This window comes from Vigna radiata, chromosome 7 (assembly GCF_000741045.1).
Source record: "Vigna radiata var. radiata cultivar VC1973A chromosome 7, Vradiata_ver6, whole genome shotgun sequence".
NCBI classification, from domain to species: Eukaryota; Viridiplantae; Streptophyta; class Magnoliopsida; order Fabales; family Fabaceae; genus Vigna; species Vigna radiata.
Window position 1 is genome coordinate 47,118,469 of NC_028357.1, and position 72,089 is coordinate 47,190,557.

The 72,089-nt window shown below is 28.9% G+C and overlaps 8 protein-coding genes across 12 annotated transcripts in view; 5 read left to right on the plus strand and 3 right to left on the minus strand.

Annotated features, from left to right (window-relative positions):
- Positions 1-11,493: 11,493 nt before the first annotated feature.
- LOC106767796 (auxin-responsive protein IAA31) lies at positions 11,494-13,245 on the plus strand. Its single transcript, XM_014652746.2, is given in 5 exon segments — positions 11,494-11,754; positions 11,902-12,110; positions 12,197-12,253; positions 12,256-12,293; positions 12,390-13,245. Coding segments are annotated over 5 exon segments (570 nt in total). The 5' UTR covers positions 11,494-11,533; the 3' UTR covers positions 12,435-13,245.
- A 2,493-nt stretch (positions 13,246-15,738) lies between these two features.
- On the plus strand, positions 15,739-19,240 carry LOC106766995 (chromatin structure-remodeling complex protein BSH). 2 transcript variants are annotated; one of them, XM_014651803.2, is made up of 11 exons: positions 15,739-15,947; positions 16,018-16,106; positions 16,182-16,276; positions 16,855-16,926; positions 17,013-17,060; positions 17,155-17,238; positions 17,497-17,535; positions 17,620-17,702; positions 17,824-17,886; positions 18,729-18,859; positions 19,006-19,240. In XM_014651803.2, exons 1-10 carry the CDS (start codon positions 15,898-15,900, stop codon positions 18,826-18,828), a joined length of 723 nt encoding a protein of 240 aa, XP_014507289.1. In that variant the 5' UTR covers positions 15,739-15,897; the 3' UTR covers positions 18,829-18,859; positions 19,006-19,240. The 2 variants fall into 2 exon arrangements, with proteins under 2 accessions (XP_014507289.1, XP_014507288.1); XM_014651802.2 differs by having other exon boundaries at positions 15,740-15,947; positions 18,729-19,240.
- A 4,687-nt stretch (positions 19,241-23,927) lies between these two features.
- Positions 23,928-25,127, minus strand: LOC106767624. 2 transcript variants are annotated; one of them, XR_002668849.1, is made up of 3 exons: positions 24,744-25,127; positions 24,019-24,666; positions 23,928-23,942 (listed from the first exon to the last, which is right to left on the minus strand). XR_002668849.1 is itself a non-coding variant. In XM_014652553.2 (2 exons), the coding sequence occupies exons 1-2, from the start codon at positions 24,838-24,840 to the stop codon at positions 24,548-24,550; spliced, it is 216 nt and encodes a 71-aa protein (XP_014508039.1). In that variant the 5' UTR covers positions 24,841-25,110; the 3' UTR covers positions 24,251-24,547. The 2 variants fall into 2 exon arrangements, 1 of the variants encoding a protein (XP_014508039.1); XM_014652553.2 differs by lacking the exon at positions 23,928-23,942 and having other exon boundaries at positions 24,251-24,666; positions 24,744-25,110.
- Positions 25,128-34,214: 9,087 nt separating this feature from the next.
- On the minus strand, positions 34,215-34,884 carry LOC106768073. Its single transcript, XM_014653038.2, has one exon. It carries the CDS (start codon positions 34,706-34,708, stop codon positions 34,472-34,474), a length of 237 nt encoding a protein of 78 aa, XP_014508524.1. The 5' UTR covers positions 34,709-34,884; the 3' UTR covers positions 34,215-34,471.
- A 7,181-nt stretch (positions 34,885-42,065) lies between these two features.
- Positions 42,066-44,997, plus strand: LOC106767596 (guanine deaminase). Its single transcript, XM_014652518.2, has 5 exons — positions 42,066-42,221; positions 42,672-42,731; positions 43,129-43,319; positions 44,449-44,553; positions 44,649-44,997. The coding sequence occupies exons 1-5, from the start codon at positions 42,206-42,208 to the stop codon at positions 44,835-44,837; spliced, it is 561 nt and encodes a 186-aa protein (XP_014508004.1). The 5' UTR covers positions 42,066-42,205; the 3' UTR covers positions 44,838-44,997.
- Positions 44,998-54,302: 9,305 nt separating this feature from the next.
- On the plus strand, positions 54,303-55,063 carry LOC106766518. Its single transcript, XM_022782806.1, has 3 exons — positions 54,303-54,486; positions 54,675-54,752; positions 54,851-55,063. Exons 1-3 carry the CDS (start codon positions 54,379-54,381, stop codon positions 55,061-55,063), a joined length of 399 nt encoding a protein of 132 aa, XP_022638527.1. The 5' UTR covers positions 54,303-54,378.
- Positions 55,064-55,353: 290 nt separating this feature from the next.
- Positions 55,354-57,498, plus strand: LOC111242081 (WRKY transcription factor 42-like). The gene is made up of 4 exons (XM_022783997.1): positions 55,354-55,388; positions 55,467-55,582; positions 56,787-56,900; positions 56,975-57,498. Exons 2-4 carry the CDS (start codon positions 55,472-55,474, stop codon positions 57,389-57,391), a joined length of 642 nt encoding a protein of 213 aa, XP_022639718.1. The 5' UTR covers positions 55,354-55,388; positions 55,467-55,471; the 3' UTR covers positions 57,392-57,498.
- A 3,036-nt stretch (positions 57,499-60,534) lies between these two features.
- Positions 60,535-72,089, minus strand: part of LOC106768184 (polyubiquitin) — a 13,929-nt gene continuing 2,374 nt past the window's right edge. The window contains exons 2-3 of one of the 3 annotated variants that reach the window (XM_022783996.1): positions 65,442-65,950; positions 60,535-61,771 (exon numbers count right to left, since the gene is read on the minus strand). In XM_022783996.1, the coding sequence (XP_022639717.1) occupies positions 60,674-61,771; positions 65,442-65,950 (1,607 nt within the window). In that variant the 3' untranslated portion in view covers positions 60,535-60,673. Of the gene's footprint in view, positions 61,820-62,396; positions 62,530-65,109; positions 66,402-66,735; positions 66,861-72,089 lie in introns of those variants that run through there. The other 2 variants (XM_022783995.1, XM_022783994.1) reach the window with 2 other exon arrangements.

Consider the following 72,089-nt stretch of genomic DNA (forward strand, 5'->3'; position numbering starts at 1 on the left):
AAAAAATGATGAAATAAACAATACTATATAGAACATTAAAGAAAAGAGGGAGATGTCGAACTAAAGCAACATTGGGGGAACAACCCTTTCTTTTACCCTTGTTTTTAACAAACCGAATCTTAAATCTCACTATCTCTCTTTCACTCCTTTCTTCATTTCCCCTTCTTGCTATTTCATATGCAATTATGGTGTGGCAGAAGAAAAGTATTCCAAATTCATGCCATAGAAATACGCAACAGGAGAAGCAGATACAGACATTCTCATCATAGTGCCATCTTCCATAGGTGTAATGAAAAAGGAGGAAAAGGGGAAAGTGAAAAATGAAAGAACAAAGTGTTATTCTCTCTAGCTCTAGCTATGCCTACCTAACACAGAATTGCCGAAATCAAAGATTATATATGTTTGTGCTGTTATGTAATGAAGAATTAAGTTTCCCTGAAAGAGGGTTGAAGTTTTGATGTTAGTGAAAAATGGTGATTGGAGGGAAATGAGGTTGGCACATGGCTAGGCACATAGTTTTATATATTGAGAGAGAGAGAGAGAGAGAGAGTATTTGATTGCATGTTTGTTAAAGTTGGGTTCAAGTTCTGGCTTTTTTAGATAAGAATTGGGAAATTGAATTAAGAAAAAGTTGTGTAGAGATTCGAAGGTATGAAAACTTTGCCCAAATGAGATGGAAAACTATTTGTTGCTTCCAAGCTTCAAATTTTGTGTCCCCCTTAACTTCTTCTGCACTTTCTTTTCCTCTTTCCATAATCATCGCTGCCTCATACCTTTCTTTTTCTGATTAAATAATCACTATGGCTAACCACTTCAACACGCCTACATACACCTAATAATATATCTATTACATTTTTCTTTCATTTCACATTCATGTCTAAATCTGTCTTTTCATTCTATCTTTTTTCAATTAATCTCATCTTATGCTATGTAAATACTCCCAAAAAGTATAAATTATTTAAATTCTTACCTTTTCACCAAACCTTCAATTTTTGGTATATCAGCCTTACCTTCAAAACCTACCTGTTTAACTGTTAGAGGATACTTCAATTCGTGATCATTCTTGAGCCAAAATAATAATAATAATAATAATAATTTATCAATAACCTTCTTTCTTTCAATATAGTTATTATATCGTATAACTGCTTTGTAAGCCACAGTTCGAATAATCAAAAGTTCGGCTAGCCATCAAAAAGATTGATATATCATATACCACTTGAGATAGTTAACCTATAGTTTGGAGAACAAACCATTAAATTCAACTAAACACAAAACAGATTAGTCAACCATATACCTGTCTGATGGATCCCATAGTTCGAAGTGTAAGCCATCAAGCTCGGTCTGTTGTCACAAAAGGTGGTCAATCGATCATGTATCAATCCAAATAATTAAGCACTAGTTCGGTGAGCAGGTCACCGAGTCTGACTAGCCACTAAACATGTTGATCGGCCGGTCATGCACCAACTCAAATAAAACAAATATTGATTCAAAAAAACATACCATAGAGTCTGGATGATCACCAAGCAAACCATTTTACCTTGAATCAAACCATCGAGATGAACATATCATAATAAATTAACATCAAACCTAATCAACTTAATGTTTAAATGTAATTACTCACCATTAGATCATAATTAGGTAAACATTAATCAAAATAGATTTAAGATAAAAAAATAAATTACATGCATTAACCGTTGGATTAATTGTACTAGTCAATGTTAAATTAACTTTGCATTGGAGTACATTTTATCATACCACCCCACTCAACAACAATTATTACTCTACATTTACATTTTATTATCGGGTAAAATAATACTAATTACTTTTTTTTTTCTATTCCAAATATTTCTTTCACATTCAAAGAGAAAAAAATAGTATACAAAGAAAAAATATAGTAAAAATAAAGATTATTTAGTGACCGAATAAAAAAATATGTTATTATAATAATTTTTTTAGTTTTATTTATCATTATATTATCATCATTTTATTTTATATACGTTATTTAGGGTAACATTTCTTAAAAAAATAATTAAATATTTAATAGAATATTAAAATATTTTTACACTATTTCGTTTTCTTCTTTGTAATAATTGAGAATTTGAATTATTAAGCTTTTCTATAAGTATATCTATGATGAACATATGAAGAGATATTAAAAGTTATTCTATAATATAATTTATCCGTATCTTGCAATGCATCCATAATTACTACATATTAATACCTATTCTGGTCTGGTGATTTTGATCTTCATCTCGTTTGTGATGAGATATAATATATTCACATCTTATTTACGTATAAAGTTAATAAAATAATAAAAGAATAAAATTTTATTTCAAAATTTCACTCTTATTTGTGAGAATGTAATTGATTTTCCTTATCTTATACAACATAATACTTTATGGCATACATACTTTTGGAGGTGTTCATAAGATTCTATATTCTTTTTCATCATCATTCTCCCAAATAATTAGTTTGTGGTCAACAATGAAATAATTTGTGACTATCATTTAGGGTAATTTAAAAAAAAAAATATATTGCGTTGAAAGAAGTAAATCATAATCCACTTATAAAAGTCATAATCTTGTATTTTGATTCTTTCTTTTTAAATTAATCACCATCTTATGATATATAACTAACATAAGAAAGTATGCATGATTTAACTTTGTTACCTTTTCTTTTCACTTTTGATCAAATCAATAAACAACTCCTGAATTTTGAGTACATCATTTTAACTCTCAAACGTACTTGTTTAACTGTTTTCAATTGTCGATTTTTCAGCCGACATATTAACAATAATTGATCCATAACATCCTTTCTAAACAATAATTATTTTGCTATTTTCCCATACTATTTTAATTTTATAATGTCAAAAATATATTATTACTTTTTTTTTCAGTTCCAATTTTTCCTTTTACAATTAACAAATTTTTTGTCAAATGTGGAAAAATAGTAAATAAAAAGAAAAATGAAAAATACAACAAAAACAATGATTATATAGTAAAAAGTTTTAAAAAATATGAAAAAGTATTTGTATTATAAAAATATATTTGATTGCTGTTATTATTTTATGATAAGAAATTAAAATTTTTAAAAAATTACACATCCTTTTAATAGTAGGTATTATTGATAACAATAACGTAATTTTATCAATAATTTTGGAAGAAGAAAATAATATACTTAAATTAAACTTAGTTTTAATATCTAATATTTAAAATCATTAAATTTTATTATCTACATCTAAAAATTAGCGTGAGTGAATTTATTTTCCTCTCACACACATATTGTATTACACTCATTTACGTATATGAAATAAGTCTATTTTCTTTAATCACAAACCATTTCAATCTTAGTAATTATTTTTTCAAAAATTAAATCATAACCTTAACTATAGTACTAATTATTAGTCACAACTAGGTTACATTTGGTGAATTTCCACCTTTTATAACCAAAATGATTATCATAATCACCATCATCAAACATATACACAAAAATTAAGTTAAAACAAACATCAAGAACATGTTTGACTCCTCTAATCAACAATTTCATTCCCATGTTGGTTTGTAGGAAAACGTCATCGATACCAATCACTTTAGACACACTATCGTTATCCATCTTCAACACTCTAAAATTACTAATAGTGTAAGATGTGAATAACTCCTACCTTAGTGTAATGTGTAATGTATGATCACTATCAATAATTCATATGATCTCATTAGATACAAGATTAATTGACTCAAAGCCACAAAAAAGAAAAAACAAGATCGCCATCTCTAGTAGTAGTGACACAATCATCACCATGATCATTCTCTTTCTACTTGTCCTTATTTTTTTTGTTTCCCCTTTTCCACTCAAAACAATATTTATGAATGTGTCATGTTTTATTACAATTATATGGCACCCTATATTCTTGTATCTTGACTTAAGCTTGATCCTACTTTTCTTTCTACCACTTTTTGGTTCCTTTTTCTTATTTTTTTCCCTTGATTTTTGTGACAAACATCTCAGAGATAAATAACCATAATAAACCACGTGCCTTCCTTCTCATATCTTCATTGAGAGCACCACTATTTTTCATATGGAAAAAAATAATGTCATTCGAGAGACGAATTTGTAATTGAAACCTAAAATATCTTCCAAGAATGCGGTAGAGTATTCAATAGTCATAATCCATAGACTTCATCAAATTTTATACTCATTCCTGGTAGTTGATCTTAGATCCCTTGAAACTCATTTAAATGATCTAAAATGGAATAATTCAACCTATACCTCAAATTCATCGAGCAATTCAACAAAACTTCTCCCACAATGTTCTAGCATGTGTCTCATTTGCAATTTGATTATAAACATTGTCTTCAACATATGGTCAAATAAAACCATACACTTACTGATGCTCAAAGTCCCAATCGACATAGAATCTGACTTCTGTGTAGTGAATATTGGAAGATGCAATTTCTTCACGAACAACAAGTCCTTCATATTGTCCTTCCACAAGTGATAATTTGAACCATTCAAAGCAATTATTTTTGCATTTGCCTCCATCATTCAAGCAAGTAAATATAACTCTTAACTAAGAGCTTTAATACCATTTTGATGGGAAAACAACAACAATATTAAATTTCCAGAGAATGCAACGTATATAAAATCCTTAACTTGCAAGAATCTACGAAGAGCAACTATAAAAAAGTAACAACAATAAATCACCAAAAACATAAACAAAGACACTAAGACTTATGTAGAAAATATCTCAAAACAAGGATAAAAATCACGAGTCATTCATATTAAAAAAATAGCTCTACTATGATCAACAAAAAGTACAATTGAGTCTCACCTCCACAAATTAGTGCTAACACCCAACCAAACAAAAGTAACAAGTTTACAAATAGAGAACAGAGAAGATAATGAAAACCTAAATATATATAGTTATAATGTGAATTGAATTTCTTCCTACTAAAATATTGTATAAATAATCCAAATAAATAACAAGATTATCCGAACTTGCTGTCAAATTTTCATGATCTAATGTTGGATGAATTTGTAGTTTCAATTTTACAATGGCACCTTAGTGAAAAACGTGAACAATTTTTTTTTTCCTTTTAATGTGTTAGGATTCTAAATGAATTCTAACTCTATAATTTTTTGTTTCTTACTTACTTTCTAATTTTTTTTCCACAAAATTAAGTGAGACATAAACTTTTCCACTTTTAAGTTTTTTTTCTTTATATAGAAAAAAAAAACTTAATACTCATACTCAATATATATATATATATATATATATATATATATATATATATATATAAATTTAAGTTAAACATCTCATTAATTGGTTAACAAAAGCAATATTAGTAGCTAGTAATTTTATTAATTCGAGCTAATATAACATTTGTTTGAGAATGGAATCGTATTTTTTTTAATAAAAAAGTGGTTCTCATTATTGATACCAAAACTAAAACCGTAAAACTACCCACAGAATTACAGTAACTTGATGATAGTTAAGTATTAATTGATTAGGTAAAACATCACTGTTAGTTAATTCTGTGAGTTGGGTAAAGAAAAAACAGGGGATGTGAATATTTTTTTATCGCTAGCTTTTATACATTAAAAAATATAAAAATATTTAATTTAAGTGCCTATGCTGGTCCCCCTGTATTGTATTGAATAAAAAACAGGTTAGTGGGATGAGTCATCATAAGATGGCCACGTGGCAAAATTTGTCGGATCAATTAAGGTTTGTTGATGGAAACATAAATGGCTCCGTGGGGCTTGTTTGGTAGAACCGTATTTAGATTGCCACGTCCTTAAGGAGAGCCTCTAAAGAGGTGTAATAATAATTGCTATGTTTTTTTCTTTTTTCCGATTAAACTATATTTATGATGCAATTGGGAAGGTTGATTAAGGGGTTGCATGGTCCATTTGGTTTTAGTTTTGTTAATATGTGTTTTGAAAAGGAAAAAAGGTGAAAGGGTGGAAGTGTATAGTTTTTTACCAATTGGAATAATGATAATTAAAGGCAGAAAACGAAGAAACATGTAACAGAGACAATTAAGTGTGTCTTGTCTGCAAATTCCAAAGAGGAGTCTGCCACTTTAAATCATGTTTCTTTGTCTCACCATTTCTTTTCTTTCTCTTTATTCCATCTTTCTTCCTCATACTCTCACTCCACACCTTCATCACTCTATTCAATAATAAGCTCTTATTATTAAGATTATATCTTCTTTTTTTTCATTTTAAATTTATTATAAAAACTTTAATTGTATTCCTAAAATAAATTATATAACATTTACTTCTTATATTTATAAAATTCTATATAGAACATTGTAGGGACCTGGTAATTATATTTATATTTATATAAATAAATAAAAGGATTAATTAAGGAGATAGTTTTTCCTTTATTATGAAAAGTGTATAGGAGAGCAACTTTCATGTTCATTTTTTTCTAAAAATCATTCTCTCTCTAAAAAGCTTATTCCTTACTTTCTTTGTCCTCTCTCTAGCCTCCACTTAGATTTCGCCGTTGCATGTTTGGTTCGGAGGTGTTCTAGCATTCCCAGCCAGAGAGCTTCAAAACGAACCGAACAGTTCTTTGTTTCAGTGGGTAAGTCGTTTTTCCTCTTTCTCCTGCTGTTCTTGAGCTTAGGACATGTAACTTTTCTGGTTGCATGTAGTTAGTGAAGTTCTTCTTCATTTTCTCTATCTGTTTGAACTCTAAGAGTTAACTCCTATCACCATTAGGTGGTTTGTAGGGTTTGGTAGCGTCTTTGCTATTTGAGACATTGTTTAGAGTGTTCCTGTGAGCTTAACACTTCATCCTCCAGGTAAGGGGAACTGAGTTTTTATTCTCTGATTTGTTAAAAATTAGGATGTGCATAAGTTAGAATTCTATTTGTATCTATGAAGTACTATATGTGTGAAATTGATTTTATATGTGTTTGTTGTTTGAGCTGAAATTGACGATCTTGTATGCTAGAATGTGTGTTTTTGAATATTTGAGAAATGGAGATTGTGAATCGATGTTATGAGCTGTTATATGTATAGTGCAGTGCTGGAATTGAGTCATTGAGTGAGGTGAAGTTGTTGTACTGGCTATTAGATAAAAAAAGTTAAATGAATTGGGGGTGTTAGATCACTTTGAGGAATTGAGATAACAATTTTGGGCAGCTGGTGTCTAGAGTGAAATTATGTTGTTGGGACATCTTAGACAAGTCATTTGTGACTTGTTAGGATCATAAAACTGACCTATAACCTGTTAGAAATGGTGAAATCAAAATTGGGTCCTTAAGTTGTAGAAATTGATGTTTTAAGAGATAAATTTTGATCTTAATCACTTTAGATTAGCATTAGAGAGAGTTAGGACCATCTAGGTAAATTTAGTTAAGCTTAATACACGAATAAGGGGTGTTAGAAGTTGATAAAAGGGCCTAGAGTTGGTAGGAAGGGTGTGAGATGCTCGAAATATGCAGAATTTCATTCTGCAGATTATGTAGAATCATATAGCGCACCCTGTGCGCTATGCGAATTTTAGTTGAAAGACTCCCCCATCGGGAAAATTCGCTCAGCGCACCAAGGGTGGTGCGCTATGCAAATTTTTGCTATCTTTCCTTGCACCCTGGTGCATTGTGCGACCCAATTCAGTGAGTTTCATACTTTTCATCATTTGTTTGAGCTGTTTGATTGCCAAGGTGTATGTATGTCTATATAACTGATTTGGGTGGCTTGATTTTTGTTTCATGAGGGTATTTTGTATCGTGTTGTGAATTATAGTTTGAAAGTATGTATGAAATAAAGTTGTGATTGGTGTAAATGTAACAAGTATAGTTCATGGACGTAATTCCATGATCCTCAAGGAGAGGATACATGATGGTGCCCTAGTAGTGTGTAAAATGATTGCATGGAAGCTCAGTCTTGGGGTTTTTTTTTTCTAAAACTACAATGATCAATCATTCTCAAGTAGAGAGGATTGAATCATGTGGTGAGTAGTAGCAGGAAGTCCTAGTCTTGGAGGCTTCCAATATGCTATAGGACGTGGAACAGACTAACCTCGTGAGTGTGGTAGGGTGAAACCCATTGACAATGGCTTTGCAAAGCAATAGAGGCCACCACGAGTGCATAACCCGCCATAGCTCGGTAATCATTCTAGTCCGAACGAGTCAGTTTAAAAGTGTAACAAGTTATGTTGTGTGATCATATATATATGTTTGAACTTTGTAAGTTGTGTGTGATTTGATAACATGTTTTTTATACCTAGCTCACCCTTGCTTGTTTGTGTATGTTTCTTTTGCGATGATCATCTACTTGAATGTGAGCAGATGTTGTGGAGTTTTCCTTGGAACAAGAGCTTGAGGATGCTGACGCTACAGTCTAGTCCCTTAGGAGTTCTATTTACTTTACTGTATTTTGAGATACTCTAGTATTCAGCTTATGTTAGTTTGAAGTACTTCTTTGTCGTTAAAAATTTTAATTTTGGAGTTAATTTGGATGACTGTAATCCTTTATTTAACTATCATTTTTTCCAATATTATCTATGATAACGTCTTTATTTATATACATGTATACCATATATTTGGGATGTCACAAACATCATTTTCAATAAACAATACATAAAATGTTTTTATATGACAAACAAAACACACTAAATTAAAATATATAATCTTTTAAATTTGTTCTTTTACATTATTTTCATAAAATATAAGGATAAAATATTTTATGATGTTATTATGCTACAACTTTTTTTTTTCCGACTTAATACTTAAAAGTACAAATGCAATTTTAAGTTAAATTGGCCCTTGTTTTTTTGTTATTTAATTATGCTTTTAACTTGTAAAGAGAGATTCAAATTCATACACCATTATTGACTTGTAGTACTAATCAAAATAGAAATATTATTATAACACCAAAAATACCCTAATGTAATAAACAAATGATAGTTTATTCCTGCCTTTGGCATGAAAATACGCATGAAAAATGAGTTACCTAATTTACACAACTGTTATTGTTTTATACTATTTTTTAACATGGTTTTGGTTTGACCAAAGATTTTTATAAAAACAAAAGCTTAGGAAATGAATTCCTTTTGGTTCAATTTGAATTGCCTCCTATGCAGCTAAAAACAAAATGATTTTTAAACATTTTTTCATTATTATTGTAATATGAAGATAATTTAAGGCATGTAATCTGTTCAGTAAAATTTTTCGAATTGAATAAGAAATGAAACCGAGGATCGACATCAGCATTGACCAAGAAAATACACATGATAAATGAGATCATCATTTAGCTTGCAATTATTTGAATAACATTTTTATGTTGTTATTGAAATAAAACGATCATTTGAATTCCAGAAATGAAAGCAAAGATTCTTTTAATCTAAGCACATATTTTTGTTTCATGATTTCAACATTGGAATTCAATTCAAGGAAGAATTTAAATCTTCAAAAATAAATGAAAAATTTGAATAAAAAAAATCTATTGTCTTGTGATTAAAAATAATATTAATTTTATGTCAGTTAAACTCATATCATAAATGTAATTTTTTTTTCCATTGCATCCTCTCTTAAAAAGATTAGTCGATTTTCTCTAGTGAATCATTTTTTGAAAAAAAAAAAACTATTAGAATCATTGATTTGTAATGAATCCATAATTTTACTTTAGAAGTAATATAATAATATAAAATAAATTCACTTTTAGAAAGAGACGATTGGTATTAAATTTAAAGTGATTGTCAATCCTTTATACGGATGAATATCACCTTCATATAATTTTTTTTTTATAATGAATCATACTAAAAAAAAGCTATAATTTTGAAATCAAATTTATAAAATCTTCCTAAATACCTAGAAAAATGATATATTAAATAATCATTTGGTTAACCTCAAGAATGACGGTTTAGAGAAGATCAAAATTCTACTAGAACTTAATTTTGTGTCTTTTTGTACTTTTGATGCCAACACTTAGTAGTAATACACGAGTTTTGAATAAGGGACCGAACTCACATTAAGATATACACTCTTAAATTAACATTCATAATTGTTAAATATAATATTAAAAATTAAGGATAAAGATTAATTACATTCACCAAAATTACTTATTATCATAATCATATTTTAGCCTTTTGTAATGAACTAAAACAGTAGATTACACAAGATCAAACTTATAATTTAACCCATATTTTAAAATATAACCTCATGTTAACAGAAAAATTATTATTAGTGTTGGGTTATGGTGTGAGTATGGGAGTTGTGGNCATATCTTCCAAATTGAGCTAANNCCTGTTGCAGGAAGTCTAAGAAATAAAAAGAAAGAAGATTGGAAGGCAAAAACAAGTCCTAAGTCGAATCTGATGCTGAAAATGAACAAGTAACTGTGAAGAAGAATGACAANTCTTGTACTGGTGGTGTCCAACGTTTGAAAATGTTTAGCTACAATTAATGCGTTCTAGTTTACTACATATGGCTAAACATCATAGTTACTGAAGTTGCCTATACAGGGGTTGCTGATGCTGTGGATCAAGCTGTCAATTTAATTATTTTCTACTTCTAAAGCCAATTCAATGCCCCTTCTACATTGTCTCCATCATTCTCTTCCAACACTTATGCACTGCCATCACTTTGCTTCAACTTTAGTTATATTTAGCACTACCATCGCCTCAATCCCACTTTTCCTATTAACAAACAAGGATACATCCAATTATATACTTCACCTCTTTCTATTCAAATGTCCTTTTCTCTCAACCCTTATTGTTAAAACCCTATAAACCCCTTCAAATTTCATTTCTTTCACCAGATCAACGGTACAAATTCAAAACTTTTCACCATCTAAATCATAAACCAAATTAAACAATCTTCTCTACAGAATCCTTAACTATACATCAAAACCCACTAAATTCTCCCATGGATTATTATAATATACACACACATTGGTATATTGGTGTTGAAAAGACAAGACGTATTGAAGCAGAAATTAGTTTTCCATTGTTTGTTATTTTATTAATGATAAGGTACATGGTGTGCATGACCATAGAGGCAAATTAATATTAGTAAACCTGATGTCCTCCCATAATGATGTGAAGACATCTTCCATGGAAGGCAGAGTTGATTAAAATAAAATTATAAGCTTCCAAAACTATAATAAACAAGAAGAGGGGTGGAATATCATTAATAGCTGATTAAAATAAACAAGTTTTGTTGGTTCCAACCAACCAAAACTTCAAAACAAGTAATTAATTAAAGACCGTGTAACTTAGGCCTTGTGGACATGTCGCCCACCTTCAGGGCAAATCAAAACCAAAGAGACTCTGCTCAATGTCTGACTTGGCTTTTCTTTTTGCTTATCACTCTCTCTTTCTCTCTCTTTCTTTTTCTTTCTTTTTGGTTTAAAGTAGCTTCTGTTGTTGGTGTTGGTGTGTATATATATATATATATATATATATATATATATATATATATATATATATATATATATATATATATATATATATATATATAAGGACCCTAAGGTGGCGGCTTTTCTTTTCAGTCTTGATCAGTTTCACTCATTGGAAGATATGAGAACATTAGAGCAAATCGATGCTCCTCATACCCAGTCATCATCATCTTCGTCTTCTTCCATTGATAGCAACAACCACCCTTCTACGACTCCACCACCCTCTTCCTCCCCTTCATCAAGTGTCTGCAGAAACAGAACTGATTTGAGCACTGACCTAAGACTTGGTCTTAGCATATCTCCTTCCTCTCAATCTGAACCACCTTTCAATTCAACACCAAGGTAAACAAATACCCTTGTATCTATTTCTCCACACCAATGCTAACCTTGGATTCTTTTCTGTTTCTTGATCTTCTTCATCCTATTTTGATATGGTGATGCACGTAGGATTAATTGCATTAACATGTTAATCTGTTATGTACCGTTCAGGGAGGAAAGTTTCAACTGGCCACCAATTAAGTCCATATTGAGGAGCACCCTTGTGGGGAAACAAAGCCATCTGAGCCAAAAACCATCTTTGTTTGTGAAAGTCTACATGGAAGGGATCCCCATCGGAAGAAAATTAAATCTGATGGCACATTATAGCTATGACGGACTGGTGAAAACTCTGGGCCATATGTTTAGGACCACCATTCTGTGTGAGCATCTGAAACCCTCATAAAATCATTTCCTTCAGCACCTTCTTTTGGACCGTCATATTTAGAGATCAATTTTGTTTTTTCAGGTCCAAACTCTCAACCACTCAGTTCTGGGAATTTTCACGTGCTAACTTACGAGGATCAAGAAGGGGACTGGATGATGGTTGGAGATGTACCGTGGGAGTAAGTGATATGCATATTTGTCTCTAAAACTCAAGTCTTGAATCTTACCATTTAGCTCCATTTTACAGTGTATTTTGTATTTGATAATTAATGCAGGATGTTCTTAAACAGTGTGAAGAGATTGAAGATCACGAGAGCTGACAGATGCTAGCTAGTTTAGTAAAGTATAGAACTTGTCACAACACAACACAACACAACACAAGCTCCTCATCAATTTTCGTTGTTGATAAATTTTTGTTGTAGATCTAGTTAATTAATTATAGGTGGGTGAAAGGCGTTGAAATATTTCAGCAAAAAAGAATGGATCCCGTGATTGGCATATCTAATATAGGTTTATACACCAAAAATATATAGATGTATAGGTCTTGTTACCTAATAGTGAATTCAGTGCATAGAAAGGGTAGAGTGTTTGATAATAGGGTTGGAGCTATTGTTTCAGCCTTGAAGAATTTAAAGTAGGTAAATTATTTTTGTGGTGTATTGCAGCTTCCTTGTGTGAAATTTAGCTTGAAGTTGAAATAGGAAAAATACTGAAAAGCGTGTGTTGCTTAAAATGTGTGAAAGCGCATAAAAAGCAGGTATGATTTTTCTAGTTTCCCTACATGGAGCTTTTTTCTGGTGTCTCTGCTTTGATGTGTTTGGCTTTGTTGGGTAGAACGTAATGATGCTAATAGTGTCCACACCCCTCGTGTCAAGAACAGTGGTTTTTCTTTCATTGTCATGATTTGAGGAAGATTCTAACCATGAATTAAACAATCCACATTCAAACACCTGTCTGCCAGAGAACTGTACTCATTTTGATTGTTCATCAAACATTCACCTACTGACAATGATATTTCATCTCCAAAATCATTCATTCCTCAATTTTTCATCTCTCAACACAACCTTCTCATCAACTTTCACTACCATAAACCAACCACACTTTCTTATACATCATTTTTTCATATGCATCAAGCTTTTCTTCTTGTCTCAACTGCTCTCTATTTCAATAAAAATAATCATAACAAAATTAAATTTCTATACATTTGTATTACTTTATGTATAAATTATAAATTAAATTAAACAAAGTCTTTATACAGAATTTCTTCTACTTTTAGTACAATCTTATTATGGAAGTTAGTAAGATGACAATGATCCAGGTATAGGTTTGATTTTTTCATCTACATGTATAAATATTCCTCTCATCTCTACGATTTTTTCTTTCAATCTCTTCTCTCTCCATACAGGTATTTTGGTACTCATTCATTTACTTATTCAAATTTTAATTAAATTACAAAAGATAAAAAATTAAAAAAACAACAACATAATATTATAAAATATTTAATATAAAACTATATATATATATATATATATTTAAAATCAAATATCAAAAATGAAATTATAATTATATAAATTTTAAATAAAAATATCAAATAACAATTAAATAAACATCAAATAATTATATAAAAGAGTAAAAGTATACATTAATATATACCTTATAAATAAATTATGAAACTAAGAGAAAAATTTAATATAATTAATTTTTTATATTCTCTAATAAATTAATGATATTTTAGTATTTAAAATGAATGGAATATGATGAGAACGAAAAAAAGATACAAATAGATATAAATTTTTTCATCCTTATTTACACACTCAATTTAAAAAATTAAATAGTATTTATATTTATAATGTATTCGTTAATTAATGCATAGATACTTTGTTAAAAAAAAATAAATTCAAATACATATGTCATCCTTAAGAATTAGCTACAAAGCCTTTCTATTCTCTTATTTCAATCCACCTTTATTTGTCATTGTATTTTCTCTCCATATTATCGTATCTATTTTTCTTCTCTTCATATTAAATAAATTAAATATATAATTAGAAGTAAATATTATCTTGAAATTTATAAATGACAAATAAAAAATCACATTTTTTAAAAAAGACCAATGATAAAAAAAATAGTAAACATTACTTAAGCATTTTCTGAAAATCGATTTTAATAAAATTTATTATATTATTATAAAATTGAGTAGAAATGTATCTTTCTTTTTAATTTAAACAATACAGTTTTTTTTTTTTTTAAAAAAAGTTGTCTTAATTAGTTTAAGTAAGAAAGGTTATATTTTGAAAGAATACTTATGTACCTAATTTTATCGAAAAAAGTATTTTTATTTATTAAAAAAATGATTTAGAATAATAAATGAGGTTAAAAGTATAACAATTTTATTAAACAATAAAGTAGATGAATAAAAAAACACTAAAGATAATTGTAAAAGGTGTATTATATAAATAATGATGTAAATTAGTTGCAATCTGCGTATAATTGTTTATCTATATTTATTTATTATGCTTGAATTTTCTTTTCTTACAAAAGGTATTTTAATTATTGGATTGAATGTAATCAAATTTAAATCCGGTCATTAATCCCGTTGAAACACTAAATGAACGATCAAATAATTGGATCATTGATTGATTATGTCTATACTGAAAAAGTGTAAAATATATTACATATATTTAATATAATTTGATAAATTTAAAACTTTTATCATAACAAAATACTAATATATGAAATAACAAATACAACTTAAAATGTGATTTCATAGTTTATATATATATATTAAAAATTTTGAAACTTTTTCTTTAACGACAATTTATATATTTTTTATTTTGTTTTGTTTTCTAATGAATTGAATGCTAATTCTTTCTATGAAATGGAACTCATCAATGATTTCACTGAACTTCTGGTATTGAGCTGTCCTTGAAATTGGATTGGTTTCTAATCAAATCTTATCATGATTCTCTTATAAATTTAAATATTTTTAATTTATTTTTATTAATTTTGTAGTGTATTAAATATATATGTAAAAAAGTAAAACTGAATTATATATATATATAAAATTAAGTTTTACTTTTTTTTATAAATTTAAATATTTTAAATTTAATTCTTATTGATTTTTTAATTATTAAATATTTTTAAAAATTATAATTTTGTAATTGAGTTTTTACTATTTATTTATTTTATAAATTAAGTAATTTATTGTTATTTTATTCTATCATTATAGTTTTTAAAAAATAAATTTTATAAATAATATAAAATGGTATTATAATTATCCAACACATAAATGTGAATAATAAAAATTATTTATTAGTTTATATTATATATATATTATTATTATTATATTAATCACATAACACTTTACATAATTTAAGAAGTAATGAAAAATAAATAAGATGACGTATCACTAAACTAAAAAATTAATTAGATAATGTAAAAATTATAAATGCTTAATATCATTAAATTTTTGGAAAAAACTAATTTTACTTACTATTTATTTATTTAGACTATTCAGATATGGCAAAAAAGGAGTGGGTTTCACGCAGGAGTCTGATACTGGGCCTAGGTCCGAGCCCAAACGGTTCCTGAAATCTGAGAACCGAAGTTTGTAAAAACTGAAAAAAAAAATGAAAAATTAGACACAGAAACTGCAGAGTGGGAAGGAGATATTTTTCTAGTATATTGATTGATTTTGTTTTGGGGGTGCAGAGCAAGTTAGTTTGTCAACCTTTTGCATGAAAACGGCGTCGTAATCGTCCATTCGTTCATTCGTGTTGGGAGAGCATGAAAACCCCGATTTCGGGTTTCTACCGAAACCCTGTAAAGTTCAGAATGTAAGTTTAAAAATTGAAACTGATTGATTTTGTTGGTTTTTGTAATGCGTAACGAATGATTAATGTACAGGCCAACTGCAGAGAACTTGGTTCCCATTCGATTGGATATCGAAATCGACGGGCAAAGATACAAAGACGCATTCACTTGGAACCCTTCTGGTAATTTCAAACAAAGACTGCTCATTTAGCCCTTCTTGTTTATTCATTTGCGTTGATTGAATTCCGACATTGTAGATCCCGACTCCGAGGTTGTGGTCTTTGCAAAAAGGACTGTTAAAGACTTGAAGCTCCCTCCCGCCTTTGTTACACAAATTGCTCAATCTATTCAAGTACACACATCTCCATATTTGTATGCTTTTCTTTATATTACGTTTAATTTCTTTTTTACAATGTTTTAGACAAACTACTTGTTTCAGACCCTTCACATGCACTTTTATTTGTAACTCATTTTGGTTCCTATAAGACAAACTACTGGTTCTTCGATTTTGAACGGTAGGGACTAAAATGTATTTAAAATTAGGGATTAAAACTTGTGATTTTTAAGTATAGAGACCAAGGCGTGAAATTACATAGACATGTGATTTGTTTGAAGATTTATTTTTTATTTTTTATTTTTTGAAAATTTCTATAAGAAAAAAGTAAGAAAGAAACATGAAATTTGTTTTTCCATAAGGTAGAATTAGTTTATAAATAAGTTAATTTATAGAAGTTATCTCCTATTAACCTCTTTAAAGTTTGATTCCTAACTTATAGATAAACTAATTTATTTCTTTTTATTTTTTTTCTTCAAGAAATGCTTATAGAGAAGTTTCATCCAAATGGACTCATAGTGTTCAAATTAGCAGTAAATCTTTAATACTATTATTATTTTACATTTAGCCTAATTTATGTTATCTTGTGCTATCAGTCACAGCTCTTGGAGTTTAGATCCTATGAAGGCCAGGATATGTATGCTGGAGAGAAGATTGTTCCGATCAAGGTCTCTCTTTGTTGCCATTTTGTGTTTCTCTTGTTGCATTCAGTGTTTGCATTGCATTTTAACAAAACGTTATTTCTGTTTTGCAGCTTGATCTTCGTGTTAATCATACGCTTGTGAAGGACCAGTTTTTATGGGTAAGGTTGGAGCACAGCACAGGTGTTGTGGTGTAACATTACCGTGCTTGTTTAGGTTTATTTCGGTTTTGTGTCTAAAATGATTGAATTCTAGGACTTGAACAATTTTGAGAGTGACCCTGAAGAGTTTGCTAGAATCTTCTGCAAGGACATGGGCATTGAAGATCCTGAGGTTGGAGTAAGTATATCCAATTTTCATTAGTAATGAGTAAAAATAATTTGATAGAGACCTTGGGAGTACAATAGAATTTTGTTACTTAGGCAGAATTATGTTATAGTAAAGAAACAATTTTTTGTACTGTAGGAACTGTTTTCTTGTTTTTTATCAACGGAATTTTCTTTCTCTTTCTTGCCTTCTTTTCAACATACACAAGCACACAGACATTCTTGAAAAATGAGACACGCTAAACTGTATAATGCTTCTTCTGCTTTGCAGCCAGCTATTGCCTTTGCTATCAGAGAGCAACTTTACGAAGTAAGTTTTATTGGTTTATTAATGTATCATTTTCAGGAATTATATATGGTCCGGTTACCACAGTCGTTATGTTTCCATATTTAGATTGCAATTCAAAGTGTGGTCTCAGCAAGAGAAAGCAGAATGAGCAAGAAGGGTCGTCGAGGGGCTGAATATACTCCCATCAGGTCTTTTATCATACACTTGTGTCAAGTTTGTGCTGCGTGATAAGGGCAATTTTATTACAATTCTAAGTCAACATGTATTTCCCAAGTCATGTCTTTTTTCTCGTCAATGATCTTATGACAGTAAAGGAGGTGCTGTAGCAGTGGACTTGGTGAAGTTATTTGGTCCGAAATCTAGTGTAGTCCGGTAAGTCCGTCATAAATTCAAACCCTCTATTTCTGCTGAAATTTAAGGAGCCTCAGAAATAGGCCCAGAAACTAGTGGCATAGTATGGCTATTGACATATTTGTTTGTGGCTTGTGCATTTAGAAGAAGAGAAAGGTAAAAATATCAGTAAAAAGAGAAAAAAGTTTGGAAATTGACGGTGGAATAGAAAAAGAAGTGAGATTGAAATCTACTGTTGTTTGTTTTATCTTTATTAAACAGATTTCCTGGCTGAGATGAAGACAATTTGGAGCTTGATAGATAAATGGAATGCCTTTGTTGATTGTTCGTGTGTATTTTAGTTCATTATAAAAAATTCCTTTTACACTTCGTTCTCTATTTATCTGTTTATAATATGTAAATGCTAATAAAACTTAAATTATGAAATGGACAACTAAGCTTACCACTTATTGCCATGTCGGCATTTTGATCTGTATTTTGTAGAATGATTCAGTACTTCAATGTCTCACTTTCTCCTAATCAGATGACACCAATCCAATAACTCCTATTCCTTTAGGCTAGGGTTCTCCCATCACAAAGGGGTTTCTTTTTCTTCGGCAGAGCAATGCCCAATTCTCAGCTTACCGACCAATCTTTTCCCTTGTATCCTACCTACTATTTAAAGCTTAAAGTCATTGCCCTTCCAACTAAAACCACTTTGTAACTAATTTTATGATTTTAAACTTAGCGACTCGTATCACATAAGGCATTCAAGGGTTATTTGCGCCAGGAACAAATATGTTTGTGTGTGTGTGTATAGTCTTGCATATGAAATTCAATGAAAAGTTGACAAGTTTGAAGTATTTTTTCTTGAATGCAAACAGGAAAAGAAAGGAGTGGGACGTATATGAACCTATTGTGGACCTACTTTCCAATGAGGAAGTTGATGCCCTTGAAGCAAAGGAAGAGAGAAATTTCAGGTGAATTGGCTCCGTGGTCAGCACCATATCAGAAGGTTAGAGTTTTAAGTTTTTGTATTATATGCAAGCTGGGTTTTTAGTACCATATCATTTGATTTCGTTGGATGTAATCATGTAGTTTCTTATTTATATTCTCTGTACCCAAAGCGAAAGGAAAAAAAAAGTGTTTACATCTTTGCAGAGTGTTCTGGCCATTGTAGTATCAAGCCATTTCCCATTTGGTGGTTTTCTGTGAAACCAAGAGGTCCCTAAATTAGTCCACATAAATCTGGTTAAATATTTGAAGTTAAAAGTAATTGAGTGTTTCTCCTAGAAGAAATCTTTCTTTGTAATCTAGAAAATCTCTATTAAATATACTATATAATATAAATTAAAAATTCAATTTGAGGAGTCCTCTCTTCTCCTTTGGATTAGCATTCTATGTCTGCTATTAGTTTTTTTCTTTTTCTCAATCATCTCGAATTACCCTCATTTTATCTTCATTTATATATTTGTTCTTATTTGGTGAGTCTTTTCGAGCAAATACATTTACTTTAATAAACCAAGCTTTGTATGTGTTATAGAAAATATCTACAGTTTAACATTTTACTTTACAGTACAATTTATGTTATTCCATTTTAATCTAAAACATTTTTTTTATATATATTTCAAAGATATCTATTATGAATTTTGATCATTACAGCAAGAAATCCAAATCCAACGTCCTTCTAATCACAAAGAATTAAAAGTTTTGTTCACTTGAGTGGATTTAGACGAGAGTAATTGAGAGGATTTGAAGGTAACTTTTTTTGTTGTTTATTTAAATAAATTTGGAGTAAAATTTGTGAGAATTAATGTAGGATTTAATTTATGTTACAGATTAAAAAAAATGTACTTTCAAATTCACTCTCACTTATCTCTAAATCTATTCAAATAAACCAACAAAAAAATTTATGATCAAATCTTCTCAATTACTCTTCTTTTTCAAATCCACTTAAGTAAACAATACTTAAAAGAACTATCATAACTTCCTCAAAAACGTCATCTACATCAGATGGCAACTCAAATGAAAGCAGTAAGTGCAAGCACTTAAACATGTTCAATGTCTGAGTATTTCTATTATTTTTTCTTTCTTTCAGAACTCTACCTTTTACCTTTTTTTTTTTTTTTCTAATTTAGGCAATTATAATCATCATGTTAATAAAGGAAATTGTTTAACACATGTGAATTCACTGCATGCATAGAAAACCTCTAAATAGGTAAAGTATAATCTCTTTTTGCATCCTTACTGAAGTGTTCAACACCTTACAACTTCAATATTTTTATTAATTTTTAATGATAAAAGGATATGAAGTTGTTTTTGGATACACAATTTTAATATTGGTCAAATAAAAGTCGTGCAGGAATACACAATTTTTCATTTGAAGTTGTCTCGTTCCTTACTATTTGTTCATTTTCGTAATTAATTTTTTTTTGCCGTAATTTCTTTCTCAAATTTGTCTAGTTTAGTAACAAAACCATTTTTTAGATATTTTTGTCGTTTAAACATATTATAACTCAAGTCTCTTTCTTAATTAAAAGCTTACAACCACTCTAATAAAAAAATGACAATGTCGACAATTGAAATAAAGCCAAAAAAGGCACGTGGATTCCAGAGAAGAAAAACGTGTGGTGATTGGGAAGTTTTAGTCTTCCTCTGTTCTGAAATTTCGTGGTTCTCAAATTGGATGATTTATATTCACACAAACTCCATGAAAATTTCCAAATTGTTTATTTTCACCAGATTAAAGAATGTTTTAGAGAAGATTTATTTATTATTTTAAGCATTTATTTGAAGATTATTTATTTTTGGCAGCATGAATGAATGAGATGTATTAGAGAATGAAATCCAATTGTTATATTGGTAGGTGTAGATGGTGGAATATGTAGTCAACTTTTTTTAGGAATCAAATAATATACGAATCTGATTTGGATGATAATGACTTACCACTATAATCATTGGTCCTAAACTTTTGTTTTTATTCTTCCCCATCACACTGAACAATTTATTTGCTAAATAAATAACAAATCATTTAAATCTTTTCACTTGCGAATCACTTTGATTTCAAAATCTTTTTTATTTTAAATGGTACGTGTTATTAATCAATTAACTAATTTTGTTGTTCTATCTTAATTGTGAAAATTAATTTAATCTCTTCTTATTTTTTTATCTCAACTATCTCTCTTTTATTTTTTAAAATTTATATTCTTTGTCTGTCTCTATTTTTGTATCTTTTCTTCTAATATCTCTCTCACTTATATTCCTTTTCTGGAACCTATAATTTTTGACAAAGATAAGGAGAGTGACTGAAAGAATAATAATAGGATTTTTCAGATGTTACTATTTTGTTATTTGGGATGGGAGCAGTGTCAAATTGAAGATAACTAAGAGAGACAATTAAGAGAAAGTATATTTGTAAATCATTTTACAATATTACTTAAGTGACAGTAATATATGTAATTTTATTTTTAATTTTTAATAAATTTCTTTTTCTTACGGTTCCTTATAGATTATTTTATTTTTAGCGTTTTTTTAATAATGATAGTTGTCTGGTACAAATCATGTCAACTGCTATAAAATTTGTTTCTAATTAAAGGATGATCTCTCTTTCATTATGACTAACTCAATTTTAACATGACTCTCAAGATCTTTTCCTTAAAGCAAAAACATTACAAATTTACCTTTTTACAAATTATCGTGAAAGACGCCACAAATAAGATCAAACTATAACATAAATTTACTGAATAAAATAATATTAAAATTTATCTTATTCAAGTTAGAATTATTATCTAATGTTATCGAATTTCTATGTTCAATATGCTCATTTCTCGAGATAAAATATTATAATATACAAATATAAACAACAATCAGATAATAAAAATATATTTTTTATTAAAGATTATAAGCAAAATTTACACACCTTTGTTAAGAATTAGGTAAATATATTATTTACATAATTTAAAAGACTTGATGTGACCATTTTAAGACCATTCATTAGGCATTTAAGAGGATCCAACTTACCACTATCTAAGACTATTATTTCTTACAAACTTTTTTTTTTTACAATTCAATATATCAAAAATATGCTTGTCAAATCAATTTTGTCCAAACTTCACACATGATATGTTCTTTAAAAATGTGCAAAGAGCATCTTTCGGTTCTAATTACTTATACTAAATAAATAATAACAGCAATTAAAAAAGTACGATTGCAAAAAGTATTCAATTAAAAGAATGAAAATATATAATGATATTTATTATTATTGATGTTATTCTTGATTAACTAAGTTTAAAAATAAAAAATTGATTGATTTAACCCGTATCAAACTAAAAACAAATTGAAACTAATCTATTTAATTTGACTTGAGTTCTCATATCGAACTAATTCAAATGAATTAATATCTAAAACAAAATAGCAACAAATAATATAATTATCTTTTTTATGAAAGAGAAATGATGATAGAGACAGTGCATATATTCACTAATGATGATAAAAGCGACATTGTTGAGAAATAGGCAATAATGACTCTTGATTAAAGTACATCTAATTGTCGGTGAATTGAAATGGATGAAAGAGAAAAAAAAAAAAGAGTACAAGTGCCTATATGATAGAATAAAAAGATTAAAATATTTAGGTGAAATAAAATAGATAAAAATATATACATAAAAATATAGTTTCTTAAAGGAAGCGTAAGAATATAAGTATCGTATAAAATGGTGGTCATTTTTTTTTTCTCAATCAACTTTTACTTCTTCGTAATCTATATTTCTCTAAATAAAATTCGAATGAAAACAGATTAATTTATTCTATTATTTGTTAAGATTTTGTTTAATATTATAAATAAATTATAATGTATCATTCGAGAGTTAAATATGTTTTTAGTCCCTATTCAAGACGATTTTGGTTTTAGTCATTCTTTCAAATTAAGGTGCAATTTAGTTTTTCAACTTTAGAAAACTCTGGTTTTAGTCATTTTTATCAAACTTTTTTAACTTTATTTGGTATTTCAAATGCGTTTCTCAGTTAATATTGAAACAAAAATGTGTCAATCAGTCTAAACAATCTAAATGCTATAATGAAACGTGCTTGAAACAGCAAATAAAGTTAAAAAAATTTGATAAAAAAAACTAAAACCAAAGTTTTCTAAAGTTGAAGAACTAAATTGTACCTTAATTTGAAAAAGAAACTAAAACCAAAATCATTCCAAAATATAGGAACTAAAAACGTATTTAACCATTCAGAAAATCTAACTTTCCTTTCCGCTGTCTTTCAATTCTTATTATTAATTTTATGATGATGATTTCTGTAAGATTATTTAAAGATTCCTGTTATTTCTATTATTTTAAATAATGGTGAATTGAGTATATGTTTTATTAATAAAATAGATTAAATCTTACTAAGGTGTCTATTATTTTTAAATAATGGTGAACTTGAATATTTGTTTTATTAATAAATTAGATTAAATCTTAGTAATGTGTTTTGAGAACGGGGTTGAGGTGTTTAACGTTAAATTTCAAACAAATTCTTAATTATTTTAACAATCTGAATATTTTTTTAGTATCCCTTAGAAGGTATATAGGAGTTACCTGCAAAACGTATGAATTCAGTAGATGATTGTTTGGCGATTAGAATTAATTCTCAAGTAATAAATGTGATGATCAATCTTTTTATTTTAAATCTGTATTTATAAGTTTTGAATAGATTTTTAATTGATAATAACCTAATCAAAATTGATAAACATACTTTGCTTGTAAATATATTTAATTTACAATCTTGATTACTCATTAGTTGAGTTATACATCTTTGATAGAAGTCTCTTGACTTCCAAAAATCAACTATGGATATGAAGGAGTTGATTGTCGAGTCAACTACTAAATGGATGGTCATATAGTACACAAACTATTTTAATGAGATTGAATTAAATTTACATATATAATATAATAAATTTTAATTCTTTAAGTATGAAGTATAATCTTGAATTAGTTAAGATTTTCGTTGTATTGATTTTTGAACTGAACTTTTGTGAAGAGAATGGTAGCAAATTGATAATGCATAAAGATGATTTGATGGACGAAGAGTTGGAAGAGGAACAAAAGTACCTAAAAGAGATTGAAAAATTAGATGAAGACATTGAGACGAGGAAGAGATGAAGGAGTTCGAAGAAAGGAATCTCACATGTGTGTTCTTGAAACACTTTAGTGTGAAAGTGTATGTCGGTGAGGTCTTAGTTGATAGTAATTGGTGAAAGAAGAAGTTTTGTTGGTGATGGGTGTGATACTCTCTCTAATAAGAAAAATTAAAGATGTAAAGAAAGAGAGTCTTAGCTAAATAGGGAATGTCTTTAAATACTTAAGATTTTGTTATACTACTACTAATCTTTTGTTGGTCATAAAACAAAATACTAAAATAGAATAAAATATTATGTTATCCTCATTCTTCTTATCATCAATAATTGATGGGCATGACAGTCGGACACCCTGTCCCATGTTCAGTTGTCCTCTATAAGATATTTTTCTGTCTCGAAATTTGAACATTGACTATTGACTAAACAAGAGAGAAAAAAAAAAAATCTAATCTACATTTCATCATAATAATCTCGCCATGATTTTGTCATCAATCATGGGGATTCCCTACAACAACACTTGACAGAGCTAGACTAGAGTGGGATGAGAATGACCTTAACATTAGCATACAAAAAGATTAGCTAATTGGTTGAAGAGTTTGTGGATTTGGACTTGTCGAGAATAGACCACATAACTTGAACATCTTCGTAGCCACATGCCATGACTTCCCCGTGCAGATCCATCACTCGGTTCTCTTGGTCTGGAAATTGATGAGAATGAATAAGATAGAGAAAGTAAGGAAAGAATTATGAAAAGGATGAAGAGAGAGAGAGAGACCTGGTTGAGACTTCTTTTGATCCCTTGGTGGCTGCTGGTTGAAAAAGGTGCAAGCTTTTTTGAAGGGTGTTGTGATGGTCTTCTTCCAAGAGGCCATTTGGGTGGAAGGAAGAAGGTGTGGAGGTTATATATATATATATATAACAGAAGAGAGAGCAGAAGAAGAAGAAGAGAAGAAGGAAAGAGAGAGAAAGCAAGATCCGTGAGATGAGGAGGGATGGAAAATGAATCGTTTTTATTGATATATAGATTGATTTCCCTTATCTCAGAAGAACCAAACCACATGCTCCACGCTCCCTCACTCCTTCTCTTACACCTCTTCACTTTTCTACTTCATTCTACTATTATTTAATGCTAACTGGACCCCCCTCATCTCTCTCTCTCTCTCTCTCTCACTATTCATCACACATAAATCATTTCAAATTTAACTTCAGATATTTTTACTTTTCCAAATTTAGAATTATCAGATTCATTTTCATTTTAATTTATATTTCAAATATTTATTTTTAAATATTTTTTATTTAAAATTAAAACATTTCTGACTGTCTATAACAAGTATAACACTTGCCATCAGATAGGCTATTCCTGTTCATGTTTCTGTGATATGACTAAGATCTCAGTAATGTAGAAAACTCAATTCTTTGCTTCTCTCTTGTGTTACTTTATCTTATACTATTTAATGAGTTTTCCTTTATTATATTATTTTTAACATTTTGCTTCAATGTAATGTTATGCGAATATAAAGTTATGTAAAAAAATTATTTTTTTATAATTTAAAAAGTACTTTTTATTCTTAAAATTTAAAATCTATGACTTTTATAGTAAATCTTAATATGCAGTCATCGGTAAATCACATTTCTTCTTATCTTCCTTCTTGTCGGTGTCATTATAATTCTGTATTTTGTTTACGATGCTATTTTTCTTTACCATTATATTGTATGACTTTTTTCACTGTGTTTTTTTTTTTTTACTAATGTAAGTTGTTGTGTTACTGGTGGAGGGAGCCTGAAAATGCAGGTCTGTAATTTGTGAAGCTTATGTAATGAAATAAAGGCATTGGACAATGGCTCAGTTTCCCACTTCATGGCATGTGATGATAATGATCTGATATGGGGAATGGGAACGTGGAAGATTGGACAACACAAAACAACCAAAGGAACCCTAATCCCTGTGGGGTCTTCTTCCACCACCCCTTCATTTTCAGCCCTATCTAGTACCCATTTTTCTCACTAATAATACTCTCCATAGTTTACCAATGAATAAAAAAATAACCTTTTTAATATAATTCTATTAAATATTCTTCATCCACTTTATCACATCTAATAATATCTAGCTGTCAACCTTATGCTTTTGTTTCTTCAGTTTTACCCTAATTTTAAATCGTATTAACATAAACCACCGAAATATGTAGTCTTGGTATTCATACTGAATGTGAACACTGAGTGACGGTGCCGTTGATTCTAATCATGAGTTCACTAAGACAGCCATTTAAGTAATTAATGACTAATCATATATTGTTAGCTTCCCAATGCATCTTAATGTTGTTTCAGAATCTTACCTTCCTTATAAAAGTGTGTTTGGTCTTTGTTTGTAGCAACATAAATCTGCAAATCAGACAAAGTTACATCGAAATTACAAAAAATATTGAAAGTCAACGTATATTGCCTACATTAAGGTGTCTGAAAACCCTTAAACAATGAAATCCTATGATAGTGTGATATCCACATTCACATACCAAAGGTTTCTCTGACGTATTCTGAGATTTACTTGAATTTTTAAGGACACTGTATAATGCAGAGGGACGACGAATGGTGTAACGGTATTGTGTTGCATGTCCTTTGATCTCTATTTACTTTGATTTTCAGTTTAGCAATTAGACTTTGTTTATTCCTTGTCACATGCAATGTACCATTGAAGGACATGTGAACAGTACAAATTATTGCTGGGACGATTATCGTTTTATAAATGATGACAACAAAACCTTATTGTCTTAAGGACAGAAAATAACGCGTATGTATGATTGAGATCATTGCCACGTTTTTTAAATGCTTATAATATTTCACTATACTTTTCTAACATTTTCTATCAGACTCATTTAATTTCAGTGAAACATAAATAAATAGTCTGAGTAAAAATTGTTTTTGACAAATATATTTCAACCATTTTCATTGTCTCAGTAACCCTGTAATTTGTCGGCACATGATTTTCACGTGTTTACACGATTTTGACATGTAAACATACAGTAACTCTGTAATTCAACATGTGTTTTGAGTATATTTAAACTTTATACAAACTTTGAAAAAGGAAGCAAATGTGATCTAATAATGAGAGATCTAATAATGTCCATAAGTCCAATTATAAAAATTCAAACTAATATTAACAAAAACCAATTCACATGGTTCCTTTATAAAAATATTTCATTAAATCTACCTCAACTTCTTAAAAAGTTATAGAAAATAGTATAAAACTTCAAATTCCGTAAATCATATATCCATTTTAAATAGAATCAATAAATTCTAAATAAAAGAAATTAAAGATATGAAATAAACTGAAAATACAAAATTAAAGAAATTAGATTAAATTTATTATTACTGAAAACAATAAAGAAGTAATTAAAAATAGGTAAACATTAAGCAAAGTGACAAGTAATAATGTGTGTGCCTCATTCCATTATTATTGCATGCTCCATCTTTGTGATATGTTCTTCATTGTCTCTATATTGTCTCTTAAAGTAGAGGGTTATATCCCCACATCCACGTTTCTTTACAAGAACCTTCTCTTCGCTATATACGTATCGTCATTTTCTTTAACAACTTTGTTTTCTTACAATAATTATGTTTAAAATAAAATATAATTTAATTTAACATATATTATAATGTCGTCTTCTTTACAAATTACTATTCTTGTGCCAATGCTATTTTAAATATAATATACATTTGTTAAATTGTTTAATTAAATAGGATATTTAATTTGAATCTAATAATAATAAATACTTAATTTAAATTAAACTAATTATTGCAATTTAAATTTGAAGTCAAACACTTATTCGTAATATATATATATATATATATATATATATATATATATATATATATATATATATATATATAATTTAGTTTAAAAGCATAATTGAATATATGTAAACTATTTATTTTTATACTCATGAACATTTTAATTAGTGCTTACTAGTGTGTCTGATATGATATATTGTTTTTTTTTTTTCTTTTTCAATAATGTATCTTTATCTCCATAGGTGTTAAAATGATTTTTGGGCCGTCGGTCATTCGTACCCAACCTACCCACGTTTTTGTAAAACTTATACAACCAACTTAAGGGATATTTGGATCAATGATTTGACGGAATGAGTTAATTTAATCATATTGATTAATGTAAAAGTTATATTTAGATATAGTTGTTATTTAGGGTATGCGTTAATTCTAAATATATGAAATATTGAATAAGTTAAAAAAGGTCTTTAAATAAAATGAGAATGAGTTAGAGCTATAGGATTAAAGTATGATTAATTTTTTAAAGAAATTAATTTAAGCTTAAATATTTTTTATAATTACAAAAGTTTTTGAAATATTTTCAATTGTAAATTGTTTCATAAATATTTTACACTATGTATAAATTGATCTATAATTAGTTTTTATTATTTATACTTAATTATAAAGTTGAGGTCCAATTAACTTGTTTGACCAATTCAACTTAGTTTTACTTAATTTGTTTAGCATAATCTATTGCATAACTTGTGTTCAATTTTCAGATATTCTTTTATATGAACCAAAACTAATTTGTGCTAATGATAATTTGGTTTGACCTCGATTGAAATTAATTTGGTGACCTTAGTTTAAACTAACTTGACATTACATGTCTCAATAAAATATGTTTGATCTCAACCTCATCTAACTCATCTTAACTTGAACTTGACTAAACTAATTAATATGGGATCAAGTAAATCAACGCACTGATTAACATTTACATGTTCATGCTTCCGAAGCAAGTTGCTTCAAAGAAAGACACTTCTTTGTATATTTCCAATTAGAAATGAAAATCAATTGCTATGCATAAGCGATGTCACATATACAAAACAACCAACTATGATCCCTACTTACCTTCTGCTACGTGAATCATAAAAAATAAAAAAAATAAAAAAATAAAAAATAATAAATCCCATTTTTCGTGCAAGTACCCACACTATTCACTAATGCTTTAACCTAATAAATATCGTACGGATAAAAAGCTAACTTGGAGAATCTCAAACATACAGCTTTATCAAATACTTTTATTTTCCACCACTTTAAAATGATTTAGATTAGTTTTAACTTTTATTCAATACGATCTTATTGTTAATGACAATGTATTTAAATGCTAGTAATAAAAAACATATTATTAATACATTATATAATTCTAACACAATTCTCGATCCAAATTATTAACCAATCTTTGCCGAATTGAAGTACTATTCTCACATAATAAAGCAAATGGTGAGAGTAATGCATATCATTAATTAAACGCTTTCGTTTTTCTAAGATTTTTTATAAATATTTTATGAAATTTTACAAAATGCATAAGATTTTATAAAAAAAAAAAAAGTCTACCAAATATGAAAAATTAGGGCTGTGGAAACTTAGATTATAGTGGTCAACATGTTATTTATGTTATTAGAGTGCAGAGGGGAGCTTCATATATATAGTCTGTTTAGTCCATTTTCCGTGAGATGCAGGGTTCATAAGAAGAATTTCTGTTGAGAAATTGATGAAGTTGTGGTGACCATGAGAAGGGAAAACTTAGAGACCACCGTTTCAATTGAGGCTCCACATCGGAGAGGCAGCCCAAAGCTCATGAAGAACCCTAGGTACGAAAAGAAGATATAGTTGGCATCAATTTAGATGCCCCTAATTTCTAGCTACTTAGATAGGAAAATGCCCATTTTATTTCTTCTAGCTTGTAGTGTGGCTTGCTGGCATGAATTTTTTCAACTTCATTACTGTCAAATTAAAACAATTCTGCATGTTACACCTAAAATTGCCACGTGGGATATCGCCTGTCTTCTTCCTTCACGATAACTATTCTTTCTACTTTTCTTCTTTCTTTTTCAGTTGCAACTTTTGGTTTTGTTTAGGGTTGAAGTTATTTTTCTTCTTATTCTTTTTACAAAAAGTCACATTTATGTTCTTTGTAATGACAACTAAGCTGTAATTATCGTTTTCAACAGTTCAGAAAGGTTTCTTCTGCTGTGTGGAAGTGGCATGAGTTGTTTGAGCTTGTTCTCTTTAATTTGAGTATTGGAAGTAACCTAAGTGGTTCTAAAGTAACTAGCAAACAAATCAAAGATACTCTCTGCCTATATTTTGCATTACAGAATATAAACAAATTAATGAATGCATGTGTCACCCCAATGTTATTGTTGTCAATCTCTCAACGATAACTTCAAATCGGATTCCACCAGTTCACATAAAGGTGGCACGACTTTTGTAGTTTCAGACCAACAGATGAAGCTAAGTTAGAATATGTAGACCCTCTGATTAAGAGAATTAGTACCTCTCTAAAGTTTCCACCAAAAGTTGCAAAATTTCATGCCACATGGGGGAAAAGGTGAAACTCCAGTTCTGAGTTGATAGTTATCTGCATCAAGCATATAGTATATTTTTCTCTCAAACTATAACCATAAATACTGATTAATTAAAAGAGAAGATTTTTTAGTAAAATGGTGGGTGTTAAGATTAAGAAGTGAAGATGTAGATAATTGAGCAATATTCCCGACAGTGAAAGTAGGTTTTGTACTTAGAAACAGAAAGTAAAAGACATTAATTGGTTAACGAAGAAGATGCTGGAATGATATTCCTAAGTACAGTGGTAATCTGGTATCTTGTCATTGAGAGATGTTCATTTATTGACGATTCCGTTTAACCTTTACCGATAGTTTTCCCAAGTAGTGAAGCCCAGAAAAAGCACAAGAGTACAACTTCTTTTATGTTAACCCTTTGCACTCACTGCACCACCCATCAGTAAGATTTCTGATTCTCCTTCCCAAGATCCCAATTCTTTTCAACGAACATTTCTAATCAGGATCCAAAACATTTTTTCCTTTTCTGCTTTATATAATTGTATTTTTTTACTCTTTACACATATATTATTATAACTATAAATACAAATATGTCAATATTTAAGTTAAGAAAAAAAAAAGTTGAGGCTATAGAGAATGGAAAGGAAATATATGTTAGCTCACTCATTAATTAGATATTTGGAACACGAATTATATAACTACAATATTCCATTTCAAAAGTGATCTTGATCACTTTAAAATTGAAATGCTTTCTCGTTACAAGATTAAATAAATTTAATTCTTTTTGTAATAACAAATTATAGAATGATAATTAAAAAAAACAGGTTTAAAATCCTAAAATAATAAAGATCTTATACACGAATTAGTTATTGGGAGAAATTTACATATACACAAGGAGAATGTAAAGCCAAATTCTAGAATGATGATAAAAAAAAAAGGCTAAGCAGTGAATTTTTAGACTAATTTAACTTCCTAAAATTAATTAAAATAGTGAAAGGAAATATATGTTAGCTCACCTTTTAATTAGGTATTCGGAGCCATAAACTTATGTGAAAACATGAATATTCTTCTTAGACTCCATAATTCCATTTCCAATATGACCTTCTAACTACTTTTAAATTGAAATGATATCTTGTTACAAGGTTAAATAAACTTAATTCTTTTTATATATAAAAAATGAGAATGTAATGACAAATTCTAGAATGATGATTAAAAAAACAGATAAATAATAAATTTTTAAACTAATTTAATATCTAAAATTAATTATAAAATTAGATGCGTCCTTTATAATTTGACCTCATCTTTATATAAACAAATCATATATGTTATATAAGATTTTCAACAAAAACCTCCACGCAAATGATGACGAAGAAATGACCTAAAAAGTCAATGTGCATAAAAAAATAAAATTAATCGACCAACTAGTTAAAAAATTAATTTTAATCATAATGTATTTGTTTATTAAGTAAAATTTACATATTATATATATAATATAAATTTTATCTATAACTAATATCATATTTTCAATATTTTTCATGTTGATATATACATCTTAAACATGAGAATAAATATTAATTAGCGATAATATTTTTTTTTCTTTTTCAGTCATTTTATTTATTCTTCATTTTCTATTTTATTTTTTTTTACAAAATATTGTTACAAGTATATTAAATCATACAAATAATAAAATAAATAAAAACCAGATATAACTTCTTAGAAGAACTTGCAGAAAAATCATATTTATTCACTAATTAAGACTAAATATTTTAAAATAATAGAAATCGTTTATGTGTATAAAATAAATTTAAAACTGGCAAAATAATAAAAAAGGTAATTAGTGAATAGACATAATATCTTCAAATACAATATCTAAACTTATTCAATTTTATTAATAAAATTTTGTACATTTTCCAATTTAATAAGAAATGTTTGAAAAAAATAAAAATAACTAATAAATAAATTTTAAATTTTATTCAATATTATAAAATTAAAGTATTTGTACTCATTTACGTATTATAAATAAAATATGCGAGATTCTTAATATTAACACTTATTATATGTATCTTGCAAATTGTTAAACATATTTTTTATTATTCAATTGATAATTACTATATTTCTCAAGTACATAAGGAAATATTTACTCTTACTATAATCAGCGTAATGATTTTAACACTGTACTTATAAGACTTAAGGTATTTATCCACTATATTTATCAAACTAATTAAACTATACCATATATATATATATATAGGATTAATGGTAAAATGTTCATATAAAATACAAGATTTTAACATTAGATTAATATTAAAGTTTTAAAATATCTCAAAATATATTTTATTAAAAGTGTAAAATTAAATTTTTACACAGTTAAAGTTCATTTCTTCGGAATTTATTCTAAATATTTTAGTATATAATCATATTAAACATTTATAATTCTATTAGTCACCAATTAATTTTTAGACTTTCAACTAATTTTTAATTGAAAACGATCTTCTTAATTAACTACACTTTCAAAGCACAACATATTTGTATTAAAAAAAAAAGTTAACAAACATTTTAAGGGATAGAAGAAGACAAAATACAAGAAGTTAATTAGAATAAGAAACTATGTTTTGAATGTGACAAAAAAAAATACTACATACCATTTAAAGAAACTAATTTAGCAAGAAAAATTTTAATTAATAAAATAATTTAAACCTAACTGAAAATAGTGCCAAGCACACGTTTTTATTCATCATCATCACTCACCTCCTACTTTGGATATCTACTAACTTAACTTTCAGAATCATTCTAGAGGATACCACATCGTTACATTCTCCTCAATACTCCATAACAAGTCATCATACACCATGTGCTCACCACATTCTTCAAGCTAATCCTCTGCTACATCACACCTAATTTTGGATAAACGAGAACATAATGACGGTTGTGCCAAAAGTTGAACCATTGATTCAAAGGAAGAGAATCTAGCTCAGAGGTTTAATCATGTCACAACATTTAGTTACAATTACAAAACTATAACTGCAAATTGATCTGAATGATAATCAAAATTATAAATGATTCAGTGTCATTATATAACCTATATATTTAACTTTTTCAACTTGTAAAAACTAATTAGTGGCACTTAACTATTAATATATAGAATTGACCTGGTAGCGTAGATGGGATTCTCTCTAGCTGAGAATTTCGTCTAACCCTAAGTGGTTGAACTTGTCATTGCATAAGCAATTGGAGACGAAAGAGAATGAAATGCATGGTCCAGAACTTTTATGGAGTGTGGCGTTGAATATTTTCTTGGCAACTTTGCTCCACACACCGGTTTAGACAAATTAGGTCAGCAGTGTTACAGAAGTTATTATGGATATACATTTTCCTACAACCAAACTAACACGACACCTGTGCCGACATGAACGTTTGTTCAAATTCATCATGTGTTTATTCATATTTGGTTAGCAGTTCTGGACAACCTCGACTAATAACATGTGTTTCCAATGAAGAGCTACACAAATTAAAAGCACTAATAATAACTGATATGCTCATGATTCAGTGCTTGCTTCGATATTATAACTCACGCAGTTAGCTGCTTAATATATTTCTTGAATAGAGAAATTTCAGTTAATTAATAGCTGCAATCAAGTGCTTGCTTGGATATTATAATTCACGCAGTTAGCTGCTTAATATATTTCTTTTGTGATTTCAATAGAGAAATTTGAGATAATTAATAGCTGCAAAGCAGGAATAATGCAGTCACGGATAAGCTCTTGATGTATTTTCTCAGTGATAGAATAACATGCACATTGAAATCATATTAAATTAGAGAAAATTAATCTGAGGTAGGATGATAAAGAAAGTTGTAGCCAGAAACATTACTTTTTATTTTTTATAACAACGAATGGAGAGAAGAGAAAACAAAAGTATAATGAGTTTTTACATTATTACTGAGCACACGCATTATTTTAGCAGCTATCTATAGTAAGTTTGGATCCACACCTCGAGTGAGAACCAGCAGAAGGAAATGAAAGTGCGTGAGAATTACATTTGCAGGGATAGAGAGAGTGAGAGAGAGAGGTAGGAACCAAGTGTAACTGGTGTGAGTTATTAAAGGAAGCACTAGTTTGATGAATGAAGAGCAACAAAGAAAGGGTTTATTATTTGAGTTTCAGGACGCAATTTGGTGCTCAGAGTCACTGACTCGTGAGGCATAGAATCTAGCAATGAAAGCAGATGCTTTCCTGTCAATACCAGGCTCAGCAACCCAACGCCCTCTATCCTCATCACTTGCAAAGTGCCTTCTGCTATTATCATCGTAGCTATAGTAGTAATCATCCTTGCTGTTTGAAAAACAAGCCTTGAAGATACCACAAAAGGAGAAGGACGATGACTTCTTAGCCCCCATATATGTTTCTTCTTTCCTTCTTTTTCTTCTTATTTGCAAGAGTAACTCACTTAACACTCACCAAACACACACACAGAGAGTATGATTTTCAAGGAAATGAACTTGAAGAACTTAGCAAAGTGTGATGTAGCTCTTGCTGATCTGTGTGTGCAAGTTGGTGTTTTTGCTTGGAATAGCAGTGGCCGTATTTATAGGGTACAGGAAAGTCACATGCAAGCACCAGCTGCACACACAAGTTTTACTGCCAAAAGGGACGGTCAGGATTTCCTGAAATGACTAATAAGAATGGATATCATGGTTGTAAAATTTGAAAAAAAGCATAAGCGTTCTTGTCCTCTCCCTTGCTGATATACACAGTGCTAACTTTGCTTTTCTAGCTATATCTTATAACTTTGTTTCTCCACACAAAAGATGCCTTCTTCCTTTCTTTCTTATATAAATAATGCCTACGGAATTAGATTATTGCGTCCACTCCTAACTCGGTTGAATGAATATAGCTCACTTTACCTCTCTCATCACTTCAGATAATAATTTCCCCAGCTTTTACTTCTTTTCTGCTTAATTCTTCATTTTTCTCGGATCACTTGGTAATACCAAGTCTGAACAATTCAATGGAATATTTTCCACCGATTTCAATTCAACATGTATCAGATAGACCCAATTATACCCACTTTACTGTATGTAACTCATATTTTATTCGATTCTTTTACTTTGTTGTGAAAAAAGAACATTACAGCAGAACTCTTTCTTTTTATGTAATTTTGGTTGGCTCGTGTGCCTATAAAATCAAGGAAAATAATGACAGCAAACATTTTTAACACCCAGAGAGAAAATAAAAGAAAGATAAGTAAGTGTGTTTGATAAGTGATAGGTAGGATGAAAAATAGAGAAAAAATGGTGCATGTTAATTGTATTTCCATGTTATTCTCATTCGGTAACAAAACAATCTTAAATCATTTGTTAGGAATAAAACTCAAGGTGTTGAGTAATGCAAAAAATATTATATAATTACAGATCTCTCATATAATGATACTATTGGTTGTCATTGCAGTCAAAAGAGAGGAGAGTACAGTTCTCCATCAACTCTACCATTATTCTGTTCACACAGATATGTGGAATAAGGGGAAAATTGTTTTAACTTAAGCTAGGAATGCAACTATGTCTAAGAAGTATTAAGAAATGGTTATATATAATAATAATAATAATAATAATAATAGTTAAAGCAGTTATTTAAGCATGCATGTAAAGTTGGACCGCGTACTTTGTACGTATAGATGCATGATAAAGAAGAAAGGGAAGATTTAGAAGTAAAGAAAATTGGAAAGCAAGGTTTGTGTGCTTCCTTTGCAGCCTTAGATGGTATAATATATGTATTTTTATTGTTGATCTTTATGCAGAGGCATATATAGGTAGCCATAACCGTGAGTGGTGAAGGGGAAGATAAAGGTCCCACCTTCTTCTATAGCTTCCTCTCCCAAGAGAGTGCCATCAAGCTGTCTAACTTTATCAGATCTTAATTCTTAAGGGATCCTAAAACCAAGCCACAGGTGTTCAAGTAGATCTCACACACCATTCAACTTGATCAAATACAAGGCACTCTTCCGTTAATCATTGCTAAAGTTCTTGCTTTCTCGGATCTAATCATTTATCATATCTTCTGTTGCATAATTTCATTGCTTTATTATAGTATTTCTTTATACTACTCTCTTCTTCCCTCATTCTATTCTTCTATTCTTCTATTCTTTTATTTCTATGTTTCTTGTCCAAGTTTATAACATTAAGGTAATATATGTGTCTTTTTAACTATCTGTATCTTCATACTTTTACGTTGAAAGTGATGGGTTATTGGTGGCGGTGGTAGCAAGTGGTAATATAGATATTCAACACTAATAATATGATTATCTAAAACAATGATAATTATATTTTTTATACTTTTCTTAATTGATTGGATTTTTTTTCTAAATGAAACTTAAGACGGTAGATAGGAGGGGAAATTTTTTAACCTTTTCAAATACGTGGACTAATTTTTTTTTATTTTTTTTTAGTTATAGAATATAAAAGTGATTCTAATAAATTAGATTAAATGTTAATTACTTGGTTGAGAATTTAAGTAGAATCTACTTAAAAGATTACTACGCGCAAACCTAAATCACAAACGATTTTTATATAAAATGAATGTTTAAAATTAAAGTATATGGAAAAGAAAAGACCTATTTTTAATTTTTTTTATCGAAAATTAAAGAATCTGGAATATATCTTATCCTAAATATATTTGATCTTTATTTTATGGTCATTTTGTTAATGTTTGCGTATGTGAAAAGAGAAAAGTAGGATAGTGTTAGCCGTACAAGTATATATAATAATTCGAAAAAAGGCATTTGCGTTTTGGTCATCTTTGGGTGACAATTGATCGAAGGCGATCATGATCTCTTTTCAAGATCAGATATCCGCGATTACAAGATTAGCATATTTAGATTAGTTTAATTTTTAGAAATATTCACAAACATGCTAATTGCTGTGTAACGGAACATTTATCATATATTAAGTTTGGAGGGATGACAACGGGTCGGGTCGGGTACAGATAATATCTATCCGCAATCCTGACAAAAAAATTTACTCGTTATCCGACTCGCTATCCGCATGGATACCCGCTTAAAACATTTTTGCAGATATTTTAAAATATGTGGATATCTACAAATATTTAAAAAAAGTATATTTTTATAAATTATTAAAATAAAATAAAATTACAAAAAAATATATAAAATATAATATAAATTAAATTAAATATAAATTAAATTTTTTTTTTGTTTCGGTTGAATTGGTCTGAGGTTCAGTCGTTCTTTTTTAACTTCTGAGAATGTCATGCACTCGGATGGATTGTTGACGTTCCAACACTCAAGATATATAAAGGGTCTTATTAGGATAGTAGAGGAAGATTGTACCTAGATATCAATTATATTTATAGAGCCTGTGACAGGTAGGCAAGCCCATTGATTAACCATTAGTGCAGTATATTTTTAGGGAATCAAACCCAATAATCAATCAATAATAATTAATATTGTATATTTTGTCAATAATCAATTAATAATAATTAATATTGTATGTTTTGTAAAGAGTAAGACAATCTGACCTATTAATATCTGTTAATTGTCAAAAATGACAATTAATTCATACTTCATATAGTACAATTTTAATTAAATTTAACCTTGTAAAATATAAAGTAATGTTAATTTTAATTAAATTTAACTTAATAAAATAAACATAAAAATTTTATTTTTAATTTTTGCGGATAGCAGATATCCGCAGATAGGGATAGTATAATACTCGCACCCGACCCGTTTATAAGCGGACATTAAAATAAACGCTATCTGCGAGTTTTGGGTAATAAATATATGTAAATATCAACTCTCCGTCGCGGATTATATCCGCGGATATTCGTAGACGCGAATTTTTTTGTCATTCCTAGAAATGAGGTCCATAAATTTATAATATTAATATTAATTAATCAATTACAATTAAAATGTATATTTTTGCTGCATTAAAAATATTGTTCTCTGTTTAGGGGTGATTATGAGGCCCGTTTTAACATAGCATATTCTGTTACACAGGAATTAGCATGGAATATTTTTAAAATTATTGTATATTTTTAAAATTAAAATAGAAAAGAGTATATACTTTATAATTGTTTGGTTGTATAGAATATGTTGAAAGCGTATACATGTGATAGGGTCACTAATGGAGAGAAACACTATGAAGATCGTGTTCTAGATACTTGTGTGAGTTTGTTTGGTGAAAAAAAATACAATAATAATAATAATAATAGTAATATTATTATTATTATTATTATTATGTATGTGTATCTTAGATCAAGATAAATAAGATTAGATGTTTGTTTTACATAATAAAACATGTTAAACTATGAAATAATATGTTATTAATTAGGAATTTGAATTTAATTTTGTGTCATAGGCTTAGACCGCTTGGGTTCTATTTTGTCCGAGGCAGTCAACGTGTCAGCCATTCCTCTCCCATTAGACTTGTAAATCCTTTGCTTAGTATAATAATTATATATGTGACCTTTGTTAAGGGTTAAAGATCTTTTATTCCGCTAACAAAATTATTTATCATATCAATTAAATTATTTACAAATTTCACTCTCGTATTTACTAACTTTTCAAATCCCTTAAAAATAAACAATAAAAACTTTATCTCTGAATCGATTCAAATTCATCCATTTTCTTCTTTTTCAAATTCATTATCTCAAAAAAAACACACCTAATATATTATGATTAAATGTAAATAGCAGTAATGAAAATCTTTGTTTCATTATTACAACGAAAATCAAATTATAGATTTTTTTGGTACTACTGTTGAAAATTATTCAATAACAGATTTTAGCATCAGAGGTGCTTTTAATGACTAAAACTGGTACTCGACTTGAAACATTTTCACCAAAATAAGACGTCGCTCAATCTAACATTCGAAAAGTTGTCATAACACCTTTTGTTTGCACTTCTACCCAACACAGTAGTTCTACTAAACAGGAAAATTTGAATATGAATTTGTTGTTGTCTCACACTAAAGATAAAAACAAGAGCACTGAGACAATTCCATGGTCTTCTTTGTCAGCGAAGCTTCTTAGTCTCCGAAATGTGCATTCTTGTTACATGTCCCTCTATTGAATGTAATTGAAATGTTGATCATTGTCATTAATCACCAATCAAATGTGTGACAGATTGACATTAAACATGCATTAAAACATGTATTAAACATGTGTTAGGCTTAAACCAAACTATATTTAATTCAATCATAGTACTTGGATTTTGCTTATTAACATAATTATTTACCATACAAAACCTAAACGTAATTTTCTCCTTGTCCACTTTATTTCCTTCTATTTAACACGTTGGGTTTGTATGGTTCCAAAGGAACGAAAAGAAAATCGAAAGAGAAAAGAAGAAAGAAAAGCTCCAGGAGAAAAGAAAGAGAAGCTCAAGTGAAAATGTTTATATATGTTTGTATAATTGTTTTTGTTTTTGGATGTTTGAACTGAGGTTTATATAATTGAATGAATGATGTTTGGACTAGTCATGATATAGTTAGATTATTCTGAACTACTTAGAAGTTGTATGGTTAAATGCTTAGTTGGACTAGTCATGATATATATGTTAAAGAATTCTCTTGAATTGTGATGTAACAATGAATAAAATTCTTAGTTTGTTTTACTTAAGTTTTGTTAATTAACACTTAATTTATAAGTTTATTTCTTTAAATTATAATAAAATTATATATTTGTATTTATATTCATTTGGTCCAAAATATATTATTATTCTTAATATCCAATTTACTTAGACAATATATATAAGCCCACGTAACATCCAATTTACCTTATAACATAATTAAACCGACAAACATAATATTCTAATTATTTCGCAAATCTACACTAGTGTAGAAAGAGCTTTAGACGTATGTTATTTTGGGCTTTTAACGTTACATCTCGACCCGATGTCTTTATAGGTGACGTTAATGGGACGTCAGACTCTGTAGGTCCGACGTTGTTATAGACGTTGGTTAAATGCCATGTCTGACGTCTATAAAGACGTCGAACATGGCACTAACCGAAGTCTAAGGGCACTATCAAGACTTTCGGCATGGCACGAACCAACGTCTAAGGGCACTATAGATGTCAGACATGGCATTAACCGATGTCTACTGAGTTTTCATTGTGTTTTAATGCAATTTTGCTCGTGCCTTTGGGTAGCGTAGTAACATCTCCTTTCTTTGCTAGTTTCTTCGTAAGAAAAAATTGCGTCTTTTGGATTTCTTATGACATTTCAACCCAAAACCGAACCTGGGTCGTTTCCCAGTTCCATTCCAACCGCCAAAGAAAAAGAATATGGTGACATGAAAACTAGACAAAGACCCAAGCTCGACTTTAGGTTGAAATGCCATAAGACATCCAAAAGACGCAAGCTTTTCTTACGAGGAAACTAGCAAACGGAGAAGGTGCACTACGCTACCCAAAGACACGATAAAAACTGCACCAAAACACAACGAAAACTCATTTTAATCAGTTCAAACGAAAGATAATAAAACAAAGACTACTTTAAATGGAGTAAAAATAAGTTTAAATAGTTCAAAAGAGATAAAACTCACCTGGAAATGTAATGTCACAAAGAGAAGCGATGGAAGACGATGAAGTGCGCGTAACTGCTGGTTCGCAATGTCTTATTTAACAGGAAATAAGACGTCGATTGCCCTAGAGACCGACATCTATTCTCGAATATACGTCGGGGATTTCACTAATGTGACTTCCATTCAATTTAAAAATTAATATTCGTGGTATATATAGACGTCGGATGTAAGGGCAGCCGACGTCTATAGTCGCATATAGACATATTGGGGTGGCGGGATCCGACATCTAGATGGCAGAAAAAAATGACTTTTCACCCATCTGTCACATATATAGACGTCAGTCAGAGGGGCCCCACGTTTATAATATTATAGACGTCGCTGCCCCCCTAAGTGACGTCTATATGGCGGAAAGAAATAACTTTTCATCTACCTATCAGACATATAAACGTTAATTAGTAGGAGCTCTGATGTCTATAATATTATATACGTCGAGACCCCTCCTAACCAACGTCTATATGACCAATTTATTTACGAAAATGTCACCCATAATTAATTTACATCAATTTTCCCTAAATGATGTCTAAAGAGTGATGTTAAAAATCAATTCTGCACTAATGGTACAATATGTTACACCCGAATTATTTAAAAAATAACATAGGTTAAAATGTAGATTTTTTATTATAATGTAAATATATTAATCATTGTCCTTATTATTATTATTATTAATCATAAAAAGTTCCTCATATTTAATGATTGTTGTAAACGTTTAGTTAAGTCAACAATGATTTTAACTGTAATTTTATTTAATGAGTAAACAGTTAAAGGAAAGGATGAAACAAGAAGGTAATAAATATTTTAGAAGAACAACGTCTAATTTCTATGTTACTCCGCATGTTTAGTAAATCAAATCACATAGCTTATATAGAATGATTAAAAAGTATAATCCCATGTGATTGGTTATTAATTAGAGTTGTTGGAAAATTTTGATTATTAGAGTTGTTGGAAAATTTTGATTAATTACATGCATGCAAAGGACAAAGTCGTAAAACAACGACATGACATGAGTGTAACCAGTTATGACAGAGATACATCAATCACATCACACGGCATTCATGTATCTTCTATTTCCTTTTTTTCAATATTTATTTATTAATTCCAATGCACCAAATCATGGTGGGAATGTATTAATTAATCCATTTGTTGTTATTTTAATGATAAGAGTTGCATAAAATTCATATGTCCTCTGTTTTATTTAGGTACTCAGCATATTCTGTTTTCGCGATTACCATTCTTCCCCCTCCTTCAAACAATAATTTTCTTTTTTTCCTCCGACAAGTTCTTTGTTAATCGAACGCTCCTGTCATGGAGGAAATTAACGGTGTGTACCCTGTTTCTTATCGTACTCATTTTTTTTACTCCATTTTTTTTATGTCAAGTACATGATTTAGTTTTTCCAGATTCCTTTTATTTTTTGGAGGGTGTGGAGCTTGTAGGATTATGGGTTTTTCTTGCTTACCCTTTTCATGTTCTTGTTATTTGAATTGATTTTTTGAATCTTTGTGCAATATGTGCATGCTACATTTTTTGGTTGTGTGTTGATGATATTTGCAGAGCGTTGAATTCTTTTATGACTTTGTAATAGAAGTAATGAAGTGTATAAAGTCACCAGGGGAATATGAAGTTTCATAGGATTGATTATATGCATCCTTGAAAATTGAAAGTCCCTACCCAATTGAACAATAGAGCAAGTATTGTGTATTCAGAACATAATGTTTCATTTACTTCATTGTGTTTATTTACGTTTTCTTTCTTTTCTTGATTCTTTCAGTGTTGGAAGCTAAGGATGGGACTGTCTCAGTAGCTTCTGCATTTGTTGGTCACCAAGAAGGTAATTATTTTGCAGAGTTCAGATTTCTTCTTGCAATTTTGCTCTATTAGTTAGCCGTGGCTGACTTTCATTGATGCATCTACGTTTAATACCTCATATTTCTAGATGTTTTGTCGTAGTCAGTTTTATATTTGTTTCAGATGTCAGAGTCCTATGCATGTCTTATCATTTCATTCAATAGAAAGAAACCAGAATTTAGTATTCATTCATTGGGCAAACATTAGGCTTGAAAACACAGTTGCTGATAAAAAATAAAGGGTTTGAAAACAAAGTATATATATTATATATTTAATCTTTCAAAGTTTTTAAGAAGATCAGTTGGAGTTTTTGTTTTGCTTGCTTGATATTGTATTAGTCTCTTATTGTCTTTCTCTTGGCGTGGTCGTTGCTTAATTAGTTGTGCAGGATACAGACCACAAATTTGTAACGAAAGCTGTTGAAGAAGCATATAATGGGGTAGATTGTAAAGATGGAGGCCCATTTGGTGCTGTTATAGTTCGTATGGGTGAAATAATTGCTAGTAGCCACAACATGGTTCTGAGAAACACAGACCCAACTGCTCATGCTGAGGTGACAGCAATAAGAGAGGTTGGATTTTGAATAGGCAAATGATTCCCTTATACAACATGGAAAACATATTTTATTTTAGCTAATAATGATTCTGTTCTTTTCTGTCTCAAATAGCATTCATCATTGCACATGCTGCATATGCCCTGATAAGCTTCGATTTTGATTCTAGAGCAATGTTACTCTATTATTGCTTTATCTTTTAAAGTGTCGATTTTGTTGTCTCAGACATATATCACTTTTTAAACAAACGACTATTAATAATCAGTAAAGAATATATTGATATCGTTTCTCTTACTTCTCGTGTTTTTTTAAATGCAATGTTGCTAAAGGGTCTATTTATTAAGAATTTACAATCTCTGATCGGAATGGTTGAAACTCGAAAGGATGGATCATAATCATAGCAGGCAAGATTTCTATAGATATATACCACTCAAACCTTGGACACATCTCATTGGGGCAATTATCAAACACTCATTGAGGTTACTTTTAGGATAACATGCCTGTGTATAAAATGATAGATTTGGATTTTCCAGTTGTCAAATAGGGTTTTGGACTCATGTTCAGTTCCATCTATGCAAGCAAAATAAGAAAAGGTAGACATAATAATGTGCTCCAAAATAACTAGTTTTTGAGATCTGATGATACATGTAGAACAAAATCAAGTTAGTATTTAACAGACATCACCATTTAACCGATGTTTCGTAGTTTCAGTGAAAACCTTCTGGAAAGTGGTTAAATCCTTGTTAGTATTTGTTCAAATTTTAGATATGATGCCCAAAGATTTATCTAGATTATACTTTGTACATATGTTATAAGGCTATGCACTCTCTAGGGTCTGATGTCTGTTTAAGTTTTAGTAAGTGGACTATGTCTTAGGAGAAAATGTTGCTGCATTGTGAAGAATTTAAATGTATGTGTGAAATTTCATACATAGCTTTACAAACAACAGGTTTATAATTAGACAATTTGTTACCTGGTATGACTCTATTTAGATTTTGGATAGGGCGGTTAAGGCCTTAACTTCCGGAACAACTGAAATGTGATTGAATTACTCTGCATGTCTTGCTTTTATGTACTTTATGTGTAGCAAACATTGTGCAATGAATGATAAACAAAAACTAATAAATGCAATGTTTTCATTTTACAGGCATGTAAGAAGCTTAACCAAATAGAACTTTCAGACTGTGAAATATTTACTTCCTGTGAGCCTTGCCCCATGTGCTTCGGTGCAATCCACCTCGCTCGCATTAAGGTTGGAAATTGGAATGCCTGCTTTTCCTATGCGTTTCCTTTATACCACATTTATCATGTTTGGAGCTAACTCATTACAACATTCTTTTGTAACAGAGATTAGTTTATGGTGCAAAGGCTGAGGCAGCAATTGCTATCGGGTTTGATGATTTTATTGCAGATGCACTGCGAGGTACTGGATTCTATCAGAAAGCAACACTGGAAATCAAAAGAGCTGATGGTAATGAGGCCGTGATTGCTGAAGAGGTCTTTGAGAAAACAAAGACAAAATTCCAAATGTATTAGATCTCTCATTTTTCATTTAAATTATTGAGACTGGATTGAACTCATTTGAATACAAATGCTACAATTTGAACGGCATTAGATAATGACTATATTATTGTCAAAGAATTTTATCTTAACACCATGGTATTATCTAATAATACATCCCTTATTTATCATGTTATTGTTGTTTATGACATCAAGCTTTTATACTTCCTGAAGCTACGTTTTCATGCTTAGTAACATAGGCTTAAGGGTTTATAAATACAGAGAAGAGAAAATAGAAGCCAATGTTTCTGCAGGGTAAGTTCTCCTTTAGGACGAGTAGATAAAGTGGGTAGCTTGTGTACTTCCAAATTCTAATATAATCGTTAGAACTCTGATTACAACAAAAGTGCTTTTGGGAGCTTATGAGATAGATAACCCAATAATTAGTAGAATAAGTAGAGAATTAGTTAGTTTCATGCTAAGATGATAATAAGGCATGTTATGTTATATATCTATAAACTTATAAATAAGAAATGAGCCTGAAAGGAAGATCGTGAGTCTCGAGCCAATGAGTCATCCTAAGACCATGGATTTTCAACACAGTTTGTCCAAAGAATAAAATTTTTGAATGGGATAAGGGAGTGAGGTGCTAAAACATACATAAGTGGCTTCAAAATCATCAACATTAGACACTGATGTTTAATGTTTACCATGGAACAACAAAGAAACATCGTCAATGATGGAAAAAGTAATCAGTGTATCATCAATGAAAGAACAAGAATCTCCTTTAAATGAAAAAAAAAAAAGGATTTTTAGCCTAAATTTAAATAAAACTGGAAGTTTTAAGAGAACAGCAGTGCAGTATAAATTTTTATTAAAGACAAATATACAATAAGTTAAATTTTTATCACTTATAGTTTATATTTAAATTTCTTTGATTAAATTATATATAATTTTCAAATCGCCTTAATAATTTATTCATAAATAAAGTTTTTCATTTTTAGAATTAAAAGTTTTAAAAACAAGATTTTAACATTTTCATTAATTTTATTCAATTTAAAAAGAATTTTTCACTTATGTTTTAATTTTGTAAATATACTTTTTCGTTAGACAAAAGAACACATTTAAACAAAATCAAAGTTTTCAGCTATTTTTTTTAATTAAAAAAGATTTAAACTTAAAAAGAAAAATAATGACCAACAATTTTTACTTAATTGTAAAATTTGATTTGTAAGTTTGAATGTGAAAGATATCCTAAGTCCAAGTTCCGATCTAACTCCATGATTGGAGTATAGAGAGTTAGTGAGTGAAGTTTCTAAGAGAGTTTCCAGGCATAGATTTTGTCGTGTTGTTAGGCACAGGGATGGTAATGAGTTGGTCGCTCACGAATAATGTCTATCTATAACTTGATTTTATAGATAAAACTGTACCTACCATCTGATCCATTATTTGTTGGATATATGCATAAAAAAAATTTACGGGTTTTTTTTTTTTCAAACTTACATATACCCGTTTTCAACTCGTGAATATTTTTAAAAAAATTATTTTATAAATTTTTAAATGAAATCCAAATTAAATTACAAAATATAAACAATATTTAAAACATATATCCAAATAAAGTAAATGAATAAATAAATAGATTGTTACTAGAAAAAGACAAAAGAATAAAATATAATTTAAATCTAAAGATAAAAACGTAATTTTAATTTTTTAACAGGTAATAAATATACGCATATTGAATAATATAATACTTGTATCCAATAAATAAATATTAAAATTTCAACTCTCCATGAGAATAATAAATATTTGGAGTGGATTATATTCGCGAATTGCAATTTTTTTTTTCTCCTAGGCAGAGAGCAGTGAGCTATTGTGAAGAGAAGTTGAATCTAGATTAAAGGTAGAGCGGTTATTGCGGTGAAGAAAAAAAATGCAAAAAGCTTAACTAAATTAGCAGCAATGATATATGAATGCAGTCAAGATATTTGTGGTTGAATCGGTCAGGTGCTGCTGGCTACGCCGCTTTTCTTTACCATCATATTCTTTCTTTCTTTCTTTCTTTCTTCCATTGCTTCTATCACTGACTTTGAAGCAACTCTTTTTTGGTCATTTTCAATTTGAAAGAGTAAACTGAATGCCCCACACCACAACCCAATTCTTCAACTCTCTGTCTTTTTTCTTTTATTCCTCAATACAAAACAAACACTCTTCCTTTCTTCCTTCAATTCATCCTACTTTTTACAAACACACTCTCACCACTCAATATCACACATCGCAACCTTAGCGTCATTATACTTATTAATAATCATACTATTCACTATTTCCTGCTTTGACCCAATATTCAAAATCTATATATAAGAATTTGAGGTGAATAACCACTGCTTTTTAATATTTTGAAGGGAATGCAAGACTTTATATTCCTCACCAGATACGCCACGTTCAAGTCTCTGTCCTTTCTCTCAGGTAAAATTTTATGGCTAAATTAAGCTATGATATTTGTCTTTCTATTAAAATTAAAATAAAACACAAGTGGATAAATATATTTTATTTAGAAATTATTGAATTTTTTTTAATGTTTACTTAGGTGTAATATTGTGTTTATGTAATGATGCCAGTACACAAGTTTTTCCCTATCACTCCGAAAGTCAAAGTGATTTAAAAAATTTGGTGGTCAAAATTTTCATCAAACACGGGATGACGACGCGCAAAGAATGATTTCCCAAGTCTTCTTTACGATTCTCTCCATATTATTTAGTAATACGCATTCACATTATTTAACGTACACTAAAATAATCTAAAAAATTATTTTTCTTTTGTATTTTTTCATATTTAAATAGGTTGAAGATTACAAAAATTGAAACTTGAACGTTGAACAGTGCCATTTTCAAATGAATTTTCACCCTTTCTTCTTTTTCTTATCCGATCATATATACATACGTATATTGATAAGGACACCGTGGGATTATATGTTTTATTCTTTCTTCTTTCTTCTGAATAAATAACATTCTAGAATGTCTGTTTGTAAGGAGGAGTTATTGACTTTCTGTTCTATAATAAAATCTATTTACGAGATTTATATTTCGTGAATAAATATTTTTCATAAACTGCTGCTTTTCTTGTCGATTTGTTGGAGAACTAACATACATAAAATCAAATAATGTTTTCGGAGAAAACAAAGTTCTCAGTCGTTAATAAACAAAAATCAAACAAGAAAGATTTATTTGTATCAAGTTGGACTGGTGGAGCATTCAAATAAAGTTAAATTAAACTATATATATAAATACATATTCGTGAATACAAATTTTATTTTATAACATGATTTTATAAAAATAAATTATTGTTAAATTTTATTTTTAATATAATATTAAAATTTATTAATTTTAATAAAATTTGTTAACTTATATATTATTTGTGTATTTTAACATAAAATCATTTTATTGAAGATTTTATATTAACTAAAAATAAAATAAGATTAATTATACAAGTAGATATAATCCTCTCTCAACATTTAAAAATAAATTTACGAGGATTGATGAAGTTAGGTGCAATGATATACTTTGAAATCGAGTTTCACGACCAAATGGTGACCCCATACTCTAATAATTGATGGGCTCCATGTCTTTGGTTGAATAAGCAAAGACAATGAAAAATGAAGATGACTTCCTTAAAGACATGAACATGCGCAAAAATAATGGAATATACTATAAAGTTTTCCTTTTAAGGAATTTTCAATTTTAAAAAATAAAAGTTATACGTTATTTTTCTTTTAATTAATGTAGCTTTTGAAATCATAAGACAATATTTAAATTACTTCTATATTCAAACACAAACACAACTAGTGATAACATACTATCGCGATTACTTATATACTAACAATATTATTTCAATAAATTTGAAGTCAAAATATTATTAAATAAATATACAACTACTATAATATTTCAAAATAAAATATATTATAATGTATAATTTTTAATGTTGTATATCCTAATTACAAATTGATCCTTTGTTTTAAATGTATTTTTGTTTGGATACTTTTAGTTACTAAGTTGTTATAAATTTCAATTAACTATTAATCTCACAGTCTCAAAATAAGCATTCCTTCTTCAATTTTCTCAAGTAAATTTTTAAAAACAAAAGGTGGGAGAGTTTAAGATTTTAACGAATAATACTTAAAATGTATTATCGATACTAATAGTATTATCTTAATGGAGTGAAAATGTTACTAAACAAATAAATATAACTACTATAATATTTCAAAATAAAATATACAATCATTTATTCTTTTTAGTACTGTATATCTTAATTATAAATTGATTTTTTATTTTGAATATCTTTTACTAAATTTGCTAAATATAATTTAGGGGTGGAAAAATGGACCAACTTGACTTATTTAAATCCGACTCTTATTGCTTTGCATGAATTTATATTTCTCATTTATTGCTTCAATCCATTTTTCTGAATTAGGATTTTGCATAGTTTGACAGAAGTTGATTTAGTCATCTTTCACCATACTATTATTTTCCTCATTTCCTTGAAAAAATACTACATAATCATCTAGAATAGTACTTCTCCTTTCTCATATGGACCTCCATAAAGATATTGGCTCGTGAAATATAGGATCTTGAGTTTGTTCTTGCAAAGGTTTTAGTTTGTTTTGTGGAGGTTTTGAACTTGCTTCATAAAACCAATTGTATGAATCATATTTAAAATTGTCATTGATTCTTCATCGAAGACAAAGTCTCAAACTTTATTCTTCTCCCCAAGCTCAATATCCTCAAAAAATATGGTAGCTAGACATCCCCAGGAAATTATTTTAGACTAGGCTTTCGCCTAACCCAAAGCTCATTGGATGTTGTAGCAGCTACCTTGGTTGGCACTCTATTTAAAATGTAAGTTGCAATCTTTAGTGTTTCTCCATAGAGTGACTCTAGCAAGGTGTAATGACAAATCATACTCTTTATCATATCCTGAATAAGCTGGTTTTGTCTTTCATCCACAATATTCATGTTAAGTGAACCCAACATGGTATATTTGGGACAATTTCACATTCCTCTAAGTACTTGGCAAAAGACCTTGCATTTTGTTCACCTGATTTGTCATATCTACCATAATATTCACAACCATGATCAAACCTTACATTCTTAATCCTTTTGTTGAATTAATACTCAACTTCAGTCTTAAAGGATTTGAATATGTCCAAAGATTGTCATTTTTCATGTATAAGATATAGGTATGCATATTAAGAGTAATCATCTATAAATGATATAAAATATTGTTGACCATTCCTTGAAAGTGTGGTGAATGGACCACAAATGTTCGTATGTATCAATTCTAGGACACAAATCGATATCTTGGTTTGTTTTCCTTTAACACATTCAACGCAAACATTGAAGTTTGTAAAGTCAATGGAATCCAAGATCCTAGTTGACATAAGTAGTTCAAGTCTACTTTTAAATATGTGACCTAGACGCGTGTGTCACAATGCTCCTGAATCAGTATTGTCAATTTTACATCCAGCACCACACGATTTTGTATTTAAGGATTCACTATAAGAAGTCACCATATCAAGCATATATAAATTATTATTATCCAAAAGTGAATCGGTTCCAACAATATTTGAATTTAAAGACAATATAAATTCATTGTTTCCAAACAAACACAAATAACCTAATTTGTCTAAATAGGAAACTGAAACTAAATTTCATCTAAATGATTGTACAACAAAAGTGTTTTTCAAATCCAAATAAAAACCAATACACAATAATAATCTAAAATGCCTTATAGCTTCCTCCTCCATCGACTTGTCATCTTCAACATATATTCTTTTTTTATAATCAATGGACTTCATGTAGCTTAGAAAACCTTTTACCGAAAAATTGATGTTAATAATTGCACAGTTAACCTTAGAATAAATCAAAGAAAGACTCATACAATTTGAGTTATTTTACTTCTCATAGTTTTTTCTCTCTTGAGAAGTACTAGAGTCTGTAAAAGAAATAGATGGTTTATTATATGATAGAATTTGATTGCTCTTGAATTTTGATTTGTTTCATGACCAAATACTTGTGACAAAAAAAAAATGATGATTTGCAATAACAATAGAGGTCACTTATACATAAATAACAACAATTAATAACTTAGAAAAACAATATGTTCAATGTGCATAAATTGGTTAATACTGATTGGTTTATAATCAGAAAGATCTCTTCCAAAAAAATTAACTTCGTGTAGTACACACTGAATATTGCAAGTGAGCATTTTTGTTGTTCGGTTATCTTTTGAAAATTCTCACTCTCTCAACCTCTTCGTCCTCTTTCATTCTCTCCTTCAACTTACATGTATGTTTCAAATTAATAGATTACGTGACACACCTTCACCTTGACGCCACCACAATCTGTATTCATCCCTGCTACGAAAAAAATAAACTCTTTTGTGCGTCTTTTTCAATCTTCTCAATGAAATGGATTTGAAGTTCACTCATTAAAACATATGCCTTTATTTATGAATGTATAATATTAAAAGTAACTTAAGGAGAGTTTAAGTTTTACATTAAATAAAAATAACAAAAATGAGACGTTATATAAAAAAAAAAAAAACATAAATGTTGAGATGTATATACCGACAACAACATCTCCCAAAAAAATCCCTCTTGGAAAATAAATGTGTGTGATCAGAAAAGTTAAATACATTTAACTTTTATATCTTATTCAAATGAGTTTTTAATGAGAACATGAACCGAATCGAACCAATCACACTAAGGCTAGTGACGCAGCATTTGAGATTATGCCCTTTGTAGTTTATTATTATTGTGATTTCCCTGCATAAAAGGAAAATCGACCATATTTTCGCCTTTCATTTTGTCGTCATTGAGGGTGCTTCTTTCGTTGACTCAACTTCATTTCTACTTCTACTTAAATCTAAACACATTCAATGTTCAATGCCTCAACTAACCACATAAATATGGATCTTCTAATTAGCACAAATGAAGGGAACGCGTTTTAAATACAACACACCATTTTCGGCCATTCTCTCGCACTAAGAATTCAAAGAAAAAAATACACTACCACCAGTTTCCTACTAAAGGGGTGACAAAACAAATCATCTTCATCTTTTAAGTCTGACCTAATTTAAGTTCGTGAAAAATATACCAAATTATATTAGACTGTCACTTAATAATTAGTTGACTTTTATAATTTGACTACTCAATTAGTTGTTCGCATATTAGGTTGATGAACTGACCGATTTATTAAATTAAAACAAAGTAATATTGGACTGCTAAGCTGTCGGGTTATTAGATTGCTGGATTGTATTTGAATAATTTATTACTTATTTGAATATAACATTTTGATTTGCATTTGAATTTTTCATAACATATCAAACATGTTCATACATTAAATAATTTTTGTTCATATTATAATATTAAAAGTTTTTAAATTAACCATCAGCTCCATCATCATTTCTTCGTTTTATGTTCATCAATTTTCTTTCCAAGGTTATTAGATACAGCATAGAAGAACTCTCCTCCTCCACTCTTCTATCTTCATCAACATTATCATCCAAAACACAAAACTCATGCTTCCAAGTGGAAGTACAAATTATTGCTTGAACATTTTTTGGCAATAGACAACTTTTATAGTTATTCAAAATCCTTGAATCAATGTTAAAAGTAGATTCAAATAATTGTCAAGCTGGACGACATCTAGTTCTTTACATTTAGATTTTTTTAATGATATTGAACTATCGAACTAATCTGTCGAGTTCTATGAGTATAAATTTCTTACATTTAGCTTTTTTTTAATGATGTCGAACTGGACGAAACAAATTCTATCCAATTAAATATGTCGTGAACTAACAAGAGTAGACTCTTTTTGTCGCCCTTAATAATCTACACTTTTAAAGTGATTATTTTCTCATACTTTTACTATAATATTAATTAAGTTTATAGTAAGATATTGAATAATCTTAATTAAATCTCTGCCGAGAATTTTTGTTCACAGTTCAACATTTAACTTGTTTACATTTATTTTCGTTAGATTTGGTGACTATTCAATGTAATGTGACTCATATTTCCCATTCTATTGTCATTGTTTAAGTGTCTTGATATGAAAAATAAAAATAAAAAAACAACTTAATTAAAGTATAAGCCTTTCATAAATTTAAATGAAAGTATCTACTAAAAGTTTTATTTTATTGAATATTAAAAGTTTTATATTAGAATTAGCGACATATCTGTTAAGTTAGCCTAATTAATAGATAAATGTAGTAATAATAATTCAATTGAAAAATATCAATTTTTCATATACTCTAATAAAACCGTTTATTAGAAATTTAGTTTAAAATAAAATACACTTAAATTAATTAGGTCTTTATTGTAGGGAGGGATGTACTTCCAACTTATCAGTACTGGCCTCACAGGTTTAAGTCCTCACAGGTTTGCTTTTAGTACCACTCCAAAAAATCTCTCACCATTGGAGATAGATATGTATATATAAATCCTTGATCAGCCATTCTTTTATTCAATGGAAGACTTTATTTGCACTCAATATTTATTTTATACTAATTTAGTGTATAACTGAAATTCTTACCTTTTTAAAATAATAATACGTTAAACAGTATATATAACTGAAAAAATCTAATTTATGTTAAAATTTTGAACGAAAAGTAATTTTATTTTATATTAATTTAAGATTTATTGGTGAATATTTTTCTAATTCTTTGTTCGAATTACCACCATTCTTAGAGAATGAAAAAATAAAACCGCTTGCCGACTAAAAAAACAAAAAAAAATCAAAATAACACGTATTTGGGAAGAAAAAACTGCAAGAAATTCATTGGCATGCCAATAATAGTCTCCTTGTCTAGTAGAGACACCTTTAATATTTCAGAAAACAGTGGATAATATCGTAAGCTATAGAAATCTTATTTATATATATAGAAAAAGTATTATAGCCAGAAAAATATTATCTGTATAACAACACAAAAAAGGTGTACAAGTAAGATAATAAATAACTTTTCAAAAAATATCAATTTATTTAATATGGTCATATCTCACATTTTCACACCAAGTTTTTTCACATGGAAGGGTTTGCTTTAAAAAATGATATTGTAAAACAATAAAATACCATCTTAGATATAACTATTTTATGATGGTTATTACAAAAGTAATTTTAGAAATTAAATCAAAGAAAGGTGTATTTGTTTAAGTAGTCACTATCTTTTCTCCCCACCACTTAGACAAGGTCACTTGTATATTTTATGTGGAAAAATTCTTCGATATAATAAGCAGACTTTCATACTTAACAAAGACTATGGTGACCAGAAAGAGGGAGTCTTACTTTATATATATATATATATATATATATATATATATATATATATATATATATATATAGACACACACACACACGCAGGTTGCATCCACTATATATCAATCTTTGCTTCATAACTGAGATTCCAAGACTGATATATCAACTCTGACCTGCAACTCAAACCATAACAACTCCAGAAACAGCACCTATATATGCATATCTGATATCACAACATCTCAGTAACTGTGACTGCCATAAACTCTATATAAATGGAGGACAAAGTTGCATTCAAAAATTTTCTGCAAGATCAGAAAAAGGCATGTGTTAGTAGCACAGATGCACTGAACTGGACTCGGGAACCATCCATTAGAAACACTGTGAGTTAATTACCTAGATGTTTTCTCTTGAACTTCACCTTTATCTCTGCCTATTCTTTACATCTTTTTTTTCTGTTTTTATTTATATCCAATATATAATTAATTTAGATTAGCTGATAATTTGTTTTGAAAGCTAAATTATCATGTTCTTAATTATCACAAGTATACCATGTTTGTGAATTGTGCAGCTAGGATCTACTCTTCTCGGTTTGAGTCTCAATAACTTGGAGATTCCCCAAAATCTTGAGCAAGATCCTCTGAATCAAGTGGGTAATCCTTGACAAGTTAAATCGATCTGCAAAAATTGCATGAATTTTTGAACTGATGCTTCCTATGTTGGGTCTTTTCCGTGACTGGTTTTTAGCTGGGATTGTTGCAAGTTGAGCTGGAGGAGGTGAAGAAGGAGAATCAAAATTTAAGGTCAATGCTTCATGAGATCAGTGAACACTACGCTGCTCTTCAGAATCAGTTATTGTTGGTGATGCAGCAAAAGAAACTATCTTCATCACCTCCGAATCATGAGGACATGCAGGCAAGTTTGACTAAGAATTTGTTTAATATATGCTTATTTGACTGATACTTCGTTTTGTTATGAAAATTAATTACATAACTGTTTTCTCACTCAAAACCATAGAATTATATAATAAGACTAGCAGCAGCACAAAATATATTCATTGGTAACATAAATTAAGTTCTTCTTCTTTCTAATTATTAACATCATATGTATTATTGATCATATTAATCTGCAAATAGGACACGGTATGAATAGTTAATTAAAATTTGTATACTCTTCTAGCTTATTTTAAAAGAAATTGATTAAATGCATAAACCATGCTTTCTATGTCTCTAGAAGGATAGCAGGCAAGATAACGTGAAGAAGCCATGGCTGTTCTTACACACTGGTAAGGTACCCTTCAAGCATTTACCTGTGTTGAACAAAGGAAAAAACCTGAAATATATGTATAATTACGATGTTGAAGGTAAAATGAATAACCAAGTAACACCAGAAGAAGCAAAAATCGTAGAAGATCAAGCATTTGAGGCTTCTTGCAAGAAAGCTAGAGTGTCTGTAAGAGCACTGTCATCAGAATCTTTGGTATGTATGCATTTCTATCTTATTTTTGCATAATTTTATTTTATAAATTTGATTGCTTATTCTCATAAAATATATCATTTTATGCATTGATTTAATCTATTTGAATGTAAGATTGGGATAATTGATTAGAAAAAATGGGAATAAGTGGGATAATCTATTTTATATTACATCGATCAATATAATATAATCAATTTAAATTATATGTGAATATAAATCTCATTTTATAATAAAGTTATGAAGTTAAATTTAAAATATACCCTTTTAATATGCTATTATATTCATTCTTAAAATCTAAATTTAATATTTAAAAATATCTTTTTTGAATTCAAGTGTATTTAATAGTATTTATAAATATAAAATATAAAATTATTAAAATGTATTTTTTTATAGAGTATTAAATTAAGAATTTTTATGTTTTTTAATAATAGATTTTCACTCACTAGAGAGAACACTCTTTATAATTTGCTCTCCTGTTTTTTATCTTTATTTTTAGAAAAAAGAATATGTATTAAAAATTAAAAATAATCTTTTTATTTTTATTCCATAAAATCACCATCAATAATAAATTTTTTATTTTTATTAGAAGGATTAAATATTTTTTTCTCGTAAAAATTTAGAATTAGTTATTTTTCAAAATTTTAATTAAATTTAGTTCTTCAATTTAAAAAATGTATCTATTTAATCCTTTTAAATAAATTTTATTAAATTTATTTAATATTTCAAACATATTTCATAATAATATTTGAATTATTTATATAGTAGACAAAATTTTTTTTTCAATATTAATTGAAAAATCCATTTAAAATCTCACAAAATTAATAAAATTTGAAAAATTAAATTAGTTCAAAATTTAAAATAAAAATTAATTCATATTTTTACTAATGGTTATATTGAAAATTAACGTATTTTCTTCTTAATTCATACCCTTTTACTTTAGACAGGCTAAGTGTAATTCATTTATAATATATAAATTTAAAATTATTGGAAAGAAAAGACAAGCACAAGTAATGTTGCAGTTTTGTTGATCATTCAACATAACACTTTTCATTTCAAAAGCAATGATTAAATTCCTGTTGGGTGTCTAGTTTAGTTAAATCCTTCAATATTCCTCTCAATGATATGAAATCAGTAACATCGCCACTAACAAATGATTATATATATGTGTGTATATAACTATGCATTGACATGTTATATTACATATTAGAAGGGAGATGGGTGTCAATGGAGAAAATATGGACAAAAGATATCAAAGGGTAACCCTTGTCCTCGGGCCTATTATCGTTGCAACATGGGAACATCATGTCCAGTTCGCAAACAGGTTTAGATTTGAATACATTACCTTCTTATTTGCTACGAAATACATGCATTTTCATTGTCCAATGTTGGAAACAGGTTCAGAGGTGTGCTGCAGATGAAAGTGTTGTCATTACAACCTACGAAGGGACTCATAATCATTCACTCCCTCCGCCAGCTAGATCCATAGCTTCCACAACATCAGCAGCACTCACCATGTTCCTTTCTGGCTCCACCACTAGTTCAGCTTCTACCTTCTATCCATCTGCATCATCATGTCCCACTGTAACACTTGACTTAACCCAGCCCACTAAGAACTACCTCAAATTCCCTCTTTCACTCAATGCTTACCCTCACAACTATGAAGGATTACCCTCAGACAAACACCTTTCCTTGGTCCATCTTCTTAGTGCTGCCATCACTAGGGATCCTTCTCTTAGGGCAGCATTAGAAGCAGCCGTTTCCTCTATGATTGCAGATTCTCAGAACATCAACAACCACGGCCCTTCTTCTTAGATGTCCGTTCAAGTTTCACAGATCTTAAATGTTGTAAGTGTAATATCGATATTTTATGCTATTTCTGGCAAATAATCATAAGCATGTAGAGAGTTTTTAATCTTCAAGTCTGGATATATATTCAAGAACGTCTGTTAGAGATGTTAGTTTTTCTTAAATAGATTTCAATTTCTAACATAGGACATTAAAAAGTTAGTTCAGAAAAATCAATATTCATGATAATATATGAATTGGTGATCTTTGAACTTTATGTTATGAGAACACTCTCCAAGAGGTGGTTTTCTTGTGTTGGACCATAAAGATACAACCATTAAAAAAATTCAGGAAACTGTGAGATTTAGATGAATTCATATATAAAATTACACTAATGAGAATGGTAAAAGAAGTTCCCATGTGGGATCTGCATCACCATGTATACAAAGGAACATGTTCCAATTATTGAAGAAAATAAAAAACATATCCTCATGGCACGTCGACTTAGATAAAAGAATAAGAAAGAATGAAATTAAAAAACAAAACAGTTGGTGAAAATGAAATAAATATAAGATTCAATGAATATATAATTGTTTAAATCCTTCAAAAGAAACTTGTTTTATAGAAATGGAGATAATAATGGATTATGAATCCTATATCTAAACCTATTCCTCGCACTGCCCATTTGACATCCACATAAAAATACCTCCAAATATTATTTTTGATCTAAACGTTTATTTCTTTTTAGATTCTAAATATAATTGAAATTAAATTGTGTATTAATAGAAATCGATTTTTTTTCTTAAAAAAATCAAATAAATGAGAAATAAATTCAACAAATAAATTACCATTTAAAAAATAAGCTTAATTTTATAAATTTAAATTAAAACATATTTATAAAATTAAATCCTAAACGAGTTCAATTGCAAATATTTTTTCATCAATAACTTTATTATAAACAATAAATAGAGTCTTAAAGTTAATTTTATAATGTTAGTGTCCTTCTTCTCTTCCTTTTTCTATTGGTTGCACCATTATCATACTGCAGTCGTTGCATCATTCTTTTTAGCTATCTGTCGTCCCTTTTGCTATTATCCTTGCCTCTCACTCCTTCTCTCCTTCTCATCCTTCTTCTAATATTTTTCCTTTCTTTTTTCTTTCTTTTACCTATCTCACTTAATTTATAAAAAAAAAATGGTGAAAATTTTGATATTCATTTTTCAATTAAAAAATTTGTTAATAATTAAAATTCTAAATTATTAACTAATTTACGAACAAATATTTAAAAAATTCCATCATTAATGAGTTTATTGAAAGTTCTAAAAAATTTAATTATCCACAGATAAACTTATAAAATATATATATATAATTATCAACAAATTTACTACAAAATAATCAAGAAAAAATTGATTTTGCTAATAATTTACTGATAAAAATTATATTAATAAAGAATCATGAATTATCATATTTTTATTGATGACTAAATTTTAATTTACCTGTCAATTTTACTAAAAAATTTACTACTAATTAAAATTTTAAAACCCGTGGATAATTTTGACAAATTTATTTCTTTCGATAAGATTTCACCGATAATTACGATAGAAAGAATTTCATATTCAAACATAACAGATAGAAAACATGACTAAAAGTATTTCTTTTTATGGAAAGTAGTTTATTATGTTGAGTTAAATAGTATATATATCACATATCTTTTAGGGATTAGATTAGGTAAGAAAAAGCTTTGCAAATATGTTATACAATTTTGTTTGAACCATATTCTAATGTATAATGTTAAACATCAAAATCAATATTTTTATAAATATATGTTATATTATCAATATTTTAATAAATGTATGTTATAATATCAATGGAAATATGATTAACAAAAGAAAATTTATGATTATCAAAATCATGACTATAATAAAGACCCCTACTCTCGAGTCGTCATGTCCATCCTCTTTAAAATAGTGATGTCTTGTATCCAACAAATGCTTTAGAAAAAATATTACTGCACAGCTTAACTGCATGAAACTCTAATCATAAATAAGATTAAAAATATGATGAAAGTTTCATTAAAAAAATAAGCAGTGTACATTATAATGCGCAATAATATGAGAACCATATGTAAGTCTAATATTAACATGTTTAATCGTGTATCCAAAAACTTATATAATATTTTATTGTGTAGGCAACATTATATGAAGACTCTAAGAATTTTGGAAATTCTTAACATTCTTTTATTCTTAGTTGAAGGCTCACAATTAACACCAGTGATTTAATTAACTTTGTACATAGAATTCACTGTAGAATCTTGTAAAATCTTAAACATTTATTATACCATTTCAGGGATGAATTATTTGTTATTCTTGTTGTTATATCTATAGTTATTTATTAATTCACTTGTTTTTTAATTTGTGGGAGAAGTAAGATGAATTGTTTGTTATTCTGATTGTTATCTTGATAATGTTTACATATTAATTCACTAGTTTTTGAATTTGTGGGTAAAGAAGTATTAGTACCTTAGATAACATTGTTGATATTTGTGCCAAGCTAGGAAACCATATTTTAAGTAACATTTTGTGATTCATTCTATAACAGTACAGCACTACTTTCAATAATTTTAATTTCTTCCTCTTCCTTCAAGTCTCAAGCTAATATTTGGAACGAAAATGTTTCAGAAGAAGTACTTTTAGATTTCTACAAATCCTTTAAGAAAACAACACTTCCCAGTACATAAACACAATCATCATTGAATCACAATTAACGCTAGTACCCTTTGCAGAATCTCTCTTAAATCTTCTCAGATATCTCTTATGAATTTTGGACAATCCAAGCACTGGGAGATCACGTAATTCATAAAAGAATCATCATGTTACAACTCCCCCATACACCAAAGAGAGGACCATCTTATTGTGACATTGATAAAATTCAGTTTGTTATTTAATGATAGGCAAGAGTTTACACGAAAGAAAAGCAAGAATATAAAACAAAGGTAGAAGGAAACAAATGACCGCAGCAGAAATATGGTACGGGCGAAAGGCCATACATAAGAGGCCATAAAACAATCAGAAAACGGCACAAACTGGAGGCTTATTTAAGCAACAAACAAATATATAAAATACTCACATATATAGTATATATAAAAAAAATACATTACCCATATATAAATATATAAAAAGCTATTTCTTAGTAGTTAACAAACAATAGCGATGATACACACATATACTAGTCTTAGAACATAAGAAAAACACCCAACCAGGAACTGCAACACACGATTTCAATTGACACTGGACATAATAGACACGAGGCTTAGAAACCACCGCGAAGGCGAAGAACAAGATGCAGGGTAGATTCCTTCTGAATATTGTAGTCTGCCAAGGTACGACCATCCTCCAATTGCTTCCCAGCAAAAATAAGCCTCTGCTGATCTGGTGGGATTCCCTCCTTGTCCTGAATCTTTGCCTTCACATTATCGATTGTATCAGAGCTCTCCACCTCTAAGGTAATGGTTTTTCCTGTCAGAGTCTTCACAAAAATCTGCATTCCACCACGAAGCCTCAACACCAAGTGCAGAGTGGATTCCTTCTGAATGTTATAATCTGCAAGGGTACGCCCATCTTCCAGCTGCTTCCCAGCAAAGATAAGTCTCTGCTGGTCAGGCGGGATGCCTTCCTTGTCCTGAATCTTTGCCTTTACATTGTCTATAGTGTCAGAGCTTTCAACCTCCAATGTTATGGTTTTCCCAGTTAAAGTCTTCACAAAAATCTGCATTCCACCACGAAGCCTCAACACCAAATGAAGAGTGGATTCCTTCTGGATGTTATAATCAGCAAGGGTACGCCCATCTTCTAGCTGCTTCCCAGCAAAGATAAGCCTTTGCTGGTCTGGTGGAATCCCCTCTTTGTCCTGTATCTTAGCCTTTACATTATCAATAGTATCAGAACTTTCAACCTCCAAGGTAATGGTTTTTCCCGTCAGAGTCTTGACAAAAATTTGCATGCCACCACGAAGCCTCAAAACCAAGTGCAAAGTGGACTCTTTCTGGATATTATAATCCGCAAGGGTTCTTCCATCTTCAAGTTGTTTCCCAGCAAAGATAAGCCTCTGCTGATCTGGGGGAATACCCTCCTTATCCTGAATCTTGGCTTTGACATTATCAATGGTATCTGAACTCTCCACCTCCAAGGTAATAGTTTTCCCGGTCAAAGTCTTGACAAAGATTTGCATGCCACCCCTCAAACGAAGAACCAAGTGGAGCGTGGACTCCTTCTGAATGTTGTAATCAGCAAGGGTTCTACCGTCCTCAAGTTGTTTACCAGCGAAAATCAGCCTCTGCTGATCCGGAGGGATTCCTTCTTTGTCCTGGATCTTAGCCTTGACATTATCAATGGTATCGGAGGATTCCACCTCGAGGGTGATAGTTTTTCCGGTCAAAGTTTTCACGAAGATTTGCATCTGTACAACCAGAAACTAAATCATCAAAAACAGTGACAGAGATAGGCAATTCAATCAAACGACAAACCCTAATTAACGCTAGTCCCCTTTGGACAGAGATATCCAAAAAGTTATATAATATTTTATTTTGTAGGCAACGTTATATGAAGAATCTAAGAATTTTTGAAATCTTTACCATTCTTTTATTCTTAGTTGAAGGCTCACAATTAACACCAGTGATTTAATTAACTTTGTACAAAGAATTCATTGTAGAATCTTGTAAAATCTATAAGATTTATTATACCAGTTCAGGGATGAATTATTTGTTATTCTTATGGTTATTTATCCCTAATTCCTCCAAAATATACATAAAACAATTAAACCACATAATGAATTCCATAAATATATGAAAAAAGTAATTTAAACATCTTCTGACTAAATATCGGTATAAATTCAATACACGCAACAACTCGACAGCAGAATCCAAAAGACAGCTCTATCACACAATTAAAAGAAACAAAAAGATCGGTACGAGAATACGATGATTACAGAAGAAACTGAACCTAAGATAAGAATGGGAGAGAAAGAAGAGACATACCTTGAAAGAAAAAAAAAAACGACCAAACGATCAAGAAACTGCGAGATTGGAAATTTAGGGCTGAAAGATTGAGAATTGCAATGATAGATGTGCGAGGGTTGGGAAAGGTGAGTCGTATTTATAAGTTAGATGCAATGAGTCATTGACAAAAATATCAATAAATTAACGAATAAAATTGTGACACGTGTATGGCGTGTTCCCCAACAGGACACGATAAGCATAACAATTTACCAACGCAACGGATTACGTCCTCTCTACAATGTTCTGGCAAATTCTATGTTTGTGCTTCTAACTTGGTTAACCACAAATGTTTTACTCTTAAATTAGTATCTTCTTTCTTTAAAAATAATAAGGTTATTTCACACGTGTTATTACTATTTGAAAATTCTTTTATAAGAGTCAAATGATCATAATAATAATGAAAGTAATGTTTTGTAATATTAAAAGAAAACTGTAGTGATAGATAATGTCAAATGACAGTAAAAAAGTAAAAAATAGTATCAAAATATCATTTTTCTTCTCAAAACTATTGGAAACATGTGTTTACACCTTTTTATTCTATAATAAAAAATAAAATATAAATTTTATCATAATCATTAAAATAATAAAAATATTACTAAATTATATAATAAATCATTTTTATAATTTTATCATATGTAAATTTTATTATCAATAATTAGTTGACTTTAAAAACTTCATAATTTTTTAATGTAAAGTAATAGAGTTAATTATATTAATGAAAATAAAATTAATAATAAATTGCATATATTAAAAATGATTACAAAGAGAAAATCTATTTATTTACAGTTATAAATATCTGTAAATCAAATTATCAAAGAAAAAATATGTTTTTATTTATTGTTAATTAAAAAGGTAATGTAATAATTATTAAAATAATTGAGAATTTAAATTATTTGTTTCTTTTTGTTTTATAAATTAACATCATATTAAATATTTATAGAACAGCCTATCATCACCCTTTTCTCTTTTTATTTAACTAGGTCATTTAAGAGATTGACGAGTTTATTATTTGAAATTAATCCATCACTTCTTACCTCTCACCCAAAGAAAGTGTAAGTTCTCTTTAACATGGCAAAAAAAATGAAAGTGATTATATAGAAATGTATAAAAAGGTTCAGATTCATGAAAATAAAATGAGATTTATGAAAAAGGAAGCACCATCATATACCCTCTCTAACTATGATGTCAAGATGAGATATTTTCTAAATTTTAAGATTATATGAAAATCAAATAAAAAGGGATGAATCCTAGAGAAAAAAGTCTAGAAGGAGACATGATCTTGGGTAAGAAATAAAAATTAATGGTTTGAGATATAAAATCTGAAAAAAAAAAAAGTTAACATAAAAGAAGAAAACAATATAAAAATCGGCAATATTATTATAGCATCTAATATATTTAAATAAAATATTATATTTTTTATGCCGAAAGACATTTTATATTATTATATTTTGTCCTAATGAATCCTACATGCTAATTCAAATTCTAAATCATCGTAAATCTACGTTATACAATCAACGTGGATGCACCCTATGACCATTAAATAGGATATGTATCAATAAAAAAAACTACATTCTTCGTCATGAAGAGTTGACAGAGAGGGATGCAGCCTAATTAGAACAAAGGTTGAGGATGCACTAAGTTTAGTTACTTGTGCTTAATATCTAAGTAAGGAAAAACTTCATCAAAAAGGAAACTAGTTTGCATGCTACACACACTACGGAAACACTTCTACCATAGTTTTCAAAAGATATCTAATTTTAGAAGAATATTCATAAATTAACAAAAAAATATGTGTTATTATATTAGGTAGGAAAGTTGGGCTTTTATATTTAAGAGAGAAAAATATATTTAGATATTTTATTAAATAAATATTATTTTATTTATTAAAAGATAAAAATAACAAAGTTAAAAAGATATATATAATAGCACTAAAATAGTTATAAAAGAAATATATCTTGTTATATAATATATAAATATTAATTTCATTTAACTTCTATCATCACTAAAAAAAATAGAAAATTCATTACCAAAATTAATAGTAATATATATATATATATATATATATATATATATATAATACTAATTTTAGTAGTAAATAATAATTAATATGGCAGCAATCCACCGAAAAAAACAAGACGACATATACCTACAAACTTATTTAAGGTAATCAAGAAATCAAATTTTTAAACTCGATTAAACTTTACTTTAAAATTTGTTATAAGGATTATCTCTAATTGGAATAGAGTGCACTCGAATATATTTATAAAATAGCTTAATTTTAGACAATTCAAGTTCAGCATAATTTTAAATAGAAGATTTTGTTAATATGATTTAGCTGTTAGAAGTTTAATGCAATTGAATGGTTTTGAAACGTCCCTACAAGGATTTATCCACGTCAGAAGATAACACACCCCCAGCAAGCAAAGTTTGACTATGCTTGCGATTAAAACAACATGAACCTTCGAGATCGAACGACATCATAATCGACTAAAAGAGTAATAATCAATATGGTTCTTCCTTCTTTCCAGTACCAATATATGAGGAAGTTATGACATAGTAAGATCCTTTAAGAGCCCATTCCAGGGTAACTAGTTATCAATATTTATTTCTACCTTTATATCAAAAAACAGTCCCCAGAAAAAGTAATCTGCTTGATCAAAATTTAAGAATGAAAGATGCAAATTTCTAAAAGTAATTTGTGAAACGAGAAAGATATTTTTTTATTTGACTTGAAGAACACACGAGTTCAGGGGATCAGTTTAAAAACATAACAGCAGTTCATACACAATCTATTGATCAAAAGTTAAACGAAACAACAGTTGGTGAAAATTGAAAAACTTAGAAGCCACCGCGAAGGCGAAGGACAAGGTGGAGGGTGGATTCCTTCTGAATGTTGTAGTCTGCCAAGGTGCGACCATCTTCCAATTGTTTCCCAGCAAAAATAAGCCTTTGCTGATCTGGTGGAATGCCCTCCTTGTCTTGAATCTTTGCTTTCACATTATCAATTGTATCAGAACTCTCTACTTCCAAGGTAATGGTCTTCCCTGTCAGAGTCTTCACAAATATCTGCATTCCACCACGAAGCCTCAACACCAAGTGCAGAGTAGATTCCTTCTGGATGTTATAATCAGCAAGGGTTCGCCCATCTTCCAGCTGCTTCCCAGCAAAGATAAGCCTTTGCTGGTCTGGTGGAATNCCCTCTTTGTCCTGGATCTTTGNCTTGACATTATCAATGGTATCAGAGCTTTCAACTTCCAAAGTAATGGTCTTTCCTGTCAACGTCTTTACAAAAATTTGCATTCCACCACGAAGCCTCAAAACCAAGTGCAGGGTAGATTCTTTCTGGATGTTGTAATCCGCAAGGGTTCTTCCATCTTCAAGCTGTTTCCCGGCAAAGATAAGCCTCTGCTGGTCTGGAGGGATACCCTCCTTATCCTGAATCTTGGCTTTCACATTATCAATGGTATCTGAACTCTCCACCTCTAAGGTTATGGTTTTCCCAGTCAAAGTCTTGACAAAGATTTGCATGCCGCCTCTCAAACGAAGCACCAAATGGAGCGTGGACTCCTTCTGAATATTGTAATCAGCAAGGGTTCTTCCATCCTCGAGTTGTTTCCCAGCGAAAATCAGNCTCTGCTGGTCTGGAGGGATGCCCTCTTTGTCTTGGATCTTGGCCTTTACATTATCAATGGTGTCTGAACTCTCAACCTCAAGGGTAATAGTTTTCCCGGTCAAAGTCTTGACAAAGATTTGCATGCCACCCCTGAGGCGAAGCACGAGGTGCAAAGTAGATTCCTTTTGGATGTTGTAATCCGCAAGAGTGCGACCATCCTCGAGTTGCTTACCCGCAAAGATAAGTCTCTGCTGGTCAGGTGGGATACCCTCCTTGTCTTGAATCTTGGTTTTCACGTTATCGATGGTGTCAGAGGATTCAACCTCAAGGGTGATGGTTTTGCCGGTCAAAGTTTTCACGAATATCTGCATCTGTTCAATCAAAACTAATCCATCAAGAACAGAGAAACATACGTAGACACTACAGCCAAATTCTCAAAACCCTAAATCCTCAAGAAATTGAAAACAAAAAACCCTAACTAAAATCGGAAAATATGGTAATTAAATTCGCAGACCTCAGAATCGAAAAACAATTGCATGAATCTAAATTCAAAGACGATAAAACCAGTAAGCATAGATCAAACATTCCCAATTGAAAACATCGGATTGAGAGTACGATTATTGACGAATCCCAAGGCAAAATCAATCAATTGAAATTGATCCCATCAGGGTAAGGAAAAATATGGAAAAGAAGAACCAGAAGTACCTTGAGAGGATGAAAAAAGCTATCAAAGATGTGCGAGATCAAGAATTGGGAACTGCAAACCGATAATAGAGCGATGAATCAAATATTAGAGGGAGGGTTATAATTTATAGCTTTTTTGTGAGAGGCGGTTGCAAAAATATCCCTATCTTCACGAATAAAGTTTTGCCACGTGTACTATGATGATAAGGATGACACTCAAAATAAACATCATATCATACGTAAAGGATTACGTTTTTGCAACTGTATATAGATTCTATTTTGAACTCTTAAGTTATAATATAAAAATGATTTAAGATTAAGATTTTATTTTTATTTTCAGTTTTACCTTATAAATAAAAACAATTTAAATTAAAACAATCATTTTACAAATTTTACCTGGCTTTTATTTTAACTTTACTGTTTTTTAATTTGTAATGGTTTTTTAATTAAAAAATTACTACAAAATAAATAAAAATATTTATAATAAAATTAACAAATTATTTATATTTAATTTTGTAATTATAATAATAAAAATATTAATAATTTTATTATTATTTACTATCATAAAAAAATAACTATGATGTATATGTAAGATATTTATTTCCACTTGTCATGATAAAAAAAGTGTGATAAAAATTAAATGAGTTAACTGAAGAGAATATTTAGTATAATTAATAATAAAAAATTTAAATATATATATATATATATATATATATGGGGTTTGTTAATACCGGATTATAGTAGACAAAAATATCTTCATTTGTTATGGATTCTAAGTTTTAAGGTTAAGGATATTTAAATAATTTTCATTCTCAAACCTAAAAAAAAGAAACCCCCAAACCCTTCCTCACCTCCCTCACCTCCCTCATCCCTCTCAACCTTTTCTTTCTCATCTCTCTCACTCCAACATTTTTCTCTGTCATCCTTACTGTTGCCCCAATTGAAAAAAAAAATCAGAAACTCTTTGTCATCAGATATTTTCTCTCATCTCAACATTTTCTCTGTCATCACTCCAACATTTTTTCTCTCATCTCAACCCAATTGAAGATGGGGGTGGTAATTTGAATCAGAGATATTTTTTAAAAATTGAAAAAGTTTACTCTTTTATAATCATTTTATATTTATTAATGTGTGTAAAATGAATATAAACTTTATTACTTTATGTTACTTTTTCCAAATCTCAAAGGTAAAAGGTAAAACTGTTTTTTATCTTCCACATGGTTAAAGTTTATTCTAAACTTATGTAGAAGTTGATTCAGTGATAAAAAAGGTACATAAGGAAATTAAAGAAATAGGTAAGAAGAGCTCCCTATGAGTACAATTCTTTCAATTCTAGGTTGTAATCTTACATCATGTATCCCAGAGAAAAGAAAAAGAAACACTTTGTGTAAAGGAAAAAGGACAATAGCGAAAAATATCTTGTTCTTTAAAAATATAATGAAATATGGTGTGGATGTGTAAATAATGTATGAAAATTTAATTGATTTATGAAGGTTTTATCTACATGATTTAATTTAATAATAAGAAGGGAAAATATATAACACATCCTCCAAATGAACGAACAGAGCAAGAGCATCAAATTACGATGTCACGGATTGTTGTGTGTGGCTGAGGGAGAGTATGGAGACAAGGGAGAAACAAANTGGATAAGTGAGGAAGGTGGATTAGGGTTAGGCAAGGGTTTCTGATTTTTTTTATTTTCAATTGGGGCAACAGTAAGGATGATAGAGAGAAAATGTTGGAGTAAGAGAGATGAAAAAAAAAAGAGTTGAGAGGGATGAGGAAGGTGAGTAAGGGTTTGGGGGTTTCTTCTTTTTTTTAGTTTTGAGAATGAAAATTATTTAAATATCCTTAACCTTAAAACTTAGAATCCATGACAAATGAGGGTATTTTTATATACTATAATCCGGTACACATTGTTAAAACATACCAACTGAAAAACAGGCGTGTTAACAAACCCATATATATATATATATATATATATATACACATAAAAAATAAACTAAAATTTCATATCATACTATACATTGAAGATATCTTATTGTCATTGTTTACTTCTCCATAAATCTTTTTATACTCTTTAACCATGCTTTTGAATAATATATAATAATAACAATATTATCCGGTTAGAAATAAATATTACTTAAAACATTTATACGGTATTTCTAAAAGGTAAAGATTGAAAGTTTACTTTTAATGAAAAAATAACCTGTTATTATATTAAATAATTTGATAAAAATAATATGATATTTATTATTTACATATTTATCTTTTTGAGGTTATGTTTATACTTTTTTATAAAATAATTTTTTTAGAAAATTATTAAAAAGTAGTTTTCAACAATATGGTTTATAGGAAGTTTTAATTTTTAAAAGTGCATTTGATATATTAATTTTTTCGATAATTAAAAAATGAAAAATCTCGTTTTGGATAATACGTCTTTTATCACTAAACATTTGTTAGTAGATTCATCAAATCATATTTATTAGACATAATATTAGGTTGATCTCACTTTTTTTTTCAAAATATTAAATAAGTAGATAATTATATTATTATAGTTATTCAAAATAACTATACTAATATGTAAAAGATACTATATCAACTAATTTTGAATTTAAATCTGTTTCTAATAATTCTATATTTATATAATTTAAATCTAGTTCTCACTATCTTATATTTATACAGGCACGTCAATATATTTTTCTTTTGATATAAATATATCTAGTTTCTCATTTGTTTGTGCCGATAAAGATAATCATAATAAAAGAAAAACAAATACAAACACAAAAAAGATAAATAAGTTTATAAAAAAAACATATAACAATTAAATTGATTTCGTTATAAAATATTGCATTTTAAACATTCAACAACAAATAAAGCATGCATACAATTATAGAATTTTTAGATTCAATTATCCAAATTTAGACATTAATATATGATTTTTGGTGTTTTTTTTGCATTTATGATGATTTTTATTGTTCCACATAGTCATTACCAATCAATTTCATTCCTTTAAAAGTCATCAGAATTATGAAACTATTCTTAATGAAAAGACCAATTGTCTTTGTCACTATATAAGTCATTCTACTCTACATAAATATGTATGTCTTCATTTAGCATTTAATTTTGTATTGTTAATTGGTTGTTGTGCTTTAAGAAAACATTTCAATTGGGATTTGTTATAATTAAGTTTATTGAATATGGAATACAAATACATATTCAAAATAGTTTTTTAACGCATAAATATTCTCTGAATATTTTGGGGTGTGTTAATGTAGTTGTAGACAAGTTAACTTCAAGGATGTGTGAAAATAAATTAATTAAAATTTCATGACATTTTAAAAATAAATCCAATAATAGCAAAAATAATAAGAAGTCAATTCCAGTATTGCATGAAGAAGACAATAACAACATGAAAAAGTGAAGAAATTTGGCTAAGCCACGAACAAGGAATAGAGCCACGAACAAGGAACAGACAATAACCTTGCGATTTTCTCTATTATTTTACAAAAAGCGATTTGATAATTGATAAACTGAATTATGATGTTAGATGAATAAATTTATTTGTTCTTTTATTTTTTATAATGATTTATTTTTATCTATATTTTTTTCCTTTTAATTAAGTAAAAGTAATGATTTTTACATTGTAACAAGTTATCACGGTGTTAAATGTACATAAACATATCAATCATATGAGAGTGTAAGTATTTTTAATTTTATTGAAATTATACATTGATTAAATTTAGAAACTTTGAGGTGATTGAATGAGTTTTTGTCAATAATTGAGGATGCACTTTAATTAAAGATGAAAACTTTAAAAAGAATTAATCAAGAATATACTTTCCTTAAATATTTAATTGAAAATGTACTTTGGTTAAATTTGCTATAAGTTCTTGTTTTAATTGAAAATATATTAATAGTGAGATTGCCAAAAAAATTAATTGAGAATTTATATTGATTAATTTGAAAATCTAAAACAATAACTAATTGAACAATAGTCTTTAGATAATCAACGATCAATCCTATATTTAAAATGCAATGAAATCAACCTTATCATTGTCTTTTATCTTTTTAAATTTTTATAATTTTATTTTTTCTATCTTTGTTATTTAATCTTTCATTTATTTTTATCTTTATTATTTTTATTTTACTAATCATTTTCTATATTTTTTATAAGAATTAATTTGTTAAGAATCAATTTCATATTCGTTGGGAGATGACTTTGGGGTCACTTACCCGTTAGTAATCTTTTGGGTGCTATCTAAGCGATATTGAAGTTGCTATAGATAAGTAGCACCAATTTAATTTATTTAACAATGTTGTTATGAATGAGTGCTAAGTGATATTAGAATATTATGATAAACCTCTAGTATTGATTCCTTACATCAATGTATACACTAAATGAACGTCACCACAAAGTCTCCCTACAAGATTCCAGAAATTACGTTAAACTCATACTTTTATCCATAAACATGATTTCACCTTAAAATTTCAAATAGCAAACAATTGCCCATATTTGTATTCATCCATGCTAAGTAATATAATTTCTGTGATCAATTACAATCATAATATATTTTCACACATGTATATTTATCCATGAATTCATCAACAATTCTTTGAATAACAATTTACTTTCTCTTATTCCAAGATCAAACCAAAACCACAAATAAGAAAAGAAAATGTTTTTTCACAAAAGAGAAACTTAAAATAACACAAACACAGGAGACTCACTTTTGTAACTACATACCTCTAATTAAAGATCTCACCTAATCTCAGTTTTTCCAAGATGACACAAACTAAAAAGATAGGTGGTGCCCAATGCTGAAAAAGTAGCAAGTTGTATAGTAGTTTCCAATTTTCTCAAACTTAAAAAGCTTTAAACATTTGTCAAATGTTTCGGTCCGTGGCAGCGGTAAGAGAAAAAGGTGAACGGTAGTTATAATGGTGAGAAATCCCACTGATTTTAGTGCATCTAATGGTCCAAAAGTGACACCCAACGTCCAATTTATTCATTGAATTAAAAAATTTTAATTTTTTCTTCAATGTAACATTCTTCTAATATTTAACCAAAATTTAAAAATTTTAAATTTTGTTTTTCTCGTTTTAGACAATAAATAAATTATTTATTTAAAAAATAAATCATAATTTTAAATCATAATTTCAAATTGAATATAAATAATCTAATATATTTAAAACCGATTAATCTTAACATATCAATTCATACAAATTTAATTTAGTTTGTATTAAAACTTATTAACAAATCAAATCATTTTTTATTCATACTAAAATCCCTAAAAAAAATAATCTCACTAACTCGAACTCGTGATAAACTAAATTAATTTTTAACAAATCTATATATTACTATTAAAATTTTA

What these genes read in the sequence shown, in the direction of transcription:
- LOC106766995 (XM_014651803.2), top strand. Translation starts at nt 15,898, where the DNA reads ATGAAAACCCCGATTTCGGGTTTCTACCGAAACCCTGTAAAGTTCAGA. An exon ending in ATTCACTTGGAACCCTTCTG is followed by an intron (nt 16,107 to 16,181) that starts GTAATTTCAAAC and finishes CCGACATTGTAG; the next exon opens with ATCCCGACTCCGAGGTTGTG. An exon ending in GCTGAATATACTCCCATCAG is followed by an intron (nt 17,703 to 17,823) that starts GTCTTTTATCAT and finishes ATCTTATGACAG; the next exon opens with TAAAGGAGGTGCTGTAGCAG.
- LOC111242081 (XM_022783997.1), top strand. Translation starts at nt 55,472, where the DNA reads ATGAATAACCAAGTAACACCAGAAGAAGCAAAAATCGTAGAAGATCAA. An exon ending in CACTGTCATCAGAATCTTTG is followed by an intron (nt 55,583 to 56,786) that starts GTATGTATGCAT and finishes ATTACATATTAG; the next exon opens with AAGGGAGATGGGTGTCAATG. An exon ending in CATGTCCAGTTCGCAAACAG is followed by an intron (nt 56,901 to 56,974) that starts GTTTAGATTTGA and finishes TGTTGGAAACAG; the next exon opens with GTTCAGAGGTGTGCTGCAGA.
- LOC106768073 (XM_014653038.2), bottom strand. Translation starts at nt 34,708, where the DNA reads ATGGGGGCTAAGAAGTCATCGTCCTTCTCCTTTTGTGGTATCTTCAAG.
- LOC106766518 (XM_022782806.1), top strand. Translation starts at nt 54,379, where the DNA reads ATGGAGGACAAAGTTGCATTCAAAAATTTTCTGCAAGATCAGAAAAAG. An exon ending in AACCATCCATTAGAAACACT is followed by an intron (nt 54,487 to 54,674) that starts GTGAGTTAATTA and finishes TGAATTGTGCAG; the next exon opens with CTAGGATCTACTCTTCTCGG. An exon ending in AGCAAGATCCTCTGAATCAA is followed by an intron (nt 54,753 to 54,850) that starts GTGGGTAATCCT and finishes ACTGGTTTTTAG; the next exon opens with CTGGGATTGTTGCAAGTTGA.
- LOC106767624 (XM_014652553.2), bottom strand. Translation starts at nt 24,840, where the DNA reads ATGGCCTCTTGGAAGAAGACCATCACAACACCCTTCAAAAAAGCTTGC. An exon ending in TCAAAAGAAGTCTCAACCAG is followed by an intron (nt 24,667 to 24,743) that starts GTCTCTCTCTCT and finishes ATCAATTTCCAG; the next exon opens with ACCAAGAGAACCGAGTGATG.
- LOC106767596 (XM_014652518.2), top strand. An exon ending in ATTTGTTGGTCACCAAGAAG is followed by an intron (nt 42,732 to 43,128) that starts GTAATTATTTTG and finishes TTGCTTAATTAG; the next exon opens with TTGTGCAGGATACAGACCAC. An exon ending in AGGTGACAGCAATAAGAGAG is followed by an intron (nt 43,320 to 44,448) that starts GTTGGATTTTGA and finishes TTCATTTTACAG; the next exon opens with GCATGTAAGAAGCTTAACCA.